General features: G+C 44.5%; 2 protein-coding genes across 3 annotated transcripts; one reads left to right on the top strand and one right to left on the bottom strand.

The window, feature by feature from the left end:
* The first annotated feature begins 29,498 nt into the window (after window positions 1-29,498).
* Window positions 29,499-42,817, top strand: STOM (stomatin). The gene is made up of 7 exons (XM_086475564.1): window positions 29,499-29,549; window positions 35,260-35,363; window positions 36,274-36,346; window positions 37,233-37,315; window positions 40,062-40,265; window positions 40,756-40,890; window positions 41,606-42,817. Exons 1-7 carry the CDS (start codon window positions 29,501-29,503, stop codon window positions 41,798-41,800), a joined length of 843 nt encoding a protein of 280 aa, XP_086331690.1. The 5' UTR covers window positions 29,499-29,500; the 3' UTR covers window positions 41,801-42,817.
* Window positions 42,818-43,766: 949 nt separating this feature from the next.
* GSN (gelsolin) lies at window positions 43,767-70,018 on the bottom strand. Of its 2 annotated transcripts, none has more exons than XM_086475886.1 (17): window positions 69,988-70,018; window positions 55,633-55,834; window positions 54,486-54,640; window positions 53,210-53,371; window positions 52,891-53,040; window positions 52,517-52,606; window positions 51,429-51,561; window positions 50,877-50,965; window positions 49,830-50,045; window positions 48,929-49,062; window positions 48,053-48,143; window positions 47,416-47,586; window positions 46,302-46,476; window positions 45,903-46,027; window positions 45,306-45,383; window positions 44,601-44,661; window positions 43,767-44,147 (listed from the first exon to the last, which is right to left on the bottom strand). In XM_086475886.1, exons 2-17 carry the CDS (start codon window positions 55,823-55,825, stop codon window positions 43,978-43,980), a joined length of 2,193 nt encoding a protein of 730 aa, XP_086332012.1. In that variant the 5' UTR covers window positions 55,826-55,834; window positions 69,988-70,018; the 3' UTR covers window positions 43,767-43,977. The 2 variants fall into 2 exon arrangements, with proteins under 2 accessions (XP_086332012.1, XP_009947936.1); XM_009949634.2 differs by lacking the exon at window positions 69,988-70,018 and adding an exon at window positions 57,070-57,204.
* Window positions 70,019-71,524: the final 1,506 nt, after the last annotated feature.

Genomic DNA, 71,524 nt, shown 5'->3' with positions numbered 1-71,524 from the left:
ATGCAGGAACCGCCAATGCTCATACAGAGAGCTGAGACCTGCCACTTCCTTCAATGGCAGGAAAATAGGATCATGACAAAGAACATCTCCTTTAGAGGAGCTCTGCCTATTTCCTGCCCCGATTCCTCATTTTAAACTTTCTCTTCCCTTGGGATGTTTTCCTTTGCAAAGATAACAGTTTGTTTTGCTGAAGATTATCAGGTCTCTGCATCTAAAGATTCTCTCTTGCGAGCCATAATCTTTTCTAGTCATTTATATTCTTTCTGTCTCTCTCTGCTACCTCGAGTCCCCTGACCTTCTAGCTATTTTGCTCTGTAAAACTGCTAACAGCTCACTGAAAAGGAGTGCCTACCTTCTTAATAAACACAACTATCATTTAAAGCAAGGGATTAAAACATGGCATAGCAAAATCAGAAATTTCTTAATGAAGCTATATGGATTTTAGCCCTTCCAACCTACCTTACAGAGATGCAACATTCCTGCAATTCTTGAAGAATGTGAACAATCCTTTCAAAAGTAACACTTATCTAGTAACTCTTGCGTTGCTTATTGCTCACTTTAAATTTATTTTTTCTCATTAACTTTAGATTGTATTCACCTTTATCTAATAACTTGCTTATCTGTGGTTTCCCTTTGTTTTCTTCCCATATGGTTCCTGCTGAACTGCAGAAGCTTCTCTTGTTGTTTTGACAATTTTGCTTCAGTGATAATAGAGTGTATCATCCCCATCTGGGTTTTTATTTTCAAAATTGCCTCATTTTCTTTTTTAAAAGAATACCTTTCCATTCAACTGATTCCAGTTAATTTCCCCCATTAGTTTTTCTGCAACTTTTACGTCAAATCCCCCTCTACAAAGGACCTCCTGTGAACATGTAAACAGGTAACTCAGATCGATATGAAGGCCAGCACGTGGGTTCTGAGGCCACACGCAGCCATAAAGCAGAAGAGGAGGAGAAGCCTACACGAGTTTGTGACTGGCACGTCCTCTAATCACCCAGAGTGCCTGAGGTGCGTGGGGTGGAGCTGAAACAGAGCCTCAGGTTTTCTGCTCTGCTCCCTGGTGTGCCTGTGCCTGGGTTTCTGCTCTGCCAGGAACAAGCTTCACCTACCCACCGGGGACAGCTGGGCACATATAATGGCCATATACTGTATATATTTATATGCACATACATACCTATTTTGTAAGTTACCAGAAACACTGAAAACACAAACTGCTAACATTTCAGCCAAAAGAATAACTTCAGTGTTTAGTTACCTAAGCAACCCCCAGGTCACTGTTTCACAATCTATTTGAAATTTAAGGAACATGTAGCCTTTCTGGAAAATACTATGGGCTATATTAGACAGTCTAACCACCATGGTTTTCATTTACAGACAAGAAAAACTTTATCTAAACTTTCAATGCTTACGTGTTGTTTTATTTTCCCTTTTATTTGTCTGTTTCCAAACTTGCATGCAGGAGAAGGTGCAAGTTGCTTTTCCTGTAACTTTTGGCTTTTGTTACTATTTCCCACACCATCTTCTGCTCGTTTACAGACCACGAAGAGTCCACAGACCACACAGGTTAGGAAACCCTGCTCCAGGTCGCTTAGCTTTAAGAAAATATCTATTGTATCTGCGCATGTTTTCACGCATATTCAAAACCAAACTCCTTCTAATCAGCTCTTCTGTTCTACTTCCAAGCGCACATGGCCCCATGAATACAGCACGTGCTGCAACTGGGGGGTATCTAACTGGAATGATCAAGTCTGACTTGCTGCAGTATATTACTGCATTAAGATTCAGTTGCTGATCCTATTGACTGTTCAGCATCATCTGCAGACATATGGGCACTCCTCTCCCTGTGCAACATTACCACCTTCAGACTCCCCAGTCTTCTCTTCTAGCTTTATTAGAGTAACTGAAATTATTAGAATGGTTGGAAGAATTTAAAGTACCTTTTTTTCCTCCTTTTTGGCAGCCTACTTTTATCCGATTTAGCAGTGTCCCGGTTTGCCTTCTTATTCTAACTAGGAGATACAACAGATTTCTATAATCAGTTCCCATCACTTGATAGAATAATTTTAGCGTCAGATGAAACTAGCTTGCCTGATTCTAGGAAATGCCCTTCAGTCTGCACAGGCTGTGATATCCTCTGTCAGGCTTCTCTTCTGTGGCGGGTCTCTACCATCATCAAACAAACACACACACCCCCCACCTGATTCTCTAGCCACAATGGGCATGTCAGTAAAACAAGTCTCTCACAGGATGATATGAAGTGCACCTTAAAACACTGGAGCCAGGGGTTCAAAGCTCTTTGAGCTTCCATATGAAGCAACAATTTAATTTCCCTTTCTTCATCAATTCTTCATTCTCTCATGATGTCTTGGCAACGTTTTGTTCCCGTTCAACATTCATCATTAGCTTCTTTTTTTTTTCTCTCACTTCCTTTTATATTCCTTTCCCTCCCCATCTGCTAATTTAAAAGGAAATTGCATGGTATTCAGCATTATCAACCAATCTGTTTACTCTGCTCTTGTTCAAATGAAGACCATTTCTCACACACTGAGCTCCTCTGTCTCACCCCCATAACACACTATTATTATCCTCAAAGCCCTTATTTTCTTTCGTATGCCCCCTAGAGAGCTAACTACCCTTCCAAAGGCACAGATCTTCCAAAAACTTTGTCTCTCTTTACAGTTAAGATGTGGAAATAGAGATCTATGGGGAAGAAGAGAGGTCCAGACTGAGGCCTCCCTCACTCCCAAGCAGCCACGTACCAGCAGGTGTGCTGGCACACCCGGAAGAGAACGAGGAGCCCCTGACACCATGGTGGCTACCAGAGGAGCAGATTCAAACCCACAGATTCCACACCCAGCCAGAGGAGACACCTCTGTGCGGAACAAGCTCTCTCTTGAGAAACAGCTTCTCGGTGGGCCAGAATCCCTCACCTCCACCAGATCAGCCCAGCCACTCTTAGCAGTAGCTCCTTGAAGCAGTAACCCTAAATAGCTACTGTTACGCATTGACGGTTTTGCCGATAGTGACTTGCTCAATATGACACGGTTCGTGACTTTATTACTGAAAATGACATGGATCTTGACATCATGCTCCAACTCTTCAAGATATAAAATTAATAGTACACAGTCTCCTTTGACCCCTATCAGAGTGGCTAATGCTAATAGTCAAATGCTGAAAGAATTCTTGATAGCAACAATGTGAAAGTTTTACATACTCGGGCACAGTAATAGCAACTGCTATTAATGGTTTTTAAAAGCCAATGAGAAACAACTAATAGGAAAGGTTTTATTAAATGCCCAAGTGCCAGCATTCTCCTCTCATGATCTACTGAAATACTTTAGAGGGACATTATCCTTTAGAAAGGGGGCTAACATTCTGAGTGATGATCCTATTAAATTATTTTAAATATATACATAAACAAAAATAGAACTGAAGAGGCATCTGTTTCTATAGAGATGAGATCAGCTGGCAAAAATGATCTCCACTATGAAATGTCATATGTCAATTTACAAATTGGATTACAGAAGAGATTTTTTCAAATTCATAATTAACTTGCCTCTAAATAGAGGAGTTTGGAATAAACCAGATAACTGAGATTTCACCTCATCAAATATTATAGTTTGTATTTCAGGCAGATGTTATGAAAGTATACGGGTGGCTCTTGAATGTAGATTTGACATCGTGTCTGCTCTCAAGCGGACCCATGTTTAGCAAAGTATTCAAGCACATGTATCATTTTAAGCAACTGAGCAAACAAACTTGCTTCAGAGTTGGAGCATTTTGCTTAACTGATCCTTTGATAAAAGTCAATGAAAGCTACACAACTGGTAAAATGGCAAAGACCAACTTCTCTGGGGTTAATTAGGAAAAAAAAATAATGTATATGTATTTAGCACTAGGAAATTTTAAAAAGAAGTCCAGCTTTTGTATGAGTTTGTTACTATTAATACCAATCTTTATGTGCTGAAACAAGTGGATTCTTGTGTGACGGAAAAGTAGATCAGAATAATTTTACTGAATATTGGAGCTTGACTTCTTACCAACTGCAGGAGGATATCATGCTGTTATATTGTATGTTGCTTAGCAATGTAATGTGGGAAGCAGCACCACAGTCCTTGACAGCACCATTGTCCATTGAAATGCTTGTGAAATATTACCTGGGTTATATAAAGATAGCATACAGTTATAGAAAAATTGCATAAATTTTCAAAACAGGACAAAGAGAATGAAGGCTGCAAAGAAAAGGCATTGCTGTTCCAATGGCAATAAGGTCTCCCTGGATGACCTTTCACTATCTGAATACACACAACATAAATTAAATATGGAGAAATCATATCTAAAATCACTACAGCTATGCTTACAGATGACATACTGTATTGCAGAGTAACTGCCCTCTAACAGTTGAATAGCTCTGAGTCCATATATGTGCCAATGCCTCTACATTACTACCATATAAAGAAGACCTATTGTTTATTGTTCCGATGTTTTGCTTTGGAAGAAAAGTTTTGTGCTCTGATGTCCTGATTACTCAGGCTGAGCAGAATATGGACAAAAGAAGGAGCACTAAGCAAACACGGATTTGTTCTACACACGTGATAGGGTCTCTTATCAGTTAGACAAATGTGAATTGAAGAAATTCTAACTGAATTCACCTTTTGTGGCTTCGCAGTATACCAGAGGTTATACACCAGGCACCCTCCTGTATTCATTGCATTTGCTTTTTCTCTGGTGCCTTTTGCATAGAGAAGTGTCGATCCGCTCTTGCTTGATTGGTTTTGACAGCCTCAGTGTAACAGCCGCTGCCAAGATTTGCCTTCCTGCATGCCCTGTAATGTTTCTTTGGCCAATTTTCCAGCCATTCACCATATTTTAACTAGCTAGAGAAAAGAGTTTGGGTAATCTATTTTCTGACCTTCATAGCAGATGCCAAGACCTGTGTATTGAAGCACACAAGAGTGCTGCTTCATTGCCTAGTTTGTAACACTCTAAAACGTCAGCACTTCCAATGATACCCTCTTGTCTCCTGCCTAGTTTCTCACATGTTCACCTTTCCCTGATAAAGACATTGCATAATCATGAAATGACACGTGAATGAGCTAGTGTGATAGTGTCACTAATATCTCAAACTGTAACAAATTCCTCTGAACTGCTGCAACAGGAGGTTTCTCCAAAAGATGGCAGCTTACGGTTTGCTAATCTTGCCAGAGACTGCTGCTGAAGGAGGGCAAGCATTTTCATGTAGCATGCCTATGAAGAAATGAGCACAACCGTATCATGGGTCATCCACCAGTATCATTCAATAAAAGTTTCCTTCAGCAGCAGCACTGCCTTCTTGGCAAAGCTGCTGCTACCAGGAACCTGCAGGAGAAGGTGGCAATACAAAGAGAAAATACACAAAACTGAATCTGTGCACAGGAAATGTACCACCACCAGACTGAATCCAAACTCCAGTGCTGTGCAGTTCAGCAGCTCTACCGTTGGATTCACCACACTCTAAGTGACTTTTGCAGTTTGAGGAAGCATCAGGCTCATACCCTTATTTTGTCATATGGAACAAACCCCAGATTATGATGGTTCATAAAGACACGGGAGCATATCTGCATCTTAGTAAAAAAACACTGAATAGACATGACAGATCCTAGGGGCCTTTCCAAGGAACAATTCAATATTCCCTTTTATAGTATTTGGCAGGAAACACCACAGAGTTTATTCAGCTTGAATTAACTAATGGATTTGAGCATTCTCTTTAACAAAGAGAAAAGATGTTGAGTTACACTGACTGCAGGGTTACAGAATGCTTTGGACGAATCTCATAAACTCATTTACCACAGAATCTGTGCTGGCTTTTCTCTAAACTCACAGGCAGTGATGCCTCACATTTTAAAAGGATAATTCCTAAAATTTGTTTAGAACATTTATTTTTGTTGGTATACGTATCACAAATAAACATGGGAAGTCATTTGCCTTTATTAAAAAAGCAAAGATGGACAAAATAAAAGATATTACACTATTGAGAGAAAGGATATAACAGAAGCAAGAGCTTCTGGCGGGCCATACCCTTCCAACATGCCAACAAACAATAAACACACGGAGCACGTATTTCTTTACAGAAGGACCAAGTTTCTTCCCACAGAGCAGAACCTCACATAAATACAGGAGTACCAATGGTGAGATTTACCCTGTAGTAAACCTCACTCATCTTCAGCTGAGAGGAATACGGTTTTGAGCCGAAGGAGTATGTATTTGATATATAATGACCATTGTCCTAAACCAACCTTAAGTGAGTTGTTCAAGCAGGAAGGGCACTTAGCTGAAACTAACTGCGTTTGTCTCCCTATGAAAACGAAGTGTTTGCTGTGGAGACCCTCCTGCACATACAGCTACTGGTCGTATCAAACTGTGCAGACTATCCGCAGTATTAATGACATAAATCTCCCTTCATGATGCGGGAGTTCCAGAGAGACTGCACTGGAGCAAGGCCCATAGAAAGAGCTGTGCCCTGTGCATTAATGTGCCCAAGCAGGCAGTATTTTCTCTCTGGAAAAGAGAAGGAAAGTTCACACAGGTCAGAATTAATCACTGGGCGGAGTTCCCAAAATCATACCTGTTACCTGAAAAGAACACATTTGGTAATTTAAGACAGCGAAGGCAGAACAGTGTACGGTTCATTTCTCTTCACTGGTATCAAAAATACAGTGTTTTCATGACAGCATTCCTTTGGCCTTTGAACTATTTCATATTTCTTTGGATTCCTTAATTTGATTCCCTTAACTTAGTTTTTTTAAGCTTCTGCCACATATTCTTGGTGTTTCAGCCTGGGCTTCCTTTTAGCCGATCTGAAATTAAGATCTATTCTGTGGCCTCTGTGCCTCTAATGGATTTTCTGGTTAAACATAAGTGAATGCATAATTCAGCCAGAAGGTTTTTCATAACAGCACAGTCTTACAATAGATTAAAAGCAGTTAGCTTTTACTAATGCAAGCCCCGTTTTGGATCTAGTGCTTCAGAGAAGTGCAGTGGAGATGGACTTCTTCCTTTATTCCTTACTTTCATCCTGAGCAGAGGTTTTTCAAATTCACTAAAATTCAAGGCTCTTTAATTTTTTTATTTTATTTTTAACAATTTGCAGCTCAGAACTGGAGAAGCTGGCTGGCATGATACAACTGTGCTCTGTCTTGTTCTCTGTGTAAGTAATTTCAGCAAGCAGAGTAACATTCCTATTATCCTCATCAACTGCTCAGAATAACTTTCCAAGTCTGCCCTTACATTTTTCACCTTCCCAAGTACGTTGAGTCCTGGAAGCCCCGAGAAGTGGGGAACAGCTGCAGTTAGAGGGTGAAGAGCAAGACCATTCCTGGCTTCCTCACAGCTGAGCCTTTCAGTATCAAACAGCATCATTTACTCGGCTTGTCAGTTCAAGGCCACAAACCCATCTGATATTCATCCTTCTGTTTCCCTCTGACTAAGCTAAGCCTTTGCACTAATTCCCTCTAGTCAGAGGATGAAAAACACACCTGAAAACCAGATGGTGTATGCATCTGCCTCCAACGAAAACGTTCAGAAGTGACCAACAGTGGGTGAGGCATCTTAGCATTTGCAGACCAACACTCTCACCAAAAGCCCTTTCCTCTCAGAGTGCATTTCCTAAGAGAAAGACCACGGAGCTACACACTGAGGTTTATCAAGACTGATTTAGCTGATAGCATTTTGCATTTGTGCATCAAAAAATGTAAAAATGCAGGAAAAGGCAGGGAGTCTATGGAATGGCTGCAGGCACTTTAACTCTTCATTTCTAGTTAAAAAACGTCAGAGAAAAAAAAAGACTTCACTAGGACAATCAGAAGAAACAGCTTTTCACAGCTCCTGAGTGTAACCCAGTTCAGCGTCACACAGTGCAACAGCACTCTGAAATTCCAGACTCCACCTGGGCTGGGACCTCTCTGATGAATTTGCTGAGGCGTATTAGTGCTTGTCATGATGATTTACCTTGTGAAATGGCCACCGGTTTTGAAAGACTGGCATGAGGTTTGTATTTATTTGAGGATTTTCTGAATAGGTTCCTTATGAAAAAACGTCAGTCACTCCCAGCTCCTTGCCTGCACAGCAGGAAGACTCGTCATCTTTAATGCACAGCTTACCAACAACAAGTGCAATTTAGCGACAACAGCGCACCTAAAGAAATGCCATGGAGACACAACAAAGAAAACAGCTTTTCCTAAAAGACCCCGTGGTTACAGTGCAGCAGTGATGTGAACACCTATGACCCCCTCAGCCTGGGATGTGAGGTAAGGGATATTGATGCATTAAGCCCTTTTATCTGGGATTATCTGAAGAATCAGTTTCAGCACCAACACTTGATGGTGCATTTTAGCACAATCTTTTGTTTTCCTATAGAAAAGGCTTAAACTCCCTCTTGTGGGTAATTTGAGAAAATCCGTTTTGTAACAAAGACCACAGCAGAGTGCAAGAAATCAATCGCTTTCTTTTAAATCTTCAGGTTTTCCCACACTATGTCCCCTAACCACTCCAAAACACGTTGTGCGGTCTCCACCCTTGGAGGTTTTCAATACCAGACAAGAGACAGCCCTGAGCAACCTAATTTGACTTTACAGCTGACCCTGTTTAAACTGGAGGTTGGATTACAGTCCTCCAACCTGTATTACACCCTATATTCTTACAATCCTATACGCACAAAAAGGAGAAGGCATAAAGAGAACCCAAAATCACTTCATAAGAAGAAAAAGAAGTATGGAAGCGTAATAGGAACTTCATGCTGCTCTTTACTTCATTAGCTCCAAATGTAGTTCACATCATCATCTGTTGTTGAAGATTTTAGGCAAATTACTATAGGAAACATGGAGATGTACTTCACTGTCCTAATTCCCAAGACAGCTGAAGAGAGGCTAAGAATGAAACAGAATACACAGGATAGGGTTGAAACACATCGAGACCAGCATCTGAAGTATTATCTCAAGAGCCTCTTCTTTTATCTGTACCCCAAAGTAACCATAAACTGTAAACTCAGTCATATATACTGCTAAATTACAATTTTGATTCGCCACAGCCTAATTCTCAAAATACCAGCGTAGTTCTGAGCATCAATATTTACTCTCTAAAAATAAACAAAACAATACATCTACATAATGATTTACATCCACAAGTCTCAAAGCACTTTAGAAAGTCAGAGGAGCACTACGGATCCACAGAGGTTACAACTGTTTGCTTAAAGTTATGAGATCAGGCAAGTGCACTGGATCTTGTGCTTTATTGTTGAGCTCAAATCATCTAATGAAAGTTCAACCCAGTTGCTTTGGGTGCAGCATAATGAACATTTTATGAGATGGCAGAGATGGATACAGAAGATACAGAAGATAGAAAGGCAAAACAGAATTTACCACTCAGGAAATGTTCACATCCAAAGCCTATATATAAGAATAAACTCAAGAAATAAAAAAGATCATAAAAGATTGAGTCATTTCTTACAATGAAATTTTATAGCACCATAAACAAGATATCAAGGCCATGGTAGTCAAAATGCTATCCCCGTGCAGCTGTACCTCTGTTGCAGACATTTTTAAGCACAGCCAACTGCTTGTCCTTGAATTTATTCTTTGAACAACGCCACAGTCATTTCAGCTGTGGGCAAAGGGCACGAGAAGTGCACGCTTACAAATTCTGCAGTGTGAATGAGTAAAAGAAGAACAGAAGACATCCAAATCCTTCTGGATTGTATCTCATTCATAAATTAAATGTAGACCTCATCCTCTAAAGTTATTTAATATACCGTGGAATGGTAATTACGTTGAGTGTTTTCTCTTGGCAGATCTGAATTTTTGCAGCTTCCTCACCTTGCTCTACTCTGCTGAGTTTCTAGATTATGCCCTGACCTTCTGTTCAACTGCATTCACCTTGTGAAACCCTCTATGGCAATTTAGTCACCTAATCCAGCTCCAGTGCAAATAACGTGCATCTTCATGGCACTTACATTCTTTCTCATACAAAAAGACCTTATATCCTCCTTCTAATATCACCTGTTTGTCCTTTCAACCATGTGAGGTGGTGTATTACGGTTGTCTTGGGTTCCCTTTGTTGATAAATTTTCTTACTCCCTAAATGAACAGTGTGTTTGTCCTCCTATCTAGGGGTTTCTCTGTTTTATTTCCAACGTCTGTGAAAGGTGGGTTGATTGGACAGGAATAACCGAGTCTGGTTTAGTTGAATCTTAAATGGAAAAATACAGTTACATGCAAGCAGCACCCGTTTGCTGGATCGTTCAGTCACACCAAAGGGAACAAATTTATTTTAAAAATACTATTCTTTTTCCTCCATCAGAGACACCAGCTCTTAAGAATAAGTTCTAGGCTTGCCTCATAAAAGATTAGGGCAAGGCAGTGTTACATCTTATTCCTGCTTCAAAACTGCTCAGACAACACAATGCAAAACATGGGCTTCTAACGTCTCCCTGACTCTGTTCAGTCTGCATCGCAGCAGCCAGTCTTTATTACAACGTTAGATATACACTAAATGAATCAGCCTGCTCCCATGAGAGTAAGAAATTTTTCCTGAGAAAAATAATGACGTGACCTCCTGGGACATGCAATACACTCTGCTTTCAGCTCTGATGATCACACAGCATTAAGGCCACTTTTCACCACTAATAATGCACCCAAATACGCTGCCAGACACGAGACCGGCAGCTGCCGAGTTCTCACTGGGAGAAACACGCCATTAGCAGCCGGGGAACGACCCCCCTTTCATGAAACCTCTGGCAGTAGGTGCGCTGGTCCCTGTGCAGGTTAAGCACATCCAGAAGCACTTCCTCCAGCTCTTGTTCTTTGCAAGATTCACTTTGGTGATTAACACAGCACAGTCCTCCACACAGTGGTTAAACCCAGCAGGAGGCGTAGAAATTTTAGCTAATGTTGGAAAGTTTTTCCTTAATGAGCCAGGTCATTTTGAGATGTTATTGTAAAACATGAGCGACATCAGCCACCTCTATTTCACCATGCCTGCATCCCAAGACACAGTTAAAAGAGGTCAAGTTCAGCAGAAGATCACTAGCTCTTCTTGGTTCGTGTAACAATTAGAATACTAATTTTCACATAGGTCTTTGAATTCATTAAATTTATTCAGTGGAATTTCTCTCCACGCGTTCCATAACGCGGAGACTGGGCAGTTCTCCCCAGGAGAGCTCTGACAGACTAAACCAGGTGTGGCTGGTTGTCCTGGCTGAAGACATCCTCAAATTCTTGAGTAAGTAAATACTTAAATTACAGTAGAACTTTAATACAGGTTTAAATTACCTACTGACTTAGATCTCACTTCTAGATCTTTTTTAAATGCAAGAAAATAATTTATCATTTCCAAAAAGTTATAATGACACCCAAGAGCAACACAAATTGGAAAACTCCATAATGGCAAATTACATTTAAAATCAGCAATGAAATCCAGAGATGTGGGTGTTTTATGCATAGGACAAAGTCTTTGCTCAGAAGAACCAAAATCTTTTTTACTGAAGAGGTTGTTAGAGTATAATACAGAACATTTGGCTTGAAACTGACTGAAAAGCTGGGTTTACAATTTGGTATTAAAGGACAATCAGCGACTGGAGAACACAATGAGCAAGACGGGGCCTGATATGAAATGCTACTCGCCAAGCTTGACATTTTACGTCTATATTTATATCAGTCTCAAGGAGATGGAGTTTTCTGACAGCAAATCCCAGCCATTAAAGCATGATAGAACCTGCTCAAAGAGTTTGTCTGACTCAGTCTAATTGGGCTATATTTATCATTAGCATTACAGTCTTTTGCATCTAACCTACTGAAATGATTTTTCTCCTGCAAGTCTTTCTAACTTCTCTAGTGTCACAAAGTCCTGTAAGGGTTTTTTTGGGTTTTTTTTTCCCAGAGTTAATTACTTTCAGCTAGGTCTGGTGGCGCTCCGAGGTCATGACAAAACCTGAGACTGAACATTATCACTAGTGCGCCAACAGGAGGGATCCCGCTCTGCACTGTACTCTGAAACGTAAAGGTATTTCACATCACGCAAGGTGGATGCATGCCAGCACTTAGGAAGCACCTGTTTACAGTATGTATTGGCATAAATTTTGGCCATAGGAAATATATATCTACTCACAGTGACAGACCAAATTTGTATCGTAGCAAGCAGCTGTCCTGTCTGTACAGCAACCACCCTGCGAGACTGCGGAGTGCTGGAAGCTGCCTACTGACACCTATCTAGGACAGAAGCACTGTCAGGAGAAGAGTTTGTCTTCTGGCTTTTATTTGTGAGGGGAAAAAGGAGTTAATGTGTCCCTTGCACTAAAGCTAAGTAACAGTTTGAGACATTTTGGCTAGTCATAGATGCAGAGGTAATAAAAGGATGAAAAATCTGCAGCGAATGTGCGGACAATACGGGGGTCTTTCTGCCCATACCCACACCCTGGTGTGTTAGAAGGTGCTTGGAGATAGGGTGATGAAAGGAATCCTTGTTTGAAAACTTTGTGCAAGAGTTGTTCTGAGCACCACATGCAACTGAGCCTCCTCTGACTTTTCAGCACAGCACTAAAGCAGCTGGCAGAGTAGTGCTGGCACAGAGGCAGCTGTGAAGGCAAGAAGAAATGAGACCGCGAAGACTGAAGTTCATATAAACAGCAGCTTAGGTGAAAGATGGAGGTCCCCTCCTTATCAACAGATCTTTTCACTGGTAATTCAACCTCCAGAGAAGTATGTCCCTCAAGAGCAAAAGATGGACCTGTTCAGATTTTAGACTCTGCCAACCCTGAAAAAACTGACTGGAGCACAGGGGAGGAAAGCAGCTAATGCTGGGATGCGCTGCCTTATTAGGTTTTTCCAGCTACAAGAGGAGAACTGACACTAGGCTTATTGCCAAACTGTGCCATGTTAGAGGGAGGAAGGAAAAAGACACAGAAAAAAAATGGGAGAAGGAAGTAATAAAAAAACTTATACCAAAGGGGAAGACTCCTCCTCATCCCCACACTCTACCCCCTTATTCTCCCAGAGTGAATTACATGACATAATTTAGAGTAATATATTCTCAAGTAAACTGCAGAATGTCTTTCCCTTTTTTTTAAGTTTTAATGAAAGAATTTTATCAATGACAACAGAAAAACATAGCTCATACAATTGGTGAAAGGGACAAAATTTTTCCAACAAACAGGTTTTTGTCACGGCAGCATATATTAGGAAGACCAAACCAGCCACGAATGGGAACATGGGAGAAAATAACTTAATTTCCAGATGAAACATTTTGTTTCCTTTTCATTTCCATACTAATTAATGTTTTTAGACCAAATTTAAGTATACTTTAAAATATTTTAGAAGAAAACTAAGAAAACAAAAGAAACATTCAGTTTGGTATCAGACAACAGAAACAACTGCTATATGTTTCTTTCGAAGTACCTTTTTGCTTCTCAGCAAAAAATAGAAGTTGGCTTTTTTGGAACATTTTTTAGTTTGAACACATATTCAATTATTTGTATAGTTCTACTTTGAAGTGCCAGTATTAGACCTTCCTCTTCTCTTATGAAGTTGGTATTTACCCTTAAGGAAAGGAAAACGGAGTGACTGTAAAATAGAGATGGTAGCTCATGTCTCTTCCTGGTAGTACTGGCAATAATCCAACAGAAAAATGTATCAAGAGAGAATTACTGCAGTGTGTTCTACAGGAGGTAAAGGAAATAATTCCTGAATATCAGAATAAGTAATGCATTTTACTCTACAATAATATTGAGACTTTCAGAAGTCTTGCTTACTGCAGGCCTGCGCCAGCTTTCAAAACACAGACAACACACAACATACCAATCCTGAAGGTGCCATCTGCTCCAGAGTTCTTCATTCCCGGGCCTTTTTTTCCCACTCCATGCTACAGGTCACTATGTCCTCAACTGTGGCAGTACCCTTGGCTTATGCGTTGCTAGGATCTGGAACACCAAAATGACACAGCTGAAAACAGTCATTTTTTAACAGATACCTTCACCTGCATCCTTTCAGTGACCTGTTTATGCAAAGAAACAGTTACTCTTCCATTTTGACAAGCTCTAATTGATAGCCGTTCCTGACTTTCTTCTTTTTAGATCACTGGCTACAGCAGAAATAGCACAAGTACAAAAAAAAAAGAGATTACAAACCTTCAAATTAGCAAACTCTAGCATATCACACCAAAGCTATGTATCTGTGTACACAGTAGACTGAAATATCCTCTCCCTCCTTCCTACCATCCACCGACAGCTGAGGTTAGAGTCCTCCTCCACGCTTTGATTCCTCCTCCTCTTACACGTTTTGCACTTGCCTTTTACCTCAATTTCCTTCTTGATCTACAGATCACGGAACAGTCACCAGAGGAGGAATCCACTTACTGTCGCTACAGCCAAAACGATGCCTGCTGTTTCTGAGGAGCTAGGGTTGAACGGAATGTGGGGGATCCTCGTGCAAGTGCGTCATACAGCCCTGGGGAACAGCAGACTAGCAGCGCTGCGGGTGAAAACCTGGTCTCACAACGCGTCAGTAACAAAAACCTGAAGATTGGAACCGCTGAATGGCAGATGCAAACGTGGAGCTTCTATTTTATGCTTCTTGCAAGCGACTACTGAAAAGCTGAAATCACCACGTGCAAATGGCCCATGGACATGACTGAAAACGCCATCATATTTGTCTAACTCGTGACCAGCAGGTCTCATGCCCCATAGCTAACTAAGCCCAGGTACAAGTTTTAACCTATGTATGACTGTAGGTGCTGAATGCACGGATGTGCAGAGGCAGGAACCTCTGTTGGTTGGGGGGCTCTTCAGCAGAGGAGGAATAAGTACACAGTAATTTCTTCTCATAGGCAAGAGTACTTGAAAAACGGTTCAGGGAGACTACCAGTGCAATTCTGAGCAGAGAGCTGTGCGGCCAAGGCTAAACAGGAACTGCTCTCACTCCTGGCCAAAGAGAACTGGGCAAACAGCTCACTGCAGAAGTGCCCAGAGCCAAGAGGGCTTCTCACAGCAGTAGGAACATGTTGCTTGTAAGCACTTTACTGACTAGGAATTTGGCACATTTAATCCTGGGTGAGGATTGTTTGACCTTCTGCAGACACACAAAGGAAGTAGTTGAAAATTTGATTGCACATATGTGACACACCATCAGCAAAGCAAAAAAGATCAGCTGCAAAATCTGAACTGGAAAATGTGCATCAAACACTGATTTTGAGTATGTTAGGGGAGAAGAAACTCATAAGGTACTTTAAAGTACATCCTAGTATGCATATTGCTTGGAAAGGCACAAAGGCTGAAAGTCCATGTGAAAAGTTTCTCCTTTTTATGTTTCTCTGCAGTCACAGTAGAAACAACCATTAAGTCCAACATCCCGACTAGCAGTGAGGCTCATTAGGTACAAGTTGCACCATTTCACTAAGAAAAATAACACATCTCTCTGTGATCTATGAAAGCCAAAAGTCAGCTGACTGCTCAGGTCTCTCCCCAGTTGTGTTACAGCTCAATAATCTGCAAGTGGACATTTAAAACACGTTTCAAAACAATTTCTGTCTGAGTGTACATCTTGTTTACAAGAACAAACTACTGAAGCCGAGTAATAAACTTGGAGAAATGCATTTTATAGTGGAAACACTGGCACAACTTTAATTACTTCAGTGTAGCAGGCATCTCTGTGGACAGACTGTTTAGACGCTTCCAGTGTTATTTTAAACCTACATGAAAAAGTCAAAGAAGAAATCCATACAGCAAGAAATAGAAACATAAATCCCTTCCAAATGCAAGATGACTTCAGCTGAGAAAGCTTGCAACCCATTAAGACACAGTCCTTTAGATGAAAGGAGAGGCAAGCAGTGGCATTTCACCCATTGTCCACGTTGATTCCATTCTAACCAAAGTCAGAGGGAGCTTTACTAACAATTTAATAAGGACCAAGACCTCAAGTCTTTTGCAAATTGAACAAAAACACTCATTTAGGAAATAGATTGCAGGCTTAGAAGGAAATGCACCTTCAGCTGCTGTGTAAGAGACATTCACACCAATGTCCGCTCCCTAGATACAAGGCATCAAACCAGAACAAAAATAGGTGCAACATCAGTAAGGGCCAAACGATTAGATACTTAATGCAGTTTTCTGTGTACAGCCCAGATCCAGCCTGGGAGAGAAGCAGGGAGCTGGTGATCTGCCATACTGCTAATTACACCTCCATTCCAGTAGGTGTACACATATTAAAGTAAATATACAGCGTGACGCAGTAACACACTGTCATCCAGAGAACTCAACTGTATTTTGCAGATTTAATGCAACATACGAGCTATAGGGGAATAATTTCACCCACCACTGGGACGCATTGCAGCAACTGCTTGGCAAGTAGCAACAATGCACGTAATTAAATCCCTACATCCAAGGGACACGAGGCACAGATAAACCCGAATGGATTCCAGGGGCTGTACTGCCCCTATCAGCCATGTTCATCTGCTCTATCTCACTATTGACTCAAGGTCCCGTGATATGGTCCCAGGCATGTGACTGACAGGCACACTCCTACCAAGAGCACAGTCCGATCAACCCTTTGGCACAGCAGGATAATTCGGTGAGGCCCAGTGAAGCGATTCAGGACTAGAATTCAGGCAAGACAAAGGCCAACGGCTGAGAAGGAGATGTCACAGGATCTTGAACGGCGCATAAGACGTCAGGGACTGTTTTATGCTTCTGCTGTGACTTTTTTAACTGCACCTCCATAGTGACTACCAGTGAGCACCTGCAGATATTGAAATCATGGCACCATCCCCTCCTGGCCTGTGGTGTTCCTTAGAGATTTTCTCCTAAAATCAGGCCCTGCCCAGTTTATAGAAACTGATGTGAGGAGTTAAATACAAGGAAAGAGACCATACACAGAAAACCAGACACTCTTCAGGAACATCCACACTGCGTATCATGCACAAATTACTTGCTCCCAATTGCTTCTAATTCATCAAATAAAAGTAAATGAGATAGCAAAATAACACTGAAGTCAGATTATTCTGTTTTATGTATACACCAAACTTCTCTCATGTTGTAAATGAAAAAGCATCTCGTTACTTTAAGTAAAATAATTAACAGTAATAATCCTAAAAAATGCTTCCTGCTAAACAAGTTTCAAAATATGGCAAAAATCAGGCCAGTGAGGAGTCATAAAGTAATATATCTGTCACAAAACTTCAAAACAAAATCTGTATAGTTTCTTGGGGCTCCCTCGTGTTCCTTTCGCTATGACTAATAAGAACTGACGTACTCAATATGAAATTGTCCTGCTGAAGCAGTAGAAATAAAATCGTTCTTTCACACAGCATACCAGAAACTGTTCTATTATCAGATAATCAGCTGCTCAACAAACATTGCATAGAGGCAGGCAATAAAAGTCACTGACTAAAGAGCCATTTTGACAGCTCTAAAGAAACCTTGAGTAAAAGCTTCTAGAAGCAGCACTTTTATTAGAGAGATTTACTAAATATATCGATATCCTCTTAAAAAGTTTATCAACACATCTAGCAATTTAAACATAGTAATCAAATTTATCCAACCTTCTAACCAACTAGACCTTGTCAACCAAGTTAGATAGTCAGAGGCCATAATGGTTCCATTATTCCTATTTTCTTTCTAAGTAATATTATTGCTGGCCCTGTGGGGTAATCATTTTGTTCCAACTCTCCTCTTCTACTATATAATGTATTTGGAATTACTGTTGCAATTTCAGCTCAGTCAGGACTTGCAGTTAAGCATATTGACAGTGTGGATACAATTCCTGAAACATACAGAGGTAAACACCGAAGATGCAGATGCTAAGGAACTGCACCCTCCATCACAAGGCAGAGAATCCGAGCTGCTAGGTGCAAAGCATTGGTGAGCGTTAAAATCAGTGACCATGTGCTTAATACAACCTTGTTAGTAACAACTGTCTGAAATCAATGCGAATTCCTTCTTTAAGCACCTCTAAAATGGGCTTAATAAAGCTGACCTCTCTGGGGATGTACGAGATTTCACTCAGCAGCAGAAATCCCAGAACATGCTGTGTGATGAGCACAACAAAAAGCAGGGCTCTCTGACTGAAAAGGACTTTGTCTTCCGTTGCCTCGTCCATGCCTTGCTGGCTAAGCCTGGGTGGGAGGACATCGCTGCCACCATGACAGCCAGGCGCATTCTTCTCCTTTCCCAGCTTCAGACGAAGGTGTAAAATGAACAGGTACACGTAAAACAGGCGGTATCTTCAGCCACCTTCGGACTGTCTCCCTTTCCACTGCCTAAATAACTGGATAATCTCACCAGCAGTGACTGAACGGTGGTTTCAGATAACTCCGGCCTTCATTCAAAGTTTGCAAAAGTCCCAACTCCGCAGCAGTTGGGGGAGGCTTTTCATTTTGTATCTCGGATTTTGCCTAGAAGCATCCACTCCCTCTTCTATCCTACCAAGTTACGAGGTCAAAGATAATTACCCAGAGAAGAATTTCCTCTTCCTTAAAGTCATTTAATTTTTCTGCAATGACTACTTAAATGTTGGAATGAGCCACAGCACTTTAATGACTTTCAGGAATCCCCCTTCCCCCCCCAAGCAATCTGTCATTGGCTCCTCTTTCACAGCAGGGCTAAAAAGCACATGGAACTGCAAGAAAGAAAAAGCCCTTATTGACTAGTTCCAAAATTCTCATTAAAAAAAGGGTCTATTTCCAACGAATGTCAGGCCACCTGCTCGTCTTTTATCAACAGATTTGCACCCTGTGATACAGGATGTATCCTCATCTAGTCCAGGTAAAGCTGGATTAAGGTTTCCTTCTCTTTGCTCATTAATGAAACATCTCACTACACCTCAAAGAGCAGCTATTCTGCTCTTTGCTGCTCCTTTCCCTGTGCCTTCATGCTTCCTCTAGTTCCCATGAAGTAACTCATGGTCCTGACTTCTTGTCTATTGAATTTTTTAACTGATTTGGCAGAAGTAATTGAGCAAATTACTTTTGAAAAGCAACTGCCTCACGTGATAGATTTCTCCCTCTGTCTTAACATGTCAAAGATGCTAATTGCAGAGAAAGATTTAGCAGACAAACTCTGGGAAGATGAATGTTTATGAGCTTGTACAGTTCCTTACAGGATACAGGACACAGAAAGAGAAGGAAGGTGGAAGAATGCAAAAATCTTTGGGACTGCCAGTGGTCTAACTAGGTCAGATTTGAATGCACATCCACACTTCCTAGTTTAGCTCTTTGCTTTCTTCGTTCCCAAGAATTACTTGAGGTCCTCAGTACCTCCACAAACGTATCGGATGCTGTACTGATTAAGCTCTCTGTCTCTGCAATCAGATTATAAATCAGAGAAGGAAAAAAAATCTCTTCTAATTTGGCATGGTGATAATTAATCCTTTTCAAGCCCTCTGCCAGCAAATTAGCTTTCTAGAATGCTGCACTGGTATCCCAAATTCTGGGGGGAATGCATACTGACGTGAGATGAGAGTGGGATTATGAAGGCCAGAAATGCACGACACTTGTGGGTTCATTTTTTTCTTTTGAATTGTGAATATGTCATTGGACTAATTTCAGGCAGTTAGTTTAAACAGCCTCATAGAGCTAAAGCGATGTCATTACTTTACATTGTTTAACTGCTGGCACCAGCCTATTTCTCTTTGATTTTGTACAATGGAGACAGTAAATTTTTCTCCCATTAAACCACTGTCACTATCTTTAAAATTATCTAAACTCATATTAATTACTCCCTTTTATTTTGTGCTAGAGCTCCAAACACCTGGTGTGCTCTACTCAACCCATTTAAAGTAGCAGCTCAGACTAGTCAAAGCAAAAATATTTCATTTCCAATATAAAGTTGTGTCAGAATGAAAAATCCTGAACTTGAGGGTTGCTTGGTAGCTGCTGTTGGAAACAGTGCTCTCTACATTATTTTCCACATTATATTTGTAAAACAGTAGTTCATGCATCCCCCAAGGGAAAGTAGCGGCAAACATGTGAAATAGTTCAATAAAAGAGGAAGAGCCAAAGCAAGAGGAAAGATACTGCAGGTACCTCTGAGTTTTCTAAGGAGGCGGGAAGAAAATTCCTTAAATTGGAAACAGATTTCTACTGTTTTCCATATTACCCTTTAATGAAAAGGATTTAAAAGACCTTTTTTTCAGAAGAGTATTCTCTACTTAGTGTAAAACAGTCTAAGTAGCTCCTGAACTGGAGTGTGGGTCCAATAGTGGCTTTAATTATCTCAGTAAAACACAAATGACAAACCACAGACGCACAGGCTTTTGAAGTGCCTTCCAAAACTACCCACATCTCTCTAGGTTTGTAACAATGGTCTTCAAATCTCAAGAAGAGTTCTTCTAAAATTCCAAGTATTCCATTCGCTTATGGACAAACATCAATTTTTCTTGTGCAGTATGTTCTTACACCTTCTTTTGAGACCGGAAAAAAATGTAAGTTAATTCATGCTTTTTTAAAAAAGGTTTCTCTTATGTCTTGCGTGAGGTTGTTCAATAATTTACTCATCTGTACAAGAGAAATAGAGGAAACCAGGCTATTTTCTGCACACTTACACTGCATTCCAAAAGGATTTATTCCAGTGCTATAATCTCTACAAACACCTTAGCTGTACTGAGATTTTACAGTACATACAGAAGGTGCAACACAGATAAAAGGTGAGAGTCAAGTCCCAGGGCTTTTGTTCTTGGCTGCTAGAGCCATCTGTCGCTTTGTAAGAAACCATCACCATGCAGAAGGGTACAATTCCTTCCATGTGAGAGAAGAGACACAGCATTTATTACCATTCAGATAGCCTTAATTCAGTATTTTTTCCTCATGCATTGGTTTTGGCTGGGATAGAGTGAAAGTAAAAATACCTGAGTTATTTCATTTGCTCTGACAGTCAATATTAGAAGTCAGTTAAAGATGAAAATGTCTCGGCCTCAACCAGTTCTAAACATGACCATACGCTATGTTCATAATAAAGCTATTTGTATGGCCCTTGGAATTCTGAAGGAATTAATCACAGCTAGCACAAGGTGCCACTGACTTCTGAACAAAAACTTGATTAAGTGAGGATCAGTCTCTGTCGTGAACTACTGAAAGATCTGCTAGAAAGTGAGGATGAATAGATTGTACATAATGAATTCTAAGGCTGTGAACTGATCTATGTTGATTAAGAAAGTGAAATCAAAGCGAATAAAAGCATGGACAGAAATAGCACGATGGCTTAGTGAATCACAGCTTTCATCTCTGACCAGCGTGTTGCACTTCTGAGACGATGAATAAATCACAGCCTCAGCCTTGCCACCAGGGCACGACAGTCCACACCACAGCGGTTGGACAAAGGCCGGTTCAGCACAGCACAAGCAGAGGTCAGGCTGCCAGGAGGCCGCTGGCAGAGCCGTGTGGGAATCTGCGACTGGAGTCACTGGCTCAGGAGGTCAGGGGAGACGTTTACCAGCAGAGGCGACCGGGCAGAATGAGGACAGCAGAAATGTGAGGAGTCGGGACTGGAAATCCCCAGAGATGGGCACAGGAGATTTCCACAGCCTATGACCAGCCCTAAGCGAGGTGTTATGCTCTCCTATTCAGACCAAGCACAAATAATTAAGTATTTCAACAGCAGCTGAATGGAAACAGATACCAGTACGCTGACTGCTGAGCTGCAGCTTCTTACCAGCAATCTGTCCTAAAAATCTCATCATTAAAGGCAACGATTAAGACAGAAATGTCACTTTACATTTATACAGCCATTTTCATCCTGAAGCACTTCATTAACTATCTTTCCAAAGATCACTTTGCAATACTGATTTTGCTGTATTTATCCCGTCTACCCAGATCAGAAAAAGAGAGGCAGATTGTACTCTTTTTAGAGTCTCATCAGATAAAACCTTAAACTGTAGTTTCCATAGAAACACATCACGGGTCTCGGTTTCTCTATCAAACCTTTCATAAACTTTCAGCTTTAGTTAATGCTACATTTTCAAAAACACCAATTAGCCCTTTCCTTATTTAGTGTTCTTCCAGTCGTTTGTGCTTACGTTAAATAAAGAAAGTACAGCCAGACGCAGCCGAACCCTGTCACTATTACACGGGGTGTCTCGCTTTCAACTTTATCATTACATTTCCACCTCTGAGGTGGAAAAGTAGTAAAGGAAGGGAACAAGGGGCAGTGACCTCATTCACCCCCACACAGCCTGCCACACCGGAATTAACGCTCCCCAGAGTCTAAGGACAGTATCTGGACTATGTTGTCATTGTTCTAGTGAGATACAAGCCTTTGTTTGTGGAGACTTGCGAGGCACAGATCTGCCTCACTGAATGAAACACACTGAGAAAAGAAAGGGAAAAGGCAAGAGAAGAACAGCTGCCAGGGACAGGGGAACAACAGGGAAAATAACATTTTTTTGTAATCTAGTAAAATCTCTGAGTGTCAGCCAAGTCCCATTTGCACTTAAAACCTCCTGTCAAAGGTTGTTACAGATATTTGAGCCTCATGTGAACCCTGACTGTGGAAAAAAGAATGCCGTGCAAATGATGAACACGGGTCTGGGACATGCCATGAGCATTCTGACACAACCATATTCTGTATAAAAACATATTTATAATAATGATGCTCTGTGTACAAAAGGTATAAAACTGATCTGCACTTTAAACCCAAGGATTACCTAACCTTTCAAAAACGCCACTTTGCATGCTGTGGCCACGTGTTTTCTTCTACAAAAGCACACAAATATTATGGGATCCTCGTTTTGCCTCACCATATTTCTCCCATTCTGTACATCCAAGGGTATTTGGACGATCCATGGCTGATTTACAATCATTTCATTGAGCACCTTCCGACAGGCAACAGGCTTAGAAACAGCAGTGTCCAGGACAATGTTCTCTTCCCCACAGTCGTGCTGGCACTTTCCCTTTGGGTACGCGGTGAGGCTTGGGCGAATATGGAAAACAAATACCACCATGTGCGCTGCAATGGGACCAGTGCCAGGCACCGCACCCTCCTGCCACAGACCCCCAGCTCAGAGTCAACTTGTTGTGAATAACAAGTGAAGTAATAGAAACGTTTGTCTTTATTTCCTTAGAGTTTCCTTTAGTTCTTTTATGAATCCAATATAGTTGAAACACTGCTGCCAGGAATGTATTTGCAAGAGAAAATGTCCTCAGAGGCTTCGTTACTCTTGTCATCAGATTGATTGTACTGTTTGTCCTGAAATGCTTTCAGTGTCTTACAGTTATCCTGTTGTAAAATATAGAACTATTAAATACACAGAGTGAAATGTGCAGCCCTTGAATATCTATTTGTTTTTCAGTAATATCATCTCTTATTCTACAACTACCTCTTTCAAGCATGCCAGTGTCCTGGAATGCAGTTCTGCTCATCAATTCTAGGGATGTAGTAGTCACAAGTGCTAAAGCCTCCAGGCTACCTAAGTGCGAGACAAACTTGTAATTTCAGTGACATACTACAGGAAGGCTTCTTCTGAGACTGGTTTCTTGAACAGCAAAGTGACATTCCATTGCTGCTTTAAGGCACCTTGATGACTTTGACTTGTTCTCGTAGGTCTACTACTTTTTTTTTTTTTTTCTGTATCACCTAAGGCTTTTGCTGTTTTGTTAAACACAAATTTTCTCTTTTGCCAAACCTACAGAAGCAAAGAAATCATTATATTGAAAAATCAAAAAGAGCACTGGCTGGCCAGATGAATTCTGGGTAAGACCAGAAATGACAAGTAAAACCTTAGTGCACATGACTAGCATATGAAATGGCAGAGGGAATAGGAAAAACGTTTCACAAGAAACTTATCTGAGAGCACTGGGCAATTTGCAACTGTTACATCCCTGTTTTTTTCCTTTTCCTTTTTTTCTGACAGCTCCTTCTGAAGGGTGAATTCAACCCAATGCCAACAAAGCTGGTTCCTACATCCCTCCTCCCACAGCATCCAGCCAAAGGATGAGAGGAGTGTGGTGTCAGGAGCAACAGATCACCCTCCTCTGGCTCCAGCGCCATGATGGGAGATCTTGGGCTGCTAACAAGTCATGAAAACTCAGTCCTCTACCTCTCTGAACATACAAAATACTTCAGAAAAAAAGAATTATTTCCAATATATTCTCTGCAGGCAAATATCACCTGTACATATGACCTTGATTTGTATTTGTGGGCCCTAATCACCCTTAACATAGGCGAATTTAAAGGAGTTTTGTAGAATTTGCTAGATTTCTAAAGCACATATAATGCTCATAGATAGTTTGGCAGTAAAATAATTTGCTGACAATTTGACCAGATTCTCTTTATATTTTTAATAATGAAAGCATGCTAAGTCAGAAAAAAAAAGTATTATACGTCTTATCTTATATACTAATTTGATTCAAAGCTCAAACGTCCCCAGCAGCAGCAACCAGCTGGAGAGACAGGCTGCTGTAGGCCCCTGGTCTTTCCTGTTACATTACAGCAATCACAGGGACTTGGGCTTCCCTCGGGACAAGCTTTGCTCTGACTGGGCTTTTTTATGCATCCTGTAAGTGTAAACACATAAAAATAATGAACCTCCCAGACCCAAAGATATTTTAAACAATGTATCTTTTAATGTGGGAGAAAACATTCTGTGTACAGAAACCCGATTTTAAAACATTCCTATTTTGGGATTATTGATTCTGACATGTGCACACTCTATTTCCACTGAAAACAAATAACCCCATGATATAAAAATAGGCAGCTAAATGAAATGCAGAGTTTTATAACGTGGGAAATGTTTGTTGAACTAGCATTCTGGTTTTGATTACTTTTAGATGGTTTAGGAGAAACTGATTCCAAGCAGTGTTTTCCAGAATAAAGCTAAAATACATGCAGACAGACCTACTTCAAATCTATGATGTTAAGTAAAACAGTTCTCCAGAGACCTAGCTCCAAGTCAAAACTCAACAGAATGTCCTAACATACTTAAAGTTTAAGTTCACCCTTAAAAACTCCAAATGGTAAATGGCAATGGAAAACAATGTTTGTAAAGAGTCCCTGAAAATTTCTCATAAACTGGGAAAAGCACAACAAAACAAAGCACAATAACCCATCTCATTACCAAATTGTCGTGTAGAATCCCTGAGGGAAGCTGACAACACGTAACACTTTCTGAGCTTAGAAGAGCATGTGTATAACTGAAGTTTCCCCTCAAATTTAGCATAGAATGAGCAGCTCCAAATGGGTTTCAGAAGCGAAGCATTCCACATCCAGCGAGTTTTTAAGGTAGGAATCAAAGATAGTTTCAGGAACAGCCCTTGATATCATTCCATGATCATTATGGACTGACAACTTCCTTTACCGGAAGAAAGGGTTTTCAAACAGGCTGAGGGGACAAAAATCAATATACTCAAACAAGACTGTCACTACCAATAGTTGTGGTTAGTATCATGCTGACACCTAATGGCGGCTCTCTATACTGCTCTCAGGTTTCTCTGCCGGAGAAAAACCCTCACAGATTGATAAACAACATATGGTAAATACTGACTGCAGACTATTTCCCTCTGGAGAAAGAACAGAAAGCTGCAGCTACTGCCCGCAGAAGAAAGAGAACGGGTGTTTCCAAGGCTGATACACCTCACGCTAATTACCTGCCTACCAGAGATGTTGGAATTCGAGGGAAGATTAACTAAATGCAGGCTTTACTACAGAGTAATACTGAGGAGTTATTGTTGACAGGAGCTTCCATATTTGAAATCAAACTGACTTATGTAAATGATAAAGGCAAAATCCAACGAAATTTTTCACTTCATAAGGCCTACAGATGAATAAACTAAACGTCAAGTGCACTGTTGTCCTCCAGCCAGAAAAAATAGAATTCCTTAATTCCTTTATTTATTGAACCAAAAATCAGAATGAGAAGACATTCTGATGTCATTATTTAGCAAAGGTTGTATTTTTCATTTTTCTCTTTTCATACTTTTATATTTAGTCTTCTAGTATTTCACGAGCCTTCACAGTCTGCAGAATGCATCTGATTTAACTCAGAACCAGAAAGACATCTCAGTGAAGGGCGGTACAGAACTTTGGAGTTACCACAGCTACCTGGTACTAATCTGGATGCTTTTCTTAACTTCTGTATTTAAGGAAAATCTAAAATTGTATTAAACAACATGATAACGTCACCCAGTTCCCACAGCTGAAAGGAAAAGAGAAGGGACTCGCCACGCTGGTTAACTTTCTAGAATTACCTGTGCAAAGCACACAACAGGAGACAGTAGATGGCAGCAAGAACCCACGGAAGAGAAGGATCACTGCCTACCACCGCCCGGGGGTTTTCCAACTTCACTGGCACACACCCAAAGGCAGCACAGTAAATGGAACGAGGGCCCACCTAGAACTAGACAGCAGGCTTTCTCCTCTTGGAGCAAAAGGCCGACATAAATTTGTACATAAGTACACAACGTGTTGCCGAGATATTGCAGCTTTAGATGAACTAAGGTTGCCAGCTTCATGAAGGAGAAAGGTCTTAATTGCATATTTTTTTTACTTTAATGGCAGAGCAAATGAATAGGTGCTTCCTCTTCTTTGCTGAAACAAGGTAAATCAATGCAGTGCATTTTTTAATGCTCAATTCATATTAATTTTGAAGGCACTTTTCTCCTTATTGGCACCAGCTTAGATTTTTCTAGTGCCAAATTTGCTACGGGTGACGAGGGTTCATCACAGTTTATCTGTTTTCCCAGAACCCATTCCTCCCATTTCAAGCACATCCTTCCTTCTTAATCAATGGTGAGACGCTCTAAGCAGTCTGTTTGCCAGAAGACCCTAAGGTCAGCAAAATAAAAGATGAAACTGCAGACACCCTCAACTTCCTTATAGTATTATGAGCTTCAATGCCACGTATTCTGCCGTGTTATGCTCCATCCGACTGTAAATGAGTTCTGATCAAAATCAGGCAACGTGTGCTCTGATCAGCCACCTGCCTGCATCATGGCATCGCCTGCTTGAACGAGATTATGCACCCAATTACATAGTATTTTATGAGATTTTTTTTTAATGATAAATTTTAACCACATTTTTACATGACACAGGAAGGACCTCTACAACATGAGGAACAGGATCCAGAAAGTCCAGACTGACAGTCATCAAAATTTTGGAGCCGATGCCTTTTCAGTCATTTTATATATTATATAAAAGAAATATCGTGAATGTTTCCTTAGATACTAACAACGAAAAGAATATATCCCACAAAGCACTTAGTAATTGATTTTCTAAGCAACAAGGCAAAGAACTGGGTGATGTTGTTGTCCTTGGATCTGGTCTCTTCGGATGAGGACTGAAGTGTTTTCACACAATGAGACACCAGCTCAAGGAACCCCATTAATTCTAATTTAATTACAACATCATGCTATTTACTACTCATGGTCAAATACCCCAGCACACTGCAAACTGCTTCATGGTATTTGAGAGCTGTATGGAGGCAACAGCTTGAGCCTACATAAGAACGATCCCTTATCAGCTCTCATCTGGACAGCTCAAAGGTTCTCTCCTCCTTTTACACATTCCAAAGAACAGCCTCACATGTTAAATATACAGAGCAGTTTGGGACATTCCAGCATTTTCTTCTGTATTTCTTACGGATGGTTTGCATGGTAGGGAAATGGAAAGAGACATGACAAATTTCAGCTAAGCATCTCAGTCAAATCACCTTAAACATTAGCTTGCAATTGCACTGCTCACAGTCAGACATTTCAGCAGGTCAGTAAAACTGCTGCTGGTGGAACCACTTTCATCCACAGTGGTTTATCCACTGTACCCAGTCAATGGATAAAGAAAGACATAGCCTACAAAGTTGTTCAGATTAATTTTTCAAGAGTACAGGTAAACTCACACAAAATTGTAGACAAGAGAACAAAACAAAAATATTGAGGAATTACTAGTATCAGAGCAGCAGGTGTCAGCATTCATAAATGCATTAATAGCAACTGTCCACAAGCATGTAAGTAAAGGACAGAAGGGAATGTTAAAAGGTCATAAGCACTCAGGGATCTTGAGACAGATTTAAGTCTTTAGTCTTACACACTGCTGATCTGGATCCACCTGAAATCAACTAGCAAAAGTGTGGTAGGAGGCGTTCATGCCAGCAACAGAAAGACTGTTCATTGGGTATCTTACTCCCACTGGGAGAAAGTGTTGGTCTTCCACTGATGCAGTTTGTATCACTTGCCCACTTCAAAAAACAGGACAACATTTCAGCATTCAGCGCTCCACTCGTGCATCCATTCTCCTCAAGCAGTCACGCTGCCTAACCAAAGACTGTGCTCCTCCGGTACACAATCGAAAGCAAAATTCAGGCTACCTCTAAGATGGAGTCTGACCACAGAATAATACCAACACTTCAGACACATCTCTGTGTACTTTAGCAGTCTCATACTGTTTTTTGTTCATAGGTCGCGATGAGCTTTACAATTCCACACTGTCACTACAGCAAAGCAACACGATAAATACGAGTTTGCACATGCCCCTTTCCTGCCTGTTGATAACCAATATCCCATAAACAAATAACAGTTAAAGAACTGCCATTAATCATCTATAGACCTCCTAATTCAACCTAATCTAGAGCTCAACCTTGGAACTTTTTTCAACTGTGGCAATCTTTATGACACCTGGTATGTAACGACTGTACATGTAACGACGTGTCTCTACACACACCTTGGTTCTGTGGGATGAACCTTGTAGAAAAGCAGCAGAGATCTCAACTTTGGGGTCTTCAAAAAGGGATGAAAGCCTCAAACACTCCATCAGGGTCCTGCAATAGGTCAGGAAGAAAAGCAGTAATACCTGAAACCTGAGGTGAACTTTTGTAAAAGCAGGTTTTTTTCTTCAGGGTTGTTTTAATTCCCTTCCCATTTTGGACATGTACTTCGGCATGGCCACAGAAAGCAACATGGCGTGCATTAGCACATCACTCCTCAAACGGAGCCGTTAAAAGGTAAACCTTACCAGTTTGAAAGCTGCTGCTTGGTCATTCTTTTTATGTGAGACCCACCAAAACCCACCAGCTTTTCACCTCTACGTTAAACTCAGCGCGAGGCCAGGGCGCAACTCGGACCCTCCCTGCCGCCCCACAAGAGGGGCTGACCGGGCCCCGCTTACCTCAGGCGCTCGGCTGCCCGCGGGGCCCGCTCCGCTCTCATTCCCTCGCCTTCCCCTCCTTCCTCACGCTCCTCTCCTCCTCCCGCCCCGCTCCGGGCAGCGCTCCGACAGCCTTCGACCCTTCCCTGCCCGCTGCCCACGGCCGTTCGCCAGCCGCTGCCCGTCCCTCGCCACCCGAGCCCAGAGCGCTGAGGGGCGGGTGACCCCCGCCGCAGCCGCCCCGCCGCCATCCCCTCAGGGCGCCTCAGGTGGCGGCGGGAGACGCTGGGGGGGCCGGCGGGTGTCACTCAGCGCGCAGCCGCCGCGGCCCCACCCTCGCCTGGCGGGGCAGGGCGGGGCGGGAGCGCGGGACGCGGGGCTCGGGGCAGCGGTGGCATCGCTGAGGGGACGGCGGCGGCCATGGCAGACCACGAGGCGGGGATGGCGCCTAAGGCCCGGCGGGCGCAAGGTAACCGCGGGGGGGGGGGGGGGAGCGGGACCGTCGCTGAGGGGTAGCGAGACCATCCCCAAGAGACAGCGGGGGCACGGTCCCCTCAGCCGGTCGCTCCCCGCGGGCTTCGGGCCCGGAGCGCCTTCCTTCTCGTTCTGCGGGTTTCTGTTTCGGTTTTAATTATTATTTCGTTAAGTCGCTGAGGAAAGTTTGCAGATCCTTCGTCAAAGTTAATCCCGCGGAAGGAGCAGGGAGCCGTTCTGCCTGGTCTCCCGGGCAGCTTCCCGCTTTCCTCAGCCCCCGGCAGCTCCGAGGAGGCCGCCGCCTCCTCGGGAGCGCACCCCCCCCCCACCCCGGGGGCCCCAGTCTGGCCTCTCCGCGCCTTCCGCGGCTGGCGGCGGCGGGACGGAGCCCGGGGGGTGTTTGGCCGGCAGAGCCGCGGTTCCCCTCTCCGCAGCTCTTGAGGAGCCGCGCAGGGAAGGTGGAAGAGCATCGCTGCGAGTTGGGCCCAGTTGCGTAACTTGGGATTTTTTTTTTTTTTGGTGTGTGTTTTGTGTTTCTGTACGGTAACTGGGATCGCTGTGGGGAAAGCGAAACAAATAATTAAGAGCAGTGTCGTCAGAAGTGATCCCCGAGGCGCTGCACCAGTAAATGAGAACAAAAAGAATTTGGGGATTTGTTGCTTACACCGCTAGTGCTGTTTCCTTGAGCAAGATGTTACATAGGTGCGAATAGAGGACGTGATAAAAGTCAGTTCTGTTTCCTCAAGAGCGAAGATGGAGCTATAGTTAATTTTTACTTCTTGGTATCACTGTTCTAGTCAGTTGGTAGCTGTGAGTGTAACCCAGGTCGGGGAGTTTTGGAGATAAGCACTGAAATAACACAACTAACAGTTTCTGTCTCTAGAAGCTGGAGCATTTTCCTGTTACTTCTGTTGCTCAGAAACAGCAGGAAAGTCATGGTTTATTTTATGGTTTTGTCTTTGCAGCTGGAGAAGGAAATGTATTTCTAAGACCGCTTTATATACGAACACTTTGGCTGGGCAGTCTGAGTTGTTGTATAAATAACTGTAGAGCTCTTTGGGCCCTGTGCCCAATAGCACGTGCTAGTTCTCATCTCCTTGGAGAGGATCTACATTTCATTCTGTGTGTTAGTTACTAATACCTGACAGTGGCCACTCTGATGCTAACCTTGTCTGGGACTTGGCAAGCCTTGCACTTTAAGCGCTACTGAGATTGTTTCTTCTGTACGTCCTGTGTGTTGTGTTGTTTTGGAGGCTAAAGCTGGCTGCCAGTTATTTTTGTCATAATAAACTGTCTGTGGAGTAAATGACATTAGACATACTCTTGGTTATTAGATTTAATAATTTTGGCCGTTTCCTATGTGAAATGCATTGAGAAGTATCTGAAAAGACATTAGTTCTCATTGAAAGTAGTATTCCTGATTGTTCCTGATTTGCTAATTAGCAAACAGTTGAATAACTGTCATAGCCTGAGAACGACTGAAGGGTGTTATTCTATCTTGGATTTGACCAAGCAGCGTGAAAGTGGAGCTCTCTCCCTGGTATTGTTTGCCTTGTGTTCTGTCCGGTTGATCTCCCCTATACGTTCCGGTGGGTTGTTTGCGTGGCTGTGGGGGAAGGTCCCTTCCTCTCATGGCACCTGGGAGCCTGGTGCGCTGTTTGGCAGCCACGTGCGTGTTCAGATTGTGTCGTCCTCATGGAAGAGGATAAATGGCAAGTGAAGTGTGTGCCACACGTCAGGCGGTAACCAGAACTTCCCCTTTCATGTCAGCCTCCAGCACTAAATGTTTCTTATAAATTGTTAATACCGTTTGATGATCCAAGTGATGATTTCTTCCTAAAGCAACGGTAACTGTTCCAGTCAGCCTTAAAGGGATCAAAGGCTGATTGAATTCATTTTTTTTTTAATATGCTTTCTCCTCGTGGTCTATTGCTTGAAGAGGTACGTCATCTATTGCAGACGGTCCTCAAGTGAGATTCCCCAATTAAATTCCCGGTGTGAGTTTTTAATATCTTGATAATAAAAGAGCAAGAATATTGCAAGTGTTTGGACTGAAGCTATAGGGATACATGACAGAGTGTTCAGCACTTGAGAAAATCCAGCAAGAGGGAACCAAAGTTGAGTTGCTGGAGTTCCTGCAAGTTAACATTTTCTGGGCCTTGTCTCTGCACGTTATGGCACCTTTGAAACGAGCGACGCTCCCAACAGCAATAGCAGTGGAGAAAATGCAGTGGACTCTGTTTTTAACATCACACGAGTTGGTGGTGGTGTCTCTTTTTTTTTAAAGCCATTACGTTGTTTTTCTCAGGGCCTTTTCAGCAGCTGCATACATTACAGTATATTAATATTTAAATATATATCCCCAGCAATTACTGCTAATGATCCTGTATCTGCTGTTATGAGGAAGGTTTTGGTTTTGTTGGGGATTTTTTTGCTTTTCTTTGGGAGGAGTAAATTGCATTTCTCCTTTTTGAACTTGGTTATAGGATGGTATCAGAAATGTCACATGGGGAGCCTGGCTTAGGGAGAAGCAACACCCAGTTCTCCAGAGTTCCCCAGCAGAACCTCTCTACAAAACCATTTGTCCTTGTTTCTCACTCTAGTTCTCTTCATCTAATCTTGAATGCTCCAGATGCAGCTAAGAAATAAAACACAATCTTTTTTATTCTTGCTTTGCCTCCAGATCACAAAATACGCTGAAAGCTGGTTTTCGATAGTTCTCTAGTTGTTTTGTGGGGACTTGGTGAAAAGAATATCTCTTCAAGCTGTTCTTTGCCGCCTGCCAAAACCAAAGATCCAGTTTGCCGTTGTTAAAACATGTGCGTACGTGACGGATGAGGAGGGCTGGGGGCGGGCTGCTGTGCCAGCACTTCGTGTGGTGCAAAATCTCTGGTGTTGAGCACGCTGGGTGGGCAGGGGTCCGCGCCACCTGCCAGGGGTGCAGCTGAGCCTGCGCGTCGTACCGGCACCATCGCGTCAGTCCCGTTTCAGTGCTGTCAAACCGGTGGATATTCAGAATCCAGAATCAATGAGCCTCACTGGGAAATCTGACAAGAAGGCCCATTGATGAAGTTATCCGAGTCCCATGAGTTCAAAAATTGCAATAAGAAAAGCTCATTCCACAGATGCCAAGCATGTTTCTTGTATTTCCTATAGTTTTTCACAAGACAGGGTTTCTCTCGCTTTTTGTGTGGTGAAATACACCACGATGGGACAACCAGTGTTGCTAAACAAAGCGTGCGCTTACTCAGTCTTGAAATTTTACATAATTTGTGACTTCTGCCTTCCTGTTCAACAGGGGAGCAAATGGATCATTTTTTCCCACACTGTAGTTCTGGAAAGAGCAGGCAGGTGGTTGGTGGTGAAGGTTTGGTGTTGAAGTGTAGAGTGGAACTAAGCAAGGTCCTCGGCTCTTTGAGGTTTATAAAAGTTCTGAAGTAAAAGAGCGAGGGAGACTTTTCCTCTGTATTGGTGCAGAGTGCGAATACTTTTTATGGTTTTAAGCTGACTTAATACCTTGTTGCTAAACGGAAGGTAATGTTCCCTTCACTGATGAGTTTGCAGATGTTGCTTAATGCTGGCAGCTGCCTAATACCGGTATGTGTAGGTAATGCATTTGCTTGACTTTCACAGAAGGCCTGGAAATTACTCCTTTAATCTGGTATATCCACTAATAACAAACCCCGGGGCATTATCTTTAGGTAACTTTCTAAGGAGGAACTTTAAAATGATGGGTGATATTACACGGCCTTGAGGGTTGTTATACGGGCATGTGACAGGGATACAGATGATAGGGAAGACAGCCAACTGGCTTCAGGACCTTTGAGCAGCTTCCTAAAGTTCAAGATGCTGTGTGAGACACAAACTGATTATTCTCTGCCACCCCCATATTCCATCTTACTTGAAAGGCTAGGAGTAGCTCTAAGACCCACAGTCAGTGAAAAAGGACTGGAAACGTCAGTATTGGTCCCCAGTTATTTTGCTGACTTCTGTGACTTTAGTCAAATATTGGGGATCTAAATTTTCAAAGTATATCCTGTAATTTGCTGTTACTCACTTGCAAGGTTAGCGATATCTAATGACATCTCACTGCCCTCTTTACCCGAGGCATACACTGCTCATGTTGAGTTCTATTGTGGGCATGATATCTGGAGTTGTTAAAATCAATGGATGTTTTTCAAAATCAAGATTTTTCTTTATAATAAATTGGTTCTACTTAAAATAACTGGTTACAGTGGGGACTCGGAGACTTATTTCTTATAACTGGCCAGTTTTGTTGTGCGAATTGAATGGTAGTTGTGTTTGGTGAGTGCAGAAAACAATTCATTATATAATTCCAGGTAGAACTAAACTAAAACTTCCAGATTCTTTAATGCAGTTTCTTTCTAACAAGTTGCTGAATGCAGTCTATTAGGTAACAAGACTCCAGTCGTTTAAGTGCCTGTGGCATTGATCACGTTAGGAGAAGGTTTGGGTATTTGCAGCACTGTGAGGGAGTATTTATGGTCCAGCAAAATCAGGGAGCGTGGTCCTGAAGCAACATTCTTCCATCTCAGTGTGAGAATTGAGTTTTTCTAAGCTTTATGGGTGTTTCTTGGCACTTTGTACTTTTGGCTTGTTAAAGGATGGAGTGAGAAGGATGAATTTCAGTATCTTCACAGCAGGAAAGTGGTGGTGGTCAGTGCTCAGTTTCACCCTGAGATATCTCCACTTGGCAGTGGGCTGCTGGCAGCCTGTTCGGAGTCTTAGCGGGCAGGATAAGGCACTTCCTAAAGCTCTCTGAATGCTTCCCAGCATGTCCGCGTCTTGTCATGGTGCGTTGCTTTTTTTAGCTGTGTAGCATTTGAAACTGCTTCTGGAAGTACCTTCAGTTGGTGTCATTTCATGACAGAGAGCTGTTGTGCTTGTTTTCTAAGCATAAGGAGTCTTTGGCCAAGAAATGCTTTATAGAGACTTTATTTCATGTCCAGCTAATCTTGCACTGCATCTTATCCTACGTCCTGGACACCGCAGCTGTGGTTTTCTTCGATCTGCAGCTATGAGAGCTGGGGCATAAACCAAGTTCTGCACGTCCTGTCGCTAGTTGGTAGCTGCGGGGCATTTGCATGTCACTCCTCAAGCAAGTGTTGCTCTGACTTCCTTGGACACTGGAACAGGATTTTTACTGCTGCCTATTGGTCATTCGGCTGGAGAAAACTGGGGAAGAGGGAGGCATTTGAGAGTCTCTACTTAAATGTTAGCATGCTTAATTCTGCATAAATGTGACTTAGACCACGTTCTGCCCTCAGCTGCCTTGTGCAACTTCTAGAGACTAGTGAAAATGAAAGCACAATTTGGCTTTTAATTTGACTTCTGGTCTAGCCCTAATGAGCTTGGCCAGAGGAGTACAGTGGCTTATCTCAAGGAATGTTCAACATAAATATCCAGTTGTAGGCACATTCTTTAACAGGCACTCTTGGTTTTAAAAATCTGAAAATTTAGAACCACAGAATGGTTTGGGTTGGAAGGGACCTTAAAGACCATCTAGTCCAACCCCCTGCCATGGGCAGGGACACCTCCCACCAGAGCAGGTTGCTCCCAGCCCCATCCAGCCTGGCCTTGAGCCCTGCCAGGGAGGGGGCAGCCACAGCCTGTCCGGAAAACCTGCTCCTGTGCCTCACCACCCTCACAGGGAAGAACTTCCTAATTTCTCTCCTTTCTTGCAGATGACGATAATACTGACTTCGGTTTGTGTGGATGGATCCTGGTCATCGCTTCACTTTTTTTAACTATTATTACATTTCCTCTATCAATCTGGATGTGCATAAAGGTAAATTGTTCACTGCTAAGTTGGATTAAAACTTTAAGCAATGCAGATGCTTCCTAATGGTAATTATTGCTCTCTATTTTATTTATTTGTTTTAAACACAAATTAATCTAACTCTCCTCTTTCTTGAACTACAGCAGACAGTATGTAGCAAGCCCCAACATTTCAGTGCATTGATCTTTAAACCAAAAAGAAAAGTGCAATTACAGGACTTAGTCAAAATGATTTTAACATTGACATCTTTACTCCATCTACCCAGTTGTCATTAGTATATAAGCTAGTTTGGAAGATCAGTATTAATTGCAAGAATGCATAACTACTCTTGGAGGATGGGTATTGTAATTTTTTGTTTTTAAGGAGATCTCTCCCTATATATGTATGTGTGTAAATATGAAATGTGTGAATATAAATGTGTAAGTGTGTACAGGTATGTGGCTGTATGTGACAGATTGTTAGAGAATTCATCATCTGTGATCGCTTTGAGCTTGATGTTTTCAGTTTCCAGACCGGAGGAAACAGCTCCTGCTTTGTTGTGGCTAATATACCGCCTCAGAATTGGAGCTGGAAGAATCTCTGCTGGGGCACATAAGCTGCGCTTTGTTTTGTTGTTGCCAGGATCTCGCTGACGGCTGCTCCTAGTGCTGGGTGCTGCCCGGGTGACATGCTGTAGCTTCTGCTGCTGATAGATGGTGCCACAGTCTGAAGAATATTTCTTGTGGAATATTGTCCTGATTGTTCCTTTTGCTGTTTACTTTTTGACGATAAAGTTTAGGCTAAAATTCTCAAAAGCAGCCAGTACAGAAATGCGTGTTGTATTTGAGACTCGAGAGTGCCTTAAACTAGTGTGTGCTTAGTTTGGAAGCCATCACATGGCTTCTGGAAACCCTTGCGTGACATCAGCTATTTATTACAGATTGTAAAGGAATACGAGCGAGCCATCATATTCAGACTCGGACGCATCTTAAAAGGGGGAGCGAAGGGACCAGGTATGGCCTGGAGAGCATTCTTAATGTCTGGTCTAATTAACTCATCGGCAAAATAATGGCTGTCTAGGGACGCTGCGTTAGGCAGGCGAATGGATTTCTCAAGAATTTTGTAACTTCCAGTAAGACGGTGTGTTGCTTTCCATGGAGAAAGCAGTAAAGCAATTACCCGTGAGCCCTACCCAGATCCCCTCAGTTAATGCACGGTCTTCAGGTGGAATCAAAAGCTCAGAATGTAAAGGGAGAAATAATGGCGCCAAATGGGCCATTTTAAGACAGAGGTTCAATATGTCCGTTAAAACCCGAGTGGTCCGAGAGCCTCGATGCTTCTGTTTCTTTTGAAGAACTGTTAAACTATTTGATAGTTTTGAAAAGTTTCCAGTGTATATTAGAAATTCTGATGAGGTCAGAAAGAACGTTATTTTCAGCTGTTGCTCCTGCTGCTGAAAGGGGCAGAAAGGGGCAAGAGCTTCTTCCTTCATTGTCACCCAGGTTTTGCAATACTTCCACATTGCTGTGAAGCTGAGGAACTGCAGTGATCCACCAGAACAAAAGGAGAGCGATAGTTTCTGCTTGCCAGAACTAGGCCCCACAAGTAACTATGTGGAACAAATTTTCAAAAGTAGCTGTTAGCAGTTCTGGGTGGTTTTTTTATTTTCCCCAAACATTAAAGATCTCTGAATAAGTTAGACCTGAATAAACTGAAGTTTCTCAGCAGACTTTTTTTGAAAATCTTACCCTGGTTTGAAAGCCACTAACAACCACGCTGCTGAGCTCGTTACAAAGAGGGCTGTACAGCCGCAGTGGGTGGATTTGAGCTTATTTCAGTAGCAAGTTCTATCTGTTTTAATGACCCATTTTCACATCTTCAATGGATGTTTTTGTACAGGTTTGTTTTTTGTCCTGCCCTGCACAGACAGCTTCATCAAAGTTGATATGAGGACCATCTCTTTTGATATTCCTCCCCAAGAGGTGAGTTCGCATTTGCCTTTGCGTGGCCTTGTGTTAGCACTTTGTGCTCAAGTGTTGGCAGAATTTTTTTGCACTTTTTCCTTTCCCCCTCTCAGTATTGGGTAGCCTGGGGTTCTAACGTATTTCTTGGGTGGGTTCAGGGTATTGTGAAGAATACACGTATCTTTAGTAATATCACTCGGTAAGAGGAGATCCCTGAAAGAAAACAAACGATGCTGCCTCTAGGGACCAAATAAGAGAACTTAATACTGCCCGAGAGCTAGGATGGGAGGGGTTTGGAATGAAGGCTGCTGGACTTCATGCAACGTTCTCTAATTGTTTCTGGAAAATCTGGAGGATTTCCAGAAGCAGCAGTGATCTCTCCTATGCCAATTTATTCAGATATATACTCTAGCTAAAATAATGGGATGAAATCACTGCATACATCAATGCTGTTAACAGCAGCTCGGGGTAACGGTCCGCACCAGCCGTGCACAGGAGCATGATGACGCAGCACCGCACCTAATGGCGTCTGATGTCTTTCAGTTTGAAGGTTCTAAAGAACAACAAAAAATTACTTCTATTTCTAGTCTGTTTTTCCTTGAACATCGTATTTTTTAGCAGAATCTCTCCACAGCATTAAGCTAGCTGAACCCAGTGATGCCATCTCGATGGATAACAACAGACCAAAACCCAACTAGCCCTCTGAAAACAAGTTGGTGAACAATTGTTTGTTGATAACTGTAGCCCTCGTGTGTCTGGTGTATTTTGCAAGACAGAGATGCCTGACGCAGCCTGTCTGGTGCATCTGTTTCCTGTCACATCTGCTCCTCGGTTTTATTGCTCATCATTAGTGGTAGATTTAGACAAATGGCAGCCGTGGCGGTACGCTCTAAAGGGTAATTGGTAGAAACCTAATCACGGGCAGGCAAAATGTGCTTGCAGCTGCCGCTGTGCCGTTAGTGAGAGAAGCCATCAGTTCCACAGGTTTTCTTTTGGCTTGATTAAATTATCCTTATGGATTTAGGTTGGTTTGTTTTCAGTAGGTAAAGCAGAAATAGATTTTTACTTGTACAACAAGATTTCTGGGCAGGCTACTCATTCTTTGTTTATCTTACGCTATTGTGAAAAGCCTGCAAAAATAGGCAGTTTGGGGAAGGACAGCAGGGAAGTCTTGAAGGCTGAGTACTCTCGTGTCCCTCTCCCTTGTCAAATAAAATAATAGTAATTGTCTGACATGGAATTAGGACACTTCTCATGGTTGTGCAGCATATTTCATTCTCTTTTTAACTTCAGAATATAATTAATATTAATGCTTCTTTCTGGTGTACCCTCTTCTAAACCTTCAAGAATATCTGCCTTTATCTTTGCAAGTATGTCTTTTGCTTAACATACAAGTGTTAAATTCAGTAAATCACTTGAATCCTACTCTGAGGGTGTTCACAAATTGAATTTCCTCTGCGACTTGTCCAGGAACCACCACGTACTCATTTAGGAGCACAAGGTGGCATTTCAATCAGAAGTACCTCCACGAACTGCTAGATAAGAACAGAGATGTTTGTAATTAGTGTTGAGGTAAGGCTGGTGCCCCCGCAGCTGAAATACATCAGGCCGTTGGGACAGGCAGCACCAGCTGTAAGCAGCTGGACAGACCTCAGTGAAACCTTCCAGTTTCTTCCAAAATGTCTCAGGGCCCCGCTCTGCGTTTCTCTAAGCTTCGTTGGACACTGGCATCCTTTTTTTACAAGGTCTCTGCAATTCTGTAAAGTACCTGGCACAGCCACTGCTGGGCTCGAGTCTCGAGCATTGGCCCTTCCTGTGTGCTGGAATACGCAGCGATGGCAAACCGCCTTCAGGTCCCATCATACCTGCAGCACGGGGAGCTCGTTCGCGGTGGTCCTTTGAAAGTGAAGCTGGAATACCACTGCCCCTCCCTCGCCTGCTTTTTAAGTAGGTTGTGGTTTGCCCTCCTTTTATAAACCGGCACGCCTGCAGAGTTGTCCTGCTAACTCAGTAGTCTTGTGACTGAAGCTACATACCAGTGAAAATCTAACGTGTCCCAGATTCGCAGTTGCACTCGCCATCAGCCCTCTTCCTCTGTACAGAAGCATCAAATGAGCCTCTCGTAAATGCTTCCAGCGTGTGCTTTTCGCTAGAGTGCTTCAGCCCAGTTTGGACGTTGTGGTCCCATATTCCTCTCTCTGCCTTTAAACAAAATAACTTCGAGTGCAGATGTTCTCGGAGCCTCTTCTGTTACCTTGGTCCCTCGCTACACGTACCTCCTGCACAGTCAGTCGGCCTCTTACACATCTGTTATTACAAGCCTCACCAAAATACAGTGGCGGGACCTCCCTGGTTATGCTGGGTTGCTGGGGTCAGGGTAAAGGTGCCCAGGTGAAAGAGCATCTGTATTTCGGTTCGTTCTGGTGGATTTTTTCCTGTCACTTGTAGGAATTGCAGATCCCTCTGTGAATCTGAAGAAGGGAGTTAGCAATAACATTATAGCGAAGCTGAGGGAATTTATTTTTCCATGACAAGTGTTCTAATCCCATATTCAGTCTCAGCTTTGCAGAGCTATACTGGAAGGTTTGCATCTGTACAGGGACACGTTCACGTGCAGCATACCTCTGTAAGACCTCCTGTTTTCCAGACAGTTGCTTTACCCTGGAAAAACTAGGGAGTTTGTTGAGTAAAACAAGTACGTAATTACCATTATATTTGATAAATATATGCTTAATTATTATATTCTTTCCCCATTGCCTTTTAGATCTTGACCAAGGACTCTGTGACAATTAACGTAGATGGAGTGGTTTATTACAGAGTTCAGAATGCCACCCTTGCTGTGGCAAATATCACAAATGCTGACTCAGCCACCCGTCTGTTAGCACAGACTACTTTGAGGAATGTTCTGGGGACCAAAAACCTTTCTCAGATTCTCTCTGATCGTGAAGAAATTGCACACAGCATGCAGGTATGAGCAGCTTTACCTAAGCAATCCATCAAACGATCAGTTAAGCAGCAATCCCACGGGTAACTTAGAGGTCTCCGAAGCGTTAAGCCAAGTTGTGATTTGCAGCTTTAGGCAAAACCCTCTCAGGAGCTGTCGGGATTGTTCCGCGTAACAAAACTGAGTGACTAAACCAACAATGGACCGGCGGGGCTGGCAAGTGGGAATGAGGGGTACGGGAGAGGAGGGCTTCCCTGGGTCAGTATGGCAGTACTCCGCTGCTGAAGGAAATTATGCCACAGAATTCCCTCGCTATATTAATCAAGCTCCGGGGGGTTTTTGTTAGTTTACCACAGTTATGCTTTTATATTGATCAAATTGTAATGTAAACGCAAAAGCCCTTGAAGTCCAAGAATTTTAAGAGAATTCATTCGGTTTATCGGTCATTGTTCAAATTTGGACATCGAGTTGCAGCCACGTAGGTGGCTTAACGTCACTGTCCTGCCTTACGTAGGCCACGCTTGATGAGGCCACAGATGATTGGGGCATTAAGGTGGAACGTGTGGAGATCAAGGATGTGAAATTGCCTGTCCAGCTGCAGAGAGCAATGGCTGCAGAAGCAGAAGCTGCGCGGGAGGCAAGAGCTAAGGTAATAACATCGACCTGTGGGTTTGGGTTATTTTTTTTTATTTGTGAATAATTTGATGTGATGATGTAGGGGATGAAGATTCCCAGCCAGATTGGGTTGTAGCAAACAGGGGTGCAGGGCGGGGGTTCTTGGGGATTTGTGTCTGGGCACTTGCTCTGTTTCATCGTGGCTCATGCAGGCGAGATTGTCCCAGTGCGGAAGGGCCCTGCTTGAAAAGACACGCATGACCACAAATCTGGCCCTAATGAGCTCATAATTAAAAAGACGGAGGGAATACAAAGGTATTTCCCCAGGAGGAAGCATGTCATTCACCTGTCCAGGCTTGCAGAGACCAAAAACCGCCTTGAAGCAAAAAGTACGTTCAGGTGGCTGTGGGGAGCGTCTTCTGGTGATGAGCAGCCGTGCTGAAAGACGCCCAAAAGAAGGTTTTGAAAACAGAGCAAATGCGCGCGTTGCGTTTTCAGGACACGGTGCCAGCTTTTGTGATCCGGCATCTGATCCTGAGCGGGAGGGAGGAGCACACAGGGCCTTGAAAGCCAACAGGGGCAGCGTCTGCCTGAGCGAGGGAAAAGGCAGAACCGATAAGGGGAGTTCACTTGATCAGAGGGATGAGCCCTGTCTTTGGTTTATGATTTAAGGCTGAAGTCATCCTGCAGACTTCCAGATTTATTACTCTGCCAGAACGAATTCACTGTAATGCATTTTGCTTCCCCAGGTGATTGCAGCTGAGGGTGAAATGAATGCTTCCAGGGCCCTGAAAGAGGCATCCATGGTTATTACAGAGTCCCCTGCTGCTCTTCAGCTTCGTTATTTGCAGACCTTGACCACCATTGCTGCAGAGAAGAATTCCACCATCGTCTTCCCCTTGCCCATAAATATGCTGCAGGGCATCATAGGTGCAAATCGCTAGGGAGAGGGGGAGGAGAGAGTTTGGGGTGGGGTTTTTTTTTTGCTACAGTGAACGTTTGCAACACCAAATTCTCTCTGTATTATAGCTTATGGCAGTGTTAAAGTTGATTTGCTGAGGAACCTCTTTTGTTGTACTAAGTGTGTTTATAACCTGTGTGATGTTTGTGCATATTCACAATGAAAACATTTGAAAACCTCTCAAACTGAGTACAAGCAGATTGTGATCTTAAATAAGCCCATATCCATACTGTCCTGGAGGGGACACCTTCAACCTGTAACCTCCCCTTTTCAAACCCTTTGAGCTGAAGATGAGCTGATCCAACGTTTGGAAAGAGAGGAGTTCCTTTTAATAAATGGGTCTGTAGCCCTGCAGGGAAGTGGAACAGCCCTCACTGTATTCTCTTGGACTCAGATTGCTGTCACATGGACCGGTTCTCTAGCTTGCAGAAGGAGAAGTAAGGGAAGTCGATACAGGAGTGAGAACACTATACTGGGTGCTTCTGAAAATCAGGCTCACTCCATCTAATATAGTCCCTTGTTGATCAGAAGCAGTTGTTAGTGGAACTTCCCTCTCTGTCCTGCCACCCAGAAAGGGCATAAACAGGCCGTAGTTATGGATAAAATGCGCTTGCAGTCACTGAGGGGCTGTTGTGGCGTCAGGATGGTGTTCCTGGATGGATTTAGGCTGCTTTAAAGCACTGAAAAGTTGTTGGGCCTGCCTTTATCTGTCTGTCTCTCAAAAATTATTTTAAAAAGTCAAAGCTGTGACGCCTGCATTTTATCCAGGTCTAAAACCTCTTTCTCTAGGAAGCGAGATCTCTGCAGGGAGCAGGGGGTGCTGTTTAACAGAAGGTGCTGTCCTGTTGATCCATCTGTTCCAACAAATCAGTGACTTACCTGTTGATGCTGTAATATTTGTTGTGACACTAAGGGCTCATACTATATACCAAAAGAATGTAATTTTCAGTTCCTGTAACCTTCAGCTGTAAGTCTGTTGTTAAACTGTATTTGTATTTTGTACCTGGTTGTAGATGTAATTACAGATTAAAGTGAGAATAATTAGCCTGGGGTGGGGGGGAGGCTCTTCAGGCTACCAACCTCCCTGAGTTTGGCATTTGAGCTTTAATTAGCGGGAGGTGGCGATGAAAACGAGAAGCCCAGATCAACGGTAAAAGTGCCCTTCTCGCACCAGCCAGCATGAAGTTCCTACCTTGATTTTTATTGCCTTTCTGCTACGCTCAGCTCGGTATTTACAGGTATTTTAGGAAGGGCAGAGGCTGTTTTCCTGTGCCTTGATATGCTGTGCCTTTGTCCTGGCAGGAGAAGATGCCCAAGCCCTCTTGGGGCTTGAGCCCCTGGGCACTGTTTCTCTTCTGCCTGTTTGCTGTCAACTTTTTTCCTTCCTCTGCATCATAAAAGCATTATATATATATATATATCTGCAGGTGGTTGTTGGTACTTCAGCTAATGTGAGCTGAGCTTGACTTTTGCCTGGGGGGCGGGGGGGGGGGGAAATATGGTTAATGAAGCTGTAATAATTAGCAGTACTGTGCTCATGCATTTGAAGTGGGAAACAGAGTAACTGCACCACTTGAGGTCAATCCTTGGGGAAGAGAGTGAGTCTATAACTCCCACTGCTGTAGGTGGCCGCCCCTGGGAATTCTTGTTGACGCCAGCAGCACGGTTTTTGCTCTCATCCTGAATAAAAGCCCATGCTGTTTGCTACTGAGTGACTTTCTGAAAGTTAATTTATCAGGGTCTTCAATGCAACTCATTCTGGTGAGGGGAAAGCAACACAATCCCCAGCCCCCAATTAACCACTCAGTAAAATGCACACGTGGGCAGGAGGCACAACAGAGGTTGAGTTTTCTCGGTGTGTTTGTTTCAAGCAAGTTCAAATCTGGGACCTGGAGGTTCTGTTAATGTTTTCTTCTTTGTAACAAACCCCATCATTTCTGTTCTTCACCTATTTCATACAAGCTTTATTGTATTAAATATAATCAAAGCAAGAAGTAAGGTCAATGACTGGTCATGATTGTTTTCAGTAATTATTGCACAGCTAATTGGCTATTAACATCATTGCCTTGTTAACGTGCATCCTGCAGGAGGAAGTAGCTCTTGAAGGCATTGAAGGCACTAAACTTGCTCCACTTAAAAAACAAAAAAAACCCTTGTTACTTAGACATCCACGTCCGCCAGTGCTCTCTCTAGAGGGTCGACAGACCAGTAGTCATCATCCCAGCCCAGGAACCAGCCCGAGAAGGTTGGTGGCTCAAACCCTTGCTTAATGACGGTGACCGGAGTCCTCTTGTCCCGGCTGGAGGGGTCGGTGTCGATGTACCGTTTGGCTGCAAGCACACGGGGAAAGGAAATCTCAGAGTGCAAGTCTTGGGGAGCAACAGCTGACCCAGCTTCGCTGTAGCTAAGTGGATGCTAGACAGATGATTTTAGATTGTTCATTAAAAAACACCAAGCCAACACTGAAGTTTTCCCTCTGTAGCTTCACCTACGCCTGGCAGAAGACTGGTGCTTGGCTGGAGACAAGCGGCATTGGGATTGTAACCTGCTGTAACCCAGGGGCAGCCTGCAGCCACCTGCCCCCACGCGGCTGCAGCGTCGCTGGGGGGGGCTGAGCGCAGCGAGGCTGACTGCCGCACCTCTTTGTGCCCATCTTAGAGATCCTCCTCAAGAGATGGATCCCTTCGGCTGACCACAACGTTGAATCTTACAGGGTGACGAGGGTATGTTTCTCAGTATATTAAAAAGAAAGGGTTAGTTCAGAGAAGAAAATGGGACATTACCAGATTTCAAAGCCTCAGTCTTTTCTTCTTCTTGGGCATCTTTCCCAATCCACACAAAGACCTAAAGATAAAAAACCCCACATATGAATTATTTCAGCAACGATCGATCACTTTGTGAAAGAGAGGGTAATTTAGACAAAAGTCTCAGTGAACAGAGTGTGACGCAGAACAAGAACTTACTCCCGTAGGTGTGCCTGGTTGGTTGGCCTATGTGGCTAACGCTATGGGTAGATAACGAGAAGCTTTTAGACTGTGTTTTATCTGCAGAAATTCTAGCTACACAAATTACATGCTAGCTTATCAGGAAAAAGCAGCAGATGTTTGAAAGTTTTTATATAAAACATACACAATTCATAGCTTAAGTTGCCTTTTGGCTGATTTATGCACAGCCTGTTACTGAAAAGTAACAGAAAACGTGTCAGTGTCAAACTGCTGGAGCCTCACAGCCCTGGACAGGCTGGGGGAGCACGTGCGATACACAACAGCCTGTTTTCTTCAGCCCTTAAGCTGAGCAAGCAGTGGCAGGACACCAACCCTTCCCTGGAGTTCTGGGCGTAAGGTCAGTGGTGTGGTTTGTTCTCAGGCCTGAAGACGAAAGGGCTCTAGAACGCAACAGCTCTGCCAGCGGTTGTAATCTGGGTCTCAATCTACAGCCGACTCGTGCATCTTCTTTGCTTCTCACCTCACTGGGTAAAAGCGACCTACCTGATCCCATGTGTCAAGGAGCATCACATCATCTGTAGCAAGGTCATCCTGAGTCAGATCTCCAGGAACTTCTTCAATCTGGAAAACACAAGGTTAAGGTGAGCACATACCTTAAACGCCATTTTACCTCTACAGGAGAAGGGCAGTCCACAGAAGTTCTAGTTTCACCTCCTGTCGGTGAGATGCATTAAGCTAGACACTGGCACGGTGTTTGACCATGCAACTCGCTACGTCACAGACGTGTCCTTAGACCACAGAACACAAAATCAGCCTCTGTTCACCTAGAGAAGCTGTCTTACTCATGCCCAAGACTTGTAACTGCCTCTTTCTACTCAAAAGATTCACGAGTTAAAATTTGAGGAGCCTGGATGCTACTTGTTAGCGGGGGGAGGACTAGTTTGATGCTTCAGAAAGTTGCTGACACAACAGCGTGATAGAACTAGCAATGTCACTGCAGAAAAATGGTGCTGATGGAGGCAATGCCACCAAGTACAAGGTATAACAAGAGCCTGTTGGTTGGCTCGGAGCAGGCTGGGACCGAGTTTCTCCCAGCTTGGTCAGACGGATGTTGAATTAATTGGTATCTTAGATACTCACGATGAAGCGTCCACTCTTGTTGGAGCATGCAAAAAGACGAGGGGGGTGGGCATCCATCTTCTTGTCCTTCAGTCGGGGAGAGGTTCGGTAAGGAGCCTTTCCACCCAAAGCTGCCCAGAAATTATCTGAAAGAAGAGAAAGAGATACTGATGCTTCAACTGTTCATGGTAAACCACAACAGCAGCGTGGTTTGGGTAGGACGTGAAGCACCCTTCTGTGTCAGTCCCAAAGGGCAACAAGCAGGACCGTGCTGTTAAACGTAATGAAGATATTTTGGAGAAGTCCCTCTGTGCCTATGTCCCCATCTCCTTGTGCTGGGAGACAAAATACCCATGAAATAATTAGTGGGAGCGTGCAGCTACACAGACATGATCTCGGACTCCGTTGTGCCTCCCTCACCTGGCTCTCTGCCCTCAGAAACCTGTACCGGGCGAGCTCCCAGTGTCTTCAGCAGCTCTTGTGCTCCTGATTTCTCAGCATCGCTGGCTCCTTGGCCAACCCAAAGGTAAGCAGCAGAAGGAGTTTTCAGGACAAAAGCATCATTGGAGTTCAGCTGACTGGCAGTAGGATCCAGCTGAAAAGAACATTCCACATGTCAGATGTAATCATCCCCTACACACAGCCCGTTATCTCAAAATAAACACCAGTACCTATGGCCGAATAAGCTGCAAACGAGATACTCCTCACAAGCATGTGAGTTTATAAGATACCTTGTCCATTCGCCTGTATCTCAGTGATGAGTTAAGACTTAAGCATATGGGAAGAGCAAGTAAATGTGCGTTTCTGCACATAATCTACAGATACATCGGCGCTCTGGCAGGACTGCTTGGATCTGTCATTTTGCCAGTCTTTATGGTTATGACCAGAGACTTAAGAACCTGCTGGGGAGACTGTTGCAGGGCAGCACGCCTGCTGCTGGGGCTGATCAACCATTAACGTAACTTCCTCTGTGGCAACAAGGACATGCCATCTTGAAGCTAGAAACTTAGGAAGTTGCTGCAGACATCAAGCAGTGCTCTTGCCTCACCTGTGGCTATCGACTAGAATTTAGTCTCTCTCCTGTTGTTGCACAGGGCTGTTTTGTGTGCGCTTTCTTTCAGAGGAGTGGGGTGCTCAGCCTCTGTCCTGGCACAAGCCCTAGTTGCACACAGGCTATTCAGCACCTCCTGCCTTCAGCACTGCTGCCCCAGGCTTAGCACAAGTCACAGCAGCCAGACCTAAATGGTTTTCCACAGTTTGGAAAGTATCACAGTACGCAGGGTGCAGCATCTACTGGGGACTTCAAAGAAAATGGCTTAAAAGCACTCAAGGCCATCTTTATAAACTGATTAGAACATAATGATTATCACCACTTATCCGTGGGAAAAGAAGAATCTGTCAATAGTTGGTAAAGTTTTCAAAGTGTGTTTCAGTTTACATCAGAAAGCTCAGTTTGGCCCTCGTTCTGTTCAAAGGGATCACGCTCCCATCAGAGCCGACCCAAACACCACCAAAGGTGACTCTTTCCACATACCTCTACTGCTCTGGTGGCTCCCGAGGTGCTGGATCGGACCTGGAACAGCCGCGTTTCTGCAGGCGCTGTCTGGCCTCCTTCCCTGGAGGTTCCGCCCTTGTAAACAATCAAGGGCTTTCCACCAAACATACTCATCAGATGAGGTGGTTCTTTCCCTTGCACTACTCGTTTCTAGAGAAAAAGAAACTTGCTGTCAGTTTTAAGCTGCTGCTGCAAGGCAGCACAAGATACACTAGAAATGGCCTTTACAACTGTCTTTCCAGCTAGAATATTCATCTACCACCTCCCTGGTCACAGGAGCTTGGCTACTACACCCCGCAAAAACCAGACCAGTGTTTAAACTGAGCTCCCACAACTGCCATTTCATGCTAATTGTGTGATCCACGGGCACAGAGTAACAAGTGACAGGCGGAAAAAACCTCCTGCCTCATCCAGGCCACTTGTAAAACCTCTTGTGTAACAGCTGGAGCGTAGGTCAGGCAGCCAGCCGCTTCCCGACACCACCACCGCGCCCGGGGGCTGCCACTGCATGAGGTTTCTCCACTGCCAATCATGTAACTATATAGACATGTATCTTATTTATTGCCACAGCGTTGAGTTTTTCGGTGGGTTGGTTGGTTGTGGTTGGTTTTTTCACCTGCACAGGGCTGCCTCCCAGCTCCTCATCCAGCTGTACCGTGAGGAATGCAGACGTCGCAATTTCATCTTGAGTGGAATCAGCCCCCTGCCTGAAAGGCAAAATTTGAGTTTTATTTTCAGCCCTTTCCCCCCACAACACCCACACCTTACAGAGATCAGGGAGAGGTCAGGAAAACCCTTGTTACCAAACCTCTGCAGCACTTCATTCGACATTAAGGAGAACTTCACTATCCTATATTGTAACACAGTGAGGGAAATAAGAACGTTTTCTAGATAACAAGCACAGATTCTTTAGTATCTTCATGCCTGCCTCCCATTATCTTTCTAGCAGCTGGTTCAAAAACGTGCCTGTTGGCACTGTTATCAGGAATTTCATGTGCAGCCCCTACACACACTACATCCCTTCTGGCTTCAGCTTGCCTGTGCCCTCTCTGCCTGCTGACGAGCAGGAAGACAACCACTGTGAGACTCCCTGCCGAAAAACTCCTCTTGAAGGGCACACTCTGGGAACTGTAACAGTCACAAGCCACCAGCCAAGATGGCAGAGTATCAAAAATGTGTTACAGTGGTCTTGAAAGATGTAGGAATTCTGCGAAAGGAACTAGAGATTGATCCAAAGAAGGGAGTAACTACTACAGGGGTGGGGGGCAGAAAAAAATACCAGCACTGAAATTCCCATTGTCCCACTTCAAACAAAACATTCCAGACCTCTGGTAGTGTTTTGTTTGTAAGGGAAGGTTATCCAGGGTGAAATATCATCCCGCGAGGATCCTCTGTAAGTGGGAACCAGCAGTGACCCATTTCTGAAGAAGTCGACTCTCAGCCCCACATAGTCCCAGAGTTTTCCTGCCTTGCATTAGGAAAACTTTCTTACCAAGTGTAAATAATCTGTCCCTGTTTCCCAGCGTGCTGGTAATTGTACAAGATAATATAGCTATCCCCTCCGTAGAACTGGCCGTAGGTCGAAGGATCCACTGGCACTTTCTCTGAGCCTTCTATTCTCCAAATCTAGAAAAGGAGAGGAGCAGAAACATTCCGAGTCCAACGCGCCAGCAGAACAAGCAGACTTTCCCCAGGGCTCCTGTTCCATTTCCTCCCCAAATTCAGCCTCCCGCTCTCGCAGTCCTGCAGCCCCACCTGCTGGGCACCGCGCTTGTCCTACCGGGAGCTCCCAAACCGTGATGGGATTCAACCAGAACCCCCGGGCAAAACGCGTGTCGGACTGCTAGTGCTGCCAGCACCGGTGCCCATGTTGTACCCGACACGATCATTTCTCCCAGTCAGAGGGTCAGGAACAGAGCGTTCAGGCTTTACTGGGGCCTTCTGAAAAGCCTAACCTCAGCGAGGACGTCTGGGGGCTTTTGGACAGCGCTCAGCCCATTCGAGCCCACCTCCCGCACCGCTGCTAGGCGCAAACGCACACATCCAGGTGCACGAGACAGGTGCTCCGAGACAGCTGTCCATCACACACGTGATGGCAACAGCTAGAAAACAGGGAGGAGGAGGAATGAGGAAGAAGTCTGGGTCCACGCTGCTGGGCAAAGAATCGCCCCCAGGGAAACTTTGGGGTCAAAATGAACAGCTCGTTTACACTAAGCTGCAGGGCTCTCAAGACCCTGCTGGTATTTCTGGTGTTAAAAACTCCCCCAGCACTTACAAAACTGCACTGTTGATGACTCTCAGGCCTCCATTTGTCTCACTGCTCTTGCAGGAATGCCATCAAATAGCAAAGAAAATTCTGGAAACCTTCCCAAAGGGATTCTGACGCTGCTCACCTGTTTCCTGCCAGAGCCGTCGTCCTCCATTCCGTGCTGGGCAGCCATGGCCTTGGAGGTGTGCAGAGTGGCAGCATCGAAAGGCACCTTCTCGATCTTGGCAACGTGACCAGAAACATAAGCCTGCCCCAGTCCTTCTGTCTGGTCCTTGTCCCGCCAGTTCTTGAAGAACTGCTTAAACAAAGGTGTCTCGCCACTCTCAGGGAGGACTTGGACCTGCAGCAGACGAGTCAGTGCATCAGGAGCAGCCTTGCCCCCCATCCCACACAGCTTCAGCTCTGGCTCCTCCTTGCTTCACGCGAGCCCTGCTTTCAGGCTGACAGCGAATCGCCTGGTGCAACTCTTCAGAGATCACGGCAGTGACACGCTTGGTGCCAAGATGTGGCACTAAGAGCAATGTCAGGTCTCACTGACGCCATAATCAGAGACACAGCAACCAAGAGCACCTCCAGCTATCACCACACCGGGCGGATCTTTTCCAAGAGAAAAGACACAGGACGAACTATCTGTTTGCTGCTTGTGACCATGAGTTTGACGGGATCCGTTTCTTTCAAGCGGATGTTGCTCAATCTTTAAGCCTCTGTGTAGCTACATCCGGAAGGTCCATGCTATCCCAGCCAACAATGTGGGTCTCGATACGCTATGGGATGCCGAGTCAGACCCAGGTGAGTTCTAAGGAAGGCTGAAGGGATGTTAAGCCTTTAGAATCACCTCCCTAAGAACAAGAAGGGCAGGTTTATCTATGCCTTCTCTTTTTCCATGACCTTTGGAGAGAGAGGTCATGGAAAACGTAAAAAGGTATCCGAGAGGATGAAATGTTAAGTACTAGTTGTGTTGGGGTAAATGCTACTGTAAGGACAGTGTTAGCCCAGGAGCAACACTACAGTATTTCCCTGCAGAAGGGCAGATCACCCAAAACAGGAGCCACTGGAGAGACTGCCAGTGCCACCTCACATGAGCCATGCTCTGGAGTCAGCGACCTGTGCGGCAGACGGGTAACCCCGGTGGTGTCTCGTGGTTGCCCATAGATGGGCTGCATGTTCTTACCTGGGTATGTTTCGGATAACCCATCTTGTCAATGAACTCAGAAGCTGTTTTCAGTGCTGCCTTCTTCTCTTCAGAGTTTGCACTCTTGCCTTTAAGGAAAATAGACAGAAAAGAGGTCAACTTTTTAAAAGTTCTGCATACCCGGAGAAGAAAGGTAGAAATCCCAGGTAATTCTACCTTTTGCAACAGTAGAAGGCCCCAGTGTTCCAGCTAGATGATGTCAAATAGCAAACAACAATTGTTCAATTTTCTTAGGTCTTTTGTGATGGCTGAGAGAGCAGAGTTGCCTTTCTACTTACGGCAGTAATTTAAATTTTTCTTCCTAGTTTCCAGGACCCTCCCTTTAATTCTCTACATTAAAGACCCTGTACCTCAGCACCCGACATTTCAGATGACTGCTTTTCTGAGGCCGCTAATGCTATCCGAGCTTGCCCTGAAAAGCACCACCACCACCAAGTGTGCACTGCCTTACCCAGCTTGGAGAAACAGGGATTGGTAAGTGGATGAAGATCCCATGCATGCATAATCAGCTTCGCCTGCGTCCTACAGTACCTTTCCAAACAAAGATCTTTCCATCTGTGCCATGGTCCAGAATGAAGCAGTCATCTGTATTCAGGGCTGCCTGGGAGAAGGGGTTCTCATCTGCCACCATGGAGACTGCCATGTTCCCAGCCCCATTCGAGACCTGTGATAACACAGCACAGAGATAAGATAAGGCATCCTCTGTTCCCCTCCAGCTTCATGGCAACAGTCCAAAACTCAGGGGGTGGAAAGGAAATAAATCTGAATGCATTGGCTGCTTCAGGCACTATTGTTTTTCAAACAGGATACCTTTGACACAGCAATAGCATGACAAAAACATACACTTATTCTGAAGATTTCAAGTACTTCTAGTAAAGCAGATACTGCCAGTGCCAGAGAAAGATTGATCCAAACCGGTAAATATCCTTGGTGCACAAGCAGCCAAGAAATACCTTCTAAAGCAAACCAACTGCACTCAAGAACTGGAGGGGACAGTCTTGGTAACTGTGAAAAGGCCTCCCTGTATCAAATGGGTTTAATAGTCTGAGTTCCTGCACTTAGTAATGGATAAAGGTCCACATTACAAACTATCTTGGCAGATATTCACCACATCACTACCAGAGACTGCTGTAGAGAAGATTCCTCCCAAGAAGTCCTGGACAGTCCTCTACACTTACACTAGCTGACGGCAAACGTTGCCTTCCAAATCATTGCTTCATCATGCTCACTGGATGTAGAAAGGTGTAGATCCTGGTTCTCAGGCTCACTATTTCTAGTTCTTTCCTGTCATCTTCCTAACACAGTGCCTGATAACACAAAGAAAAACTCCCTTTTTTCCTCCCCCATTCGTTTCATACTCCACCTTTCCCTTAAAAATTCCTGGGAAGTCCCAGCTGTCTCACTACAATCAAAAGTGGCAATAAAGGCAATAAAAAGTACGGGGGTATGCAGCGTAAGCAACCAAGGTTCACACAGAAAACTCCATCAAAAGCTAACAGCAGAGTGAGGCAGAAATAGGACTCAGATCAGCTCAGCTCCTCGCTGCTGTTCCAGCTCCTCCTCATTGCATCAAGATCACCCCGTTCTCCGCAAGGTTGTTTGTCAGGGTTTCCCGTTACCTTATAGAGCTTAGCCAGCCTTCTATTGGATGCATCAGTTCTGGTCTCATCAGAAGCTCCTGGTGGCAAACTGGGCTTTGGTCCCAGGACCTGTGAAAGAGAGAACAAACATTACCAGCCAACCCGAGAGGATCTCTGTTCCCCAGATGCTCCAGCCACAAGAACAAGTAGAAGAAACTTCTAGATCAGCAACAGTGAAAATATACTCTGATGTCCCAGCAAGGCAGAGGACCAAGGCTGCGCTGAATTATATTTACACCACTAACACTTCATACGTAAAGACGCACACTACTGAGCCTATCTACCCATCCCATCCATTCTTCCACACACCACCCTTCCCACGCCAGCAGAGACACATGGAAGAAGCAAATAACCTGAAGCATTTCCTCCCGCTCTGAGCCTTCTTCCGAAACATAGACCTTGGCACGACCGTTCCGCTCATTGTCCCGAATCCCCTTGGCCAGCACAGTGGCCTTCAGCCGTTCTTGGCGGTTGCTGTTGGAGCCACACCACTGAAAGATGTTCTGAGGGAAAACACGTTAAAAGATGTTAAAAGGCTGGCTAAACGGTGCTTCAGAATGCTCAACACCTGAGATAGCTTCAACAGAGTGGGGAAAAAAAATCCTTATGTGAACTAATCAACATCTCCTGCCCCCGAAAGTCTGCTAAACCTGTCTTGTACATGGGACTTACGCTGCCGAGGTCAAGGATGAAACAGTCCCCTGTGTTGAAGCTCTCCCAGGTCACAGGGACCTCCGTCGCTCGGACTGTTCGCCTGCCTTTGACCTGCAGAAGCCTCTGCACAGTTACTTCATTGGGAACCACATGTCTGAAGCCAGAAGCCACACCACCAGCCTAAGGGAAAACAAAGGAACAACAATTCACGCCTGTGCTCTTGCTTCAGAAAAAATTAAAATCCCACTGATTTGCTCTCAGTGAGCAGTTTTTGCCTCTCACAGGAAAGAGGGGGAGCAGCAGCTTGTAGAGAGAGCTGGTTTGCCCAGGCTGGGCCTTTGTACAGCATGTATCTGCCCATACATCCCAGCTATCCACGCCCAGAGCATCTCAGGAACACTGATACCACACAGTTGGAGACCTCCGAATCTGAAGATCACATTAAGTTGAGGTATTAACAGGATTTTGACTGATGGGGTGAAGAGTATCTGTCCATGCGTACTATATGTCCTGCCTACCAAAAATTACCTCAACTTCAGGATTCACCTTCTCTGCTGGTAGAGAGATGCTTGGAATCACTTATCAATGTAGGCAACAGGACTAATGTCAATTGTCCTCAAGAAAGCATAACCAAATTCAAATGAATGAAAACAACAACAAATGAGTGGGAAATAAGCAAAACAGAAAGACTAGGAAAGCCTTAGACATGAGGAAATGTAAGCACTTTGCCGGCATTTGACCTGATATCACTCTTCTCGTGCCACTGGACTCCTAATGGGATGTTTTTACTTCTTTCTATTCCACTTTACTGCAATGGCATGGAAGAGGAACTCCCACTCCTATTGGACTACTTTACCAAACATGCTGTATGCTGAAGAGGCGGGCTGAGCACAGAAAAAGACTGGAAAGGTCAAACTCTGTTATGTAAGGGGGGAAGAAACTGAATCTACTGGGTAGGCGTTTCCCATTAACTCAGATTGCTGTTTCTTAAATTCATTCCAGACGTCTTAGGACTGTTCTTTCCTCTGCTTCTTGAAGAAAAACAAAACCTTGATTCCTAAAATTTCCTTGGGCTTTGCTGGAGTATTATTAATTCAGCCAAAGTTCTCCCAGTGGGATCTGCTGTTCTCCACCCTGTCAGTTCCAACCCGTCACAAACATCTGGTTGAGAACGGTTTTCAAGCAACTACAAAAAGGGCAATGCTCATTCTTCTGAGAATTGGGCAATGGGCAGGATGCCATTTCTTGCAAACTTGATTCAGCCTGGTAGTACAAAGACCCAGTCATCACCTACCTTGTACTTGATGCCAGATTTGAAGTACCCCAGGAAAGTTGGGGACTCATGGCCTTGCACTTCGCGATGCTGAACAGCTTTCCCGTGAAGGTAGTCGTCCAGCTGGACAGTGAATATGGCAGCTGCCCCACGCTCATCTTGAGAGCTTTCATCTCCTAAGAAATGAAAAGGCAACAACTTGAATGTCGAGGCGGAAACTCTGCATTCCCTCCAACTGTGCAAAAATACCAGGGAGAAAGTAGATTACTGGGAAGTTTTGTTTCCAGGAAGGTCTGCAGAATAGCCATTTCCAAACTTTTCTAATAATGACCCCAAACAGCAGCATAAACTGGGTATTTTTTCTGGCAGGCTTACAATACCATCGTAACTGCTGCAGCCCCACTGCTTCACAGCTGTCTCTTTGACAGGTAACATTCCCTTTTCTTTTGCCATTTCACCCTGTCCTGGAAGGAAACTTGCTGTGGAGCAAACACACAGGCAGGCCAACCTGCAGGAAGACATTATCAGGCTTTACGAAGGCTGTAGATACTAGTGAGGCACCAGTTCCACAGCAGTTTGCCTCTCGGGAGCTCTTTGGTGTGGAAAACCTATTGACAGATGGCAGATAGGACAAGCCACCATGCAAGTACCTTACATAGCTTCACCTACGATATTGTCAAAGAGTCTCAGCTTTGCAGGCTGTGGAGAAAGCCCTGCCATGTTACTCCATGACGTTTACTGCAGCAGGACATTTAGGAGGTCTGAATTCAGGGGGGAAAACCCCACTCGTTGGGTCAGGAGGATAACAACTGACCTCCATCCTTTCAAACAGAAAGGATTTCAGCCGCCCCTTTCATCTCAGATCTTCCCTGTTGGCCTGATAAGAGCCTCTGGAGAACAGGGACTTGCTCTGTCATCTTGATCGGAAAAAGCAATTTCTGGGTGCAGAGATGGCTGTGCTCACTATTGCAGAAACCGTGCCAAACAGTTAAGGTCAGTAGCACTATAGGCACCCAAAATTGTGTTCTCACTGTACTGCCAGTTTATTTGGCAGTTTATCTGCTTTTTATTTCCCTGGGTAACACCTCTTAGACACAACCAGTGTAGTGAGAGGAACAGAGCTCACTTTGGGCTCCCAGTTCAGCAGGGGCACTCCCAGCAGACTTACCTAACCAGAAATGCAAGTCGTACTGGAGGTTCCCACTCCGCTGCTTGATGGTGTTCAGCACCACGTAGGAATCTCCTGTGAAGAAGTCTCCGTACAGATTTTTTGGCACCGGCACCAAATCAAATTTCTCGATCCTCCAAATCTGAAGGCCGGGTTCCTTCCCAGCCTTCAAAAACTCAGCGTGTTCCACCATGCTGACAGGCTAGGGGCAAGACAGAGAATGTTGTTCAATGTGCAGAGTACAAGGAAGTGCATGTTTAAATTAGATTGCTTCTGATCTCTTAACTATTGTTCCAGGCAACAAATGGAAAGTTTCCTTTTTTTCTCTTGCACTGAATTTTGAAGGAAAAAACAAACAAAAAAAAAGAGGCACGGGGGGTGAAATGTCTCTCAATTGATCACTGTTAATTTATTTTCACTTCCAATCGACTCTACTTCCTGCCTTATTCCTGATTTACTCTTTCCTAGACTCTCTTTTATCTATTTTCTGTCTACCTCTCCTGATTTTACTCTACATATTTTCTTCACTACTGTACAGCTTTTCAATATATGGCACACAAGTGAAAGACTAATCCCCTTGCTGGCTATTCTTTCTTATGAATGCTGCATGACATTCAAGACTGTAGAAAATAAACCCCTTTTAACTATACACGTTGTACAACTTGCACAAACGTCATTTACAGTTTTCCTAAAACCTGTGTGATTTTATTCAGCTCTTTCTGGAAAATGTGAATATCATCACAGAGACAGATAATTAACAGATTTCTTCTAGCTCTTCTGTTCTGACATGTTCCTTCAGTACTTTGGTGTAACTGTTCCCTTATAGGAATTACACCAATATACACAACATCCTGTCTAAGGACATTGCAGTTCTGGTTTAATTCGTGTATTGTCATACTTATGCAATGTACGAAGAATATGCAATCCATCCTTTTAACAAACATAATGACCACTTTTCTATAACTATATTATAAAAGAATTCACTTTGGTTGTGCTGAAAGGAAATAAAACATGTCTGTCGTATTGGCAAAGGAAGTTTGTCCGTATGTTACAGCATGCCTTTGAGTGGTATCAGATAACAGGGAAGAAAAAATTAAAATGTTATATTAGAAGCATCCAGTATTTTGACAAAGAAGATAGTTCACAGCAGCTGATGGACAAAGGTACAATATGCTCAGCTTTCAAGGCAGAAATAAAGGATGTTACAAACTAGAAAGCAAAACAGCAAGTTAGCTACCAAAGTGACTCTGAAATCAGACATCAAAGATGGAAAACAATGAACTTTATCGTCATGATTCCAGTCAGCCTGACTTCGTTTCTCCCAAATTCCCACTATAAAATTGGACAAACTCCTTACAAAGAGTTAAGAGGGTGACTCTTACAAGTAATTGAAAACCAAAAGTTTTTCAATGTTTAATGGTGATGTCAATCACTTACCATAGCTGAAAGCACAAGAGCTGCTGTAACAACATATCCAAGCCCTGCAGCAGACATGGAGCTAACACAGTTCAGCTTCAGAGCCATTGTGCAAAAAACGGTGAGAAAAATATAACTGAAGTTCTGTTTGCCCATTTCTAACAGCAAACAGGCTTCTCCCTTCAGCAGAAGCTGTAGGGAGTCCCAGCTCCCTCCTCCTCTCGCTGCTAGCGAAGATGAACCGCAGAAGCCGATCTTTTATCGGGGACAAACACACCCACCCCCTCCCCAATACAGGGGCGTAACACGTTTGTGCAAACAGTCCTCTTGGAAGTCTCAGAGACTCCTTCAGCTATTTACAGACGCTTAATCCCAGCGGGAAGTAACTCAAGACAATATGCTATCCATTACAGCCGACAGCCCAATTATATGCAAACAAGCCAAATATCTAGTCATAAGGGCAACGAGAGAGGAAGAAATTAGGAGACATCGGCAACAGAGGCAACATTTTGTCAGCTGAAAACTGCAAATAAATGGCAAGTTGATGAGACGCAGAGGAACAGAAAGGCTGTTCCAGATGGCACGGGCTGCAGAGAAAGAGATTTCAGAGATGAGAACGGGGAAGCACTGAAAGGATACAACTGAGTAACCCGAGGATGGGGGGAATACGCCTCCATCTCTCTGAACTTGTCAGAGGAGCAAGATGCAAAATTCAGCGTGTGCTCTGTGTGTCTTACTCCCGAATGCAATCTCCACACAAGCTGCTATCAGAGTAATACACTCTGAAGGGGTTTGAGATGGACCAATGTATTTCAGCGGGTGTGTTGGCAAAAGGGCATTCATAGTCTGGTGGGTGACAGAACGAGACCTAATTCAACAATTTCACACCCAAGTACTGCTGAGGGTGTAGCAGGACCCTGTGACAGGAATGTAACAGCCACCAAACCTGTTCAGTCCAACAGAATTACCACACAGTATGGCTGATCGTAGCATGCCAATGATCCGGCATCAGCAAAAAGCCTGTTCTTCCAACCGCCTCATGCTTCAGAAAGCCAATCTACCGCATTTTCCAAGTGTTTGCAGTAAGGAAACTGTACAGCAAACTTTGCCCTGTGGCACCCCAGGAACTGAGCAGCCCTATGCTCTTACAGAGGGTGGAACGGCTCCTGGAGGCGCAAGCAGCAGGGCCTGTGATACAGCACCTGCCAAACACGGCCCAAGGGGTGCGCAGGGACCTGCCTCGGAGAGGGTCTCTGCTATGTGGCTATGAAAATCCTGGAAGGTCAAACGAGAATTCTAGGAAGGACATAACTAATGCCTACGTGGGGTTGTGCTGCTGGTTATTGTTTTCTCTTAATGCACCCAGGGACAAATTTCTGACAGTCTGAGGTTCCTGCTTTCAGAATCTCTCAAAAGATGCTTAAATAAGGGGCCAAATCCTCTACCCACAGAAGTCCACAACAAAACTTCCAAGAGGGAAAGAACAGACCCCACTTTGTGTTTTCTCTGCTCTCCATATTTTCTTTCTCTCTCTCTCTCATTAGAACACTCTGCTTCTCTGTTTTCCAAGCTGATGCATTTTGTTTTGAAATGTCACCTTGGCAAACTCTGATTTAGTTAATGTACCTTTGAAAATTTCACTGGAAATTCTCAAACTGAGATAGACAATAAAAACAACGCCTTGGTCTTGCTGGTATTTCTGATCTCTGTCAAGGAAGTTCAGAGGGTCAGAGGTCTAAGACCCAGTGAAAAAAATGCTGGAACCTTGGGTCCGAGGAAGTCAGCTGGGAAAGGCTCCTGCAGCTGCAGCATACCCAAACCAAGACGACTGGATTGCATAACATTAGAAAGAGATGGGTCCCTTCCAAATGGAAAAGTACTTTGGACTTTTTTTATTAATAAATACCTGTATAATACCATACTTGGCCAAACTTCACAGACTAAAGGTGAAAAGACCTAGGATCATCTCCTTTGTTAGCTTCCCATTTTAGGATATATTCTAATCTGCAGCTATAAGCTCATAAGCATATATGATACTTTGGAAAAACAATTCATTTGCTCTTCTAATTAACTCGGCGTTTTCTAAGTTTTGCCCTCAGTCTAAACCTGCATCACCAATTAGTTGCAAAATGTAAATACAAGCAAAAGAGGGAAAGAGGAATAAAGTGTATATTACAGTATTCTTCGGCAAAAATTAATCTGAAGCATGTCAGAAGGGAATAAGTGTAACACACTCCAACAGCTGGTGTGGTTTATTACTGCTGTCAGCAAATGTTGCATTGTTAAACGAAGCCACAGAAATCTGTGCTCTGGATGTCTCACTGAGGGCATATGCCAGATGAGATTGCCAGGACCCTACCAAAAAAGATATCCTGCTGGAGACGTGGGGAAAAGGCATATCTCAAGCTGATGTTAATAAAACCGTCCATCTTAGTCACAGAAGGGCGCTATGCAGAGCCAGCGTCTTATGCAAAGGCGTTATTTAAGGAAAACAAGGAAAGGGCTTGGAATACAGGATTTCAGTGCAGATGGATCATCTAAACGACACTTGGCTGCATAGTGATAAAAACAAGAACTCAAGAAAAGCAGCCCAATGATTTAAGCAAACAACAACTGATTATGGTATCCAGATGGGCAGTTAACAGCCACAACAGAACACCATACAAGGGAGAACAGCCTACAGGAACCACCACAGGGACACAGCCCCGCTTTACCGAACACAAAACCTGAGACTTGTTAAGTGAGGGAAGCTGACCCTGGGCCGAAGGCCACGTCTGGCCCACAGACCGATGGCAGAACTTAGGGGAAAGCGTTAAATGATCTTCCTGAGGCTGGAAGCTGCTTGCTTCAGAGGAAAGGCCGGGAAAGTCAGAGAGACCCTGCAGCCTCTCCGCTCAGCAAACTGACAATTCTCGCCCGGCTGTGCACCCTCTCTGCTGTCGGAATCCCTGGCAGCTGATGCTTCCACCACCCCCGTTCCAGGACTCAGCAGTTTTCTCTCCCGGTATCCAAACCAAAACACCTTTCTCATTTCCACCCGGCAACTTATAATAAACAGTTCTCTTTGCCTGCCTCCCTCCCTAAATACTTTCATTTAAGCTCTTTACACTCATCCCTGTAGCTGTGGCTCCCGTTCATCTGTCACGGAGTCACTCTACGCCCTCATAAACCGATGCCATCAGCACTTTCACCATTTGTCTTTACTCTCCGCTGGATTTGTTTCCGCCAACAAGGCGCTCAGTTCTGCACGGCTCAGATGTGGCCCAGCACAACTGTGCTGAAAGGAATGTCCCGTTCGCTTCAAGAAAACCCTGCGGACACAGAGCCCAGCACCTCTTACTCTGCCTCATCACACTGCAAAGTCCATTGCAGGGAATTATTAATGCCTAGTTCCTCCACATCAAATATACTGTCACATCTTCACACCTACCACCATCTAAAGCATCTAATGACGCTATCTAAAGTATCTTTCTACAAGTCATTATCATCCAATATTGGGGGGGGGAATCCTTATTCTGATCCAGTCTGATCCTGTGTCAACCTCAAACATTCAGAGCAGCTTTACCAAAGCTGAAGGAATGCACAGACTCAACTGAAACGTCCTCTGACTTCTGGTATTGCCAGACTATTTCAGAACACAAAACGCACAGGACAGTAACAACAATATTTTAACAATTTTTAAATTAAATAATTATTAAAGCAAGATTAAATACAATGGAATGGGTATAAATATTTAGTAGCCAGTTCCTCTGTACAACACAGCAAATATTAGCTTACAGGGCTTTCCTCACAACAGTCTGTACTCTGATGTTTATAAGACTATAAAGAGCACGTATATTTTTAAGCCACCCAATGATGCTTCTGGATCTTTTTTTCTGGATACTTCCTGAAGATGGGCAACCAGAAGAGAAGAGGTGGAAAATTGCTGGTAAAAATAGTGGGTGAAAAAAGAAATAAATGCAATGGCTCATTTAAATGGACTCAGCTGTAAAGAGGTCTATGTCTTGCAAAGGAAAGAGACACTTGAAATGAGTATTTACATGAAACAGAGAGACCCACCAGAGGTCTGCTCATTACATTAACAGCATCCTGGTTTAAAAGAAACAGTGCTTGTGGGGGTGAGTGGGCTTATTTTCCTTTGTCTCACAGTGCATCAGAGTGAGAACTCCATCTGCCTCACATTCGATAAACCACTTGCAGCTTTAATTCGGTAACTGGCCACTTGTAAGAGAAAAATAAGCGTAACGTTTTTTGGAGCTACAATTAATTTGTGGCAACTCACACACGTACATAGCCACAAAACCAGCAAGGACGTACCAGCCCAGGGCTGCTCCGTAAAGCCTGGCTGAACTAAACGGGACTGTGAAACAGGGGGTGGTAGGCCAGACCCCCATGTGGTTGTTCTCATTCACAGCGCCAGTGTCCAGCTCAGGAGAGGTTCAGCTAATTTGTCTAAACTTGCTGTGTAAACAAAGCCCACACCAGAAGGTCTGCAGCCAACATAGTATCACACCACAGAGTATCTAAAACACCTGCTGCTTACTTCTGGAACAATTCCTGCATTTCTACATGTATTTTTTTATTGTAACGGATAATACTTACAGAGCATCAAAATAACCTGCAAATACAGACTGAATTTCTGAAATACGGGGAGAACAATAAATCTTAGTAGAGTCTGTATGCACACGGCATTCACGCTGTAAAACTGCTTCTTGTGCACCAATCCTTACTGTATCTTGGGGGCAGAGAGTTGCTTTTCCACCCAGTTAATTCTCTCTTTCCCTCTATTTATTTCCCAAAAATATGGACTGCTCCAAAGAAATAATGTATCTCCTTGGGAAAAGCCAGACCCCTTTGTCTCATAGCATTCCAGATCTCCTATCTCAAGCACCAGAAGAAGTAAATCACCACTGTATTTCTGCTGCCACAACAGGAAAACCATAAGTCAGCATGTTTTGCAAGCGGCAAAGTCGTACAACCCTACTAGTAGCACGATCAATCCCAACAAAACCAACAGGTTGTACTTGCGACAGTAACAGTCCCAGAGTGAGAGCTGCATTCTCCAGATCACTGAAAACACATAAGAACATGCCACTGAAGAGATCAAACATACCACAAATAATTTGCTTCCTTCAGGTTTTGCTATTGCTACACTTTGAAGAGAACCTGTGCTTTCTGACTACCCACACAGCCAATTCTTTTTTCTCTGATCCTCTGCTGACCCATAAAAACTCTGATGAATTTACAAAGACTGTGAGAGTGAACGCTACAGAATCATTCAAGTTCTGACAATAAAAAACTCAAGACACGATGCTGCATAGAACAGAGAAAGGAAGACAGTTCAGCACAGCATTAACAGCTGATGACAGTGCGTACTGAAAATGGAAATACTTGTCTATTCCTTACAGCCTCCTTGCACACAGTATGTATTACGACTAACTCTTCAGTAAACCGCTGCAAATAAATCTGGTGGGACTCCAGCTTTGTTGCCAAGGTGACAGGCATTGAAAAATACCTATGATGATAGATTAGATCAGTTTTGAGTCTCCAGGCAGACCTAAATTCATATACACATAAAACTAAAAACAACCCCTTTCCTTCCATCCCTTGAAGAAGCTAGTAAACAAAGCTTATTTGGGACAAGAAAAAATTGGCACGGAAGAGCCTCCTCCCACCCCTAGCCATGACGACTCCATGAACTATTTCAGTCCTCTATATGGGGAGCAGCACAGTTAATGGTGCTCCTAGCAGCTACATCTTAACAGACACAGCCAGCCACAAATCCAACACACTCAAACTGGCACTGTGCCTTCAGCAGCTTCCCCCTTCATTTAAAATACACACCTGATCCCAAGAAGAACTCAGATCAACAGTCCTGGACACAAAGTACAGCATTATCTGTACAACTGGCAAGTAGGTTTTTGCATTCATAAGTTAAAATTCCTACTAAACCACTTTAGCAAATTAGAACACCCAGATGATTTGAGTATTGTTCACTTTTTCCAGCTGTTTGTTTGCATTATGAGTCATGTCAGCGCTATTCTGGTCCCTCTACCTTTTGAATATGATCCACTTAGTAAACACAGAGAGTTCAGCCCAATGCACCAAGGCTGAAAACTTCAACACAAATGCCCGAGTTTCTTCTCAGTTGCAGTGATGTAAATCGGGAAGATTATTACTTACATGGGAGAAACTTTCGGAGAATATATTGGTCTCCCATCTGAAACACACCCTGAGCAAATCTGCTGATACAATCAACTGTTTAAAAGCTCTCCCTTAACAGCATAGGTGAGAGCTGAATCATGCACTTAAATACACACAGCACAGATAAGAATGCATCAGTGGAAACCACTGACTACTTTCATTCAGTGGCGAGCAAAAAACAAACCCTGAATTATACTGAAACACAAATCATTGCTCAGTGCTGGAAACATGTCTTAAAGGGGTGCATATTATGCAACCCATGAGACATAATCCAGTACATTAAAATATGAGAACCACCCCATATCATGTCCCACAGAGAGATCTGGTGGTGACAGCCAAAACACTTTAACGGAGGCAGTGAAGACATGCCTGTGGTCAGCTGTGGGGAAATGACACAGATGTTCTTCCTCCAGTCACCAGGTCCTGACTGTGTACAGGGGAAATGATCTGCAATTTTATGCAAACTGTTTTTCCCCTAAGAACTGGCCAATACATTCCTCTGCAGCACAGAAGCTTGTTCAATCCATTATCCATAACCCAAAGAAGAGCAGAGCAATATATTATTACTGGAGAAGAAGGGCTGGAAACCTGAAGAGATGGCCTAAAATGAGTCCAAAAGGGAAGCATCAAACACACATTGCACTGCAAGTGTGACATCAGACACAGGCAACTAGGTGAAAGGATTTACAATAAGCCGTTGCTACACGTACCACAAGGATAAGAGAAGTACATGCAAATACGAGGGTTGAGCATGAAAGATTTGCGAGTAAAAAATCACCTAGGTGAAATTTTGTCTTATGCCCCACTGATGCAGTGCAGCACGTCCAAGCCCCCCATGGGCCTGGGCCGTGCTCTGCTGCAGCAGGAGCCCGGCATGACAGCACAGAAACTCAGTGAGCTCCTGCCTTCCAAATCAGCTCCACACACACGTTATCTTTCCATCTCAAAAACCTCCGGACGAGACATGAGGCAACTAAGAATTAAGAGAAGTCAGTTCACTTAACACACATTCAAAACCAAAGCGCTTCCTCTAGATCAGGGACAATGATCAGAACATGAGGCACGGCTGAGAGTTACAACCAACGTAGGTTTTTGGTACCTGCATTTACCTGCTGACAGGCAAAAGAGAGTGACCTACTGCTATGACCGAAAGCTTCCTCCAGTCCAGCGCACACAAGCCCAGGCAGCTTCTGCACGTCTCCACGACCCTCCTCAGGAGCACTAGGAGGAAACAGGACTCTCCCGGTTCACATGAAGTGGTTTTCTTCACAAACACCCACTTCCATAAGCAAATCAATGAGACAGACAGAGCTATCAGAGTTCCCCTTCCCGTGTTGCTGTCAGTTCTCCTACCATATGCAGGTGCAGCTACTGCATGAACGACTCTGGCTTGAAGAGACAGACCTTCACACCAAGGCTGTTTCCAGCTCCAAAACCAGCTGCCACCACCGCCCCGGCAGCAGGAGCGCCCGGCTCCCCTCCCCGCTGCAGACAGCCGCCAGAGGGCAATGCTATAAACAGACGTGCCAAACGCTCCCTTCTTCCTCATAGCAAAGCGTTTGCAGCTCTCCCTCTGGTGACTAACAGAGGGGGTTTATTTTATTTTTAGCAGGATTCAGCCTTCGGTGTTGAGGAACCACAAGAATTCTTACAGCAGACAGCCTGAAAGAAGAGAAAGTCCTAACGGTGATAGCCCTCAGCGCAGCAGCCTCCATCCATCCTGAAGGATCCCAGGATGATTCACTTCTTCCAGTGTTTTAAAGATGCTGTTTTGAATTGTAGCTGTATTTTTCCTGTGTGTGGAAACATTCAGTAAAAAACATATGTTTAAACTTTGGTTTTGGATGGTGTCCCACTGACTGACTAGCTGCTAAGACAGACAAACGGTTGTTTCTCCCTCTCCTAATTGTGCTGGGACATCAGCTGACATCAGTTCCAGCTCTTCAGGTTCTCAGTGGGAGATGAATGAGGGACAGGAGAGGAGAAGAGGAAGGGAAAGACCAAAACCACAGCCTGTAGTCAGAAAAGAACGCTTTGAAACAGAAGGAAAAAAAAAATAAATCTTCAGAGTCCATACTGTCTAACCCTTCCACCCAGTCACCATCACAGCCCAAATTTTGATGAAAAAAACCTGACAATCTGGTTTGAATATCCAGACTGAGGATGCAGTTACTCGCTAAGTCCCAGTCCACCCCAAAGCGGGGAAAAACAAACAGATAATCTAAAATAAAGGTTATTCTCCAGAGGGAAGTGTCAGCAGGCAGAAATCCCCAGAACACTAACCAAATCAGCCACTCCAATGTCAGCGGCACCACCACGCTCCCTCAGCTGCGTGCCAGTCATCCTCCACGGCTATTCCAGTCTGGCATTTTCAGGTTGCCAAGCACTGCAAAGCACCCCAGGAAAAAGCTGCTGGAGCTCTATTTAACTCCACTCATGTCAGAGCTCTATTTAACTTTGCAAACGCATCATCAGTGGATAATCAGAGATAAATACTTGGCAATCCTGCTGCGAGGCAAACCCTTGCCGTTAAAGGCTGCTACTTCCTTTCCTAACTTTTCTGACCACGCTTTCCTTCGCTGAGCAGGTATGAAGTACTGAAAGTTGACATCTCATGAACACTGTGGGATCTGACTTCACCCATGATGAAAGGGACTGAAGTGACGGACTATCAGGCAGCTCTCTTCCAGTGCCCTGGGTGCATGCCTGGATCAGGAGGTTCCGTACTCTGAGCGTCTCTGGACAGCGATGGACGCAGCAGGACTTGTGCCACTGCGAGGGCAGCATTCGCTGCTGTGATCAGGGCAGTACCAGCAGCGTAGCTGTATCTGGAGGGTATGAACATACTGGGATGTGTACAAAAAGAGTCACCTAGCAGTGTGCCGAACAGCTAATAAGAGGCCTGATGAACCTGCTCTGGCAATCAATGCACTTTTGCTATCAGGGAGCTGCAGACTGTAGCACATAGTGTAAATATTGGAAGTTTGCCAACCTCTGTGACTTCTTGAGAAGCAGAGAGGAGGCAGAAGGATATCCCCTGAAATCCAGGCTTGGTGCGTACCAAGTCTGTTCAGACACTCCTACCGCCAGTCCATTTACTTTTATTCTCCTTCCTTAAAAAAAAATAAAAATTCGAACGTAACCTTCAATTCAGGAAATCCCTAATCGTGACAGTTCTCAGCTGCCAAAAGTCACAAGACTAGAGCTGAGAAAAACTGCCTGTGCCTTTTTCCATTCTCTTCCCTTGTCTAAACATCTGCTGTGAGCGGCTGTCAGAGACAGACACTGATGACCCTGGTGACAGCTTCTCTGCTGTGTCTGAGGACTGTATCTGACTGTGCTGCCTTTTCACATGGCCATTGCTTTGTGGAGCCTCCTGCAGAAAAATACTTCACAAACTGTCAAAACACAGGCTCAGTAGCTGCGCGCTATCCCCACCTAGGGAGTTGAAGTCTGGTATGGGAAAAATAGTTCCAGCATGGCTCGTAGCTGAGAACTTCAGAAAGTGTATTGCTTTTATGGGAAATTAATCATCCAGAGCATTGCTTTCCAATTCCTTTCATCTTCTTAGGGTTTGAAGTAATTAATTAATGATTAAGAGACTGAAAAGACAAGGACCTGAACTAATGCTGTGAGAAGCAGAACAAATGACATGACAGAGCTACACAAAGAGATAAGCTGCACAGAAAAAGATATCTTGAGGTTTTCTTACTGTAAAAACCACAGTGACCTTTGAAAGCCACTGCACAAGACATCTTTTGAGTCCTGAGTTTAAAGGATTCCAAAGAGATTACAAGTGGACATATAAAATAACAACACATACCATTTTCTTTTCAGTTTACATTTTTAGAAGGGGTATAAAATACCTGGTTTGGAGAATCAGACAACCACTAATCGACAGAAATGATACACAACTTGTTACTGACAAACTGCCCGTATCAGAATTTTCTGCCTTTTCATGAAAAGCATTCGATAGCCATCAGGCAGTGACATATTCAGAACGCGATCATTCACACAGCAATTCCTAAGTGCTGTGAAAGCAAACAAAAACCACAAGCAGCTGCTTCTTCCTAGACAGTAGTTAGTTATTGCGCCCGAGCTACTTTATATGTGTGTTTAACCATATTCTACTTTACTGCAACCAATCTGCAACTTGAGCTCTTCAGCTCCTATTTAAAAAAAAACCAACCAAACCAAAGCTGTTTCTTTTGGTGTTGGGATTCCAAAGCAAAACTGGGCGATGGTTGGTTTGTGAAGCTGCACGTTAAAGTCCAACATCCTTGTTCACATACACGCGACTCGGTAGCAATGTCTGAGACTGGAACTAAAATGGAAAGCTTGTATTTATAAAGTCAGTTGAAAGCAGATATAAATCCCGAGTAATAAAATCTGTCACAGTGCTATTTTAAGAATGGTTTAGTTCCCACCGGGACTCTGTAGAACACCCAATCTACCAAAAAAAAGTTATTTTAACTTGGGGCGAGGGGAAGCACTGGCTCAGTATGGGTCTATGCTGGTTCTTGCCGTGGAGGAAGGCTCTTACCTGTTCCGCAGAAGCACTTAGTGACACTGCTGATGACACCAGCAACTCAGCAAGTGGCTGAAGCACTCACAAAACTACATAAAGTATCTACAAAAACCACCTTGGAATGGAACATGTGAGGCAGCCAGCCTTTTAGCCAGAGCTGGCAGCAGTCCCCCTTGGTAACATTATCAGAACCACGAAACTCGACCGTGGAACGTTATCTCACATCCCTGCTTTGGTGATGAAAGGAACAAATTCACAAACGTGTTGGATTTGTGCCTGTAAAATCAAAGTTGAAACTAGCAGTGGCATTCTTGCTTTGTCGCCCTTTAGACATTCAGAAGCGGCCAAAGATTGATGGCTGGTTCAATTTCCCCAGTGTTTTCCCCATAGCTCTGGAATTTCATCCAGCTGGAGAAAGCCTCCACTCTTCTGAGAGCAGGAGACATTCTCCTGAGGACACTGCAGGTACTCAGCTCTCACTGAAACAAATTGTTATCTAAACACTCAAGACAACCACTGGAAAACCCCTCCCTGTATTTAAACACCTAACACGTAAGAAATTCACCATTCACCATATGTCACCAAAGAGGTGTAACTACAATTCCTGCCCTGTCTTCACGCTGAATTCTAATGAAATCCATGGGGCTGGACTTCTCACCACTCCAGCAAGTCAGTCCTGCGACGGGGCCCGCCGGCGGTGCAGATAAACTAACACTGACACTCGCGGCTGGTGCATAGGTGCAGACGACAGCATTCTCATTATCCTCTTTATCCGCTCTGGAGGTGAACAGCAGAGTTCAATCCAGAGCCTGAAACCACACCTAACCCACACGGCATGGGGCAGGCAGGGGGGCAGCTGAACGCCAGCAGCAGCCGTCCTGTGGAGCAGACGTTAAACAGGGCTGACTCTTGCTTTTCTCTGCCAGTGGTGTGGGTTAAACTTCGATCTCTCACCTCTCTGTAGCAGAGACTATGGAATAATCTCTCACGGACAAGGCGAGAGAAAGCAGTTGCAAAAGCCAGGGTTGCACGAGACCTATTCCTCAGTACTCTGGTTTCCCTTCATTTGCCCAGATGGATGTCATACAGTATTCTGTAAAATAGTTGGAGAAATCTAAAGGGTGATAAATGTTTAAGGAACCCCCACCCCCATTTGACTCCAGAGTAGGACACCCTAAGCTGAGCCATGCCATACTCCAGCAAAGGAAATTTTTTTTGCTGATAAACTTGCATCATGCAGAAAGTTGGTAGTGGAAAATGGAAATTGTAATGATCAGTAAGAAAAATAAAGAGACTTAAGGGGAAACAATGCTAGTATCATCCTTGTTAGCAAAGTCGGATTTTTTACATCCAAAAGCAAATAACATTCAAAGCAGTTTTATTCAAAGAGGATCTACTTACTAATGAGGCCTCCTTGAAACAAGTCATCCCCATAACTTTTTTTTTTTTAAACACACTTCCTAGGAAACATTTTAAATACGTTTTAAGTGTCCACATTTTTTGAATTTCTATTCAAATAGAGCTTTCAAACATTCTTCCCCCAGGCAAAGAACAAAACAAACAAAACCCCCGCTGTTCCCATAAGGGACCTGCACTACCCTTACCGGCACCCTAAGCTCAGTGGGGAGCGAGGCGGCCCAGCCCCGCCAGCCCCCGCACCCCACCGGTGCCTCCCCCGGCCCAGCCCGGCTGCCCTGCGGTATCTCGCCCCTTCCTTCCCCGGGGTATGTCACCGACACACTCTCCGACCTCACCGGGCGGGTTAACGCACCAAGCTGAGCTCTCTGAAGGACGGTAAAACTGTTAAGACTGAGGCACCGCAAAGTTTGAGGCGTCGAGCTGATGGAAGTCACGGAGACCGATCACGCAGCCTTGGCCGCCGCCCTCGCAGCTGCCGCAGGGAACGCACCGAGCCGGGACCCTCCCTCCTGCGAGGGGCCGACAGCCTCGGGGCGCCACGGCCGCCCCCTCCCTCCGTACCCCCCGGAGCCGCCCCGCGACCCCTCGGCGTGGCTCTCGCAGCTTCCCCCTCAGCCCAGGCGTGCGGCGGCCGGAGGGGCGGCGGGGAGGAGACTCCCCCTCACGGCCCCCTCAACGCCCCGCGCCATGGCGGGGGGTGCGGGGAGCGGGCAGCCCGCGCCGCCGCCGCCCCCCCACCCCCAGCGGGCTCCCTGCGGCCCGGCTCCGCGCACCCGGCCCGGCCCTACCTGGTGCTGGCGCTCACGGGGTAGAGGCAGCTGCCGGGAGCGGGGCCGGGCGGGGCAGGGCCGGGCCGGGCAGGGCCGGGCAGTCCCGGGGGCGGGCCGCAACGCGCCCGCCGCCCCGCCGCCCGCCGCCAGGGGGCGCGGCTGCCGGTAACGGCCGGTAGCTGGCGGTAACGGCCCGTAGCGGCCGGCGGGGACCTCCCGGGGTGGCCAAGCCCGGCCCGGCGAAGCCAGAAACGATGCCGGTACCGTGACTTTCCCCAGCGCCGGTGCGTGTCTCGGCCTGCCCAAGCCTTCGGCCACCATTTTGTTTCACGCGTGTTACCTCAGAGCCCCGCAGGGCCCGGCCTCCCCTGCCCTCCGGCCTGCGCCGAGGTGCGCCCGCCCCCGCGGAGCTCCCGACTCCTGCGGCCTCCCCGCTGGAGCTGGAATCCGGGCCGGGGTGGCGGGAGTGAGAGGTTGTTCCTTGGCTCCCGTCCTCACACGCGGCGGGCAGGCCCGTCGGCGCATCGCCACGAGGCGGGGGTGACAAGGCGTGCCGTCCCGGGGCCTGGATGGAAAACGGTCCCCGGCAAATCTGGGGAAGGCTTGGTGCTCCCCTTTTCCCATCCGCCTGCAGGCCGGCCGCCTCGTGCCTCCTCTGCTCCCAATGGAACAAGGCGCGTGTTGAGCCCGCCGAACAAAGCAGCCCTTCATTTCGGTACCGTGGGAGGCTCGGCGGCTGTGTTGCCCTACGGCGAGGCAGCGGTGCTGGAAGACTTGTTTCTCCACGCAAAACTGGGCGACAAAGGAGGAGGTGAAGGCAAAGTAAGCACTGTGAGGCCATGGCTTTCACATTGCAGGAGTCTCCCGCAGGGCCGCCCGGAGCCATGTCTGTGGTGTTTGGGTTGGGAGCGCACGCAGGGTCAGTGCCTCCGTGCAGGGCGCTTGCCGGTCGGCAGGCAGTGTGTCTCTGGACTCCGGTTTGCCCCTCTCCGGCTCTAGACAGCTGCAGCCTCTCTCCCCAACTCATCTTCCACGTTTCTTCCATACCTTTAACTTGAGCGTGTTAGGATATGCTGAGGTTTGTTCTCGTCTCTGGATATTACTGGGTTTTTCCTGGCTTTATCCCTGTCTCATGAAGTATATCCAAGTCAGATTGATTGGTTTTTCTGTTTAGCTGGGGTTTTTCTGCTGATGTGGAAAACTTTGCGCTACCTGGCAAGTATTTCCTTGTTTCTTGATATGTTCGTCTCAGCTGTTCTAAATGAGCTTGCTTCTGCCACATCTTCCCACCTCTTCAATTCCAGATACTGTTTTAAGGATTTGATTTGTTGTATGAGTGTTTTTGTTTGTTTTTATGTACTTTCACGCAGTATTGGTATGTCCATACAAAAGCACATGTACAAGAAGCCTGTAGGACAGTCTCCTTATAGACTATAGTCATTAATCAAACATCATCCTATGTATAGAATGTCATAATAAACCAGTCGTGTGGTCTGGGAGGCTTCCCAGTATATGCACATATATAGTATATGTGCACAGCCTGTGATCTGCTGTC

Source organism: Leptosomus discolor, chromosome 19, assembly GCF_034619465.1.
Source record: "Leptosomus discolor isolate bLepDis1 chromosome 19, bLepDis1.hap2, whole genome shotgun sequence".
In the NCBI taxonomy this organism is placed as follows: domain Eukaryota; kingdom Metazoa; phylum Chordata; class Aves; order Leptosomiformes; family Leptosomidae; genus Leptosomus; species Leptosomus discolor.
Note: the sequence above shows the minus strand (reverse complement) of the source record. Positions and strands in the feature narration are given on the sequence as shown.

Bases quoted from the DNA above. Each gene is read 5' to 3' on its own strand.
- GSN (XM_009949634.2), bottom strand. From the start codon at position 57,204: ATGGGCAAACAGAACTTCAGTTATATTTTTCTCACCGTTTTTTGCACA. The intron at 55,835-57,069 runs GTAAGTGATTGA...TCTTGCCCCTAG, and splicing joins CTCTTGTGCTTTCAGCTATG to CCTGTCAGCATGGTGGAACA. The intron at 51,562-52,516 runs GTAACGGGAAAC...GTGTTATCACAG, and splicing joins GGCTGGCTAAGCTCTATAAG to GTCTCGAATGGGGCTGGGAA.
- STOM (XM_086475564.1), top strand. From the start codon at position 29,501: ATGGCAGACCACGAGGCGGGGATGGCGCCTAAGGCCCGGCGGGCGCAA. The intron at 29,550-35,259 runs GTAACCGCGGGG...CCTTTCTTGCAG, and splicing joins TAAGGCCCGGCGGGCGCAAG to ATGACGATAATACTGACTTC. The intron at 40,891-41,605 runs GTAATAACATCG...TTGCTTCCCCAG, and splicing joins CGCGGGAGGCAAGAGCTAAG to GTGATTGCAGCTGAGGGTGA.